Source organism: Durio zibethinus, chromosome 27, assembly GCF_047325235.1.
Source record: "Durio zibethinus cultivar Kanyao isolate XHJ-2024 chromosome 27, ASM4732523v1, whole genome shotgun sequence".
Taxonomy (NCBI): Eukaryota; Viridiplantae; Streptophyta; class Magnoliopsida; order Malvales; family Malvaceae; genus Durio; species Durio zibethinus.
In genome coordinates this window covers 13205977-13278065 of record NC_143188.1, presented here as the reverse complement: position 1 = coordinate 13278065, position 72089 = coordinate 13205977, and the positions used below count along the sequence as shown (strand labels likewise).

General features: G+C 29.7%; 1 protein-coding gene and 1 pseudogene across 1 annotated transcript; one reads left to right on the top strand and one right to left on the bottom strand.

Annotated features, from left to right (window-relative positions):
* Positions 1 to 14953: 14953 nt before the first annotated feature.
* On the bottom strand, positions 14954 to 18233 carry LOC111279097 (NAC domain-containing protein JA2L-like). The gene is made up of 3 exons (XM_022865989.2): positions 17870 to 18233; positions 16978 to 17231; positions 14954 to 15716 (listed from the first exon to the last, which is right to left on the bottom strand). Exons 1-3 carry the CDS (start codon positions 18015 to 18017, stop codon positions 15348 to 15350), a joined length of 771 nt encoding a protein of 256 aa, XP_022721724.2. The 5' UTR covers positions 18018 to 18233; the 3' UTR covers positions 14954 to 15347.
* Positions 18234 to 33238: 15005 nt separating this feature from the next.
* Positions 33239 to 35489, top strand: LOC149510953 (uncharacterized; annotated as a pseudogene).
* The last annotated feature ends 36600 nt before the right edge of the window (positions 35490 to 72089 follow it).

Sequence of the window (72089 nt, the reverse complement as noted above, 5' to 3'; positions counted from 1 at the left end):
GGTACTCAAGTTTCTCAAGCTCTTTTTTTTTCTTTCTTGGGTGTCAAGCCCTTTGATTCCTCAAGGATCCAATTGCACTGTTCTTCTAAGATCGAACCAGTGTGACTCTTAATTATTTCTTCCATTCATATTCTTCCTGTAACAAAAATCTCTTCTCCAATTCAATGTCTTAATCAGGAGCTGAACATCTCGATTCTGCCTTTATCACTCTTGATTTATTCAATGTAATGTAAAAATCTTTTTATGTTGTTATTCATTCATCAATCATTATTTCCAACTCAAAAAGAGAGAATGCATTTGCACATTCCTTTCATGATGGGGTATTAAAAAGAAAGGGATATGAATGGTAGGGAATCAGTCATCAGAAAAAAGAGCAAAGAATGAAATAAAATGTTTTTTTATTAGCAAATGTCGGTAAACTTTGGCCAAGAAAGAATTACAAGGATAGGTATGGGGACAAAGCCCAAAATGAACAATAAGATAATCATGATAACACATCTCAAAGTTTTTTTCTGAAAACTCAACCCTCTGATGTATTTAACAACTTGGAACTCTTCTGAATTTGCTAACCTCCATATCAGCAGACTTTCAGATTCGATGCTGTATTCTCCTTATCTAAGCCGTCTTTTCAGGTTTTCAACTTAGACAAACCCCCTATGACTCAAACCGCCCTTTTGGGGTTTTCGCCTTGAGTCCTCCTTGTTCACCTTTTTTCATCATTTTCATTTTTTCATTTTTCATTTTTTCATTTTTTCATTTTTTCATTTTTTCATTTTTCCATTTTTCATTTTTGTCATTTTTTTCAAGCATAGTATTTCTTCACAGCATCAGAATTTACAGGATGGGGTAAATCATTTCCATCCATCTCAGTCAGTATCAACGCTCCACCCGAAAAGGCCCGTTTCACCACATACGACCCTTCCCAATTCGGAGTCCATTTTTCTCTACTATCGTGCTGGATTGGGAGAATTCTTTTCAAAACCAATTCTCCTTCTCGAAAGCAACGAGGTCGAGTTTTCTTATCATGAGCCCTCATCATTCTTTTTTGGTATAGCTGACCATGGCACAGTGCAGTCAATCTCTTTTCTTCTATGAAATTTAACTGCTCATAACGTTCTCGAATCCATTCAGCCTCTTCTAACTCGACTTCTTTTAAGACTCTCAAAGAGGGGATCTCTACTTCCATGGTAGTACAGCCTCCATCCCATAAACCAACGAAAATGGGGTTGCCCCAGTAGAAGTGCGAACTGACGTTCGATATGCATGCAATGCGAATGGCAACTTCTCATGCCAATCTTTGTAAGTCTCGATCATTTTTTCCAAAATCCTCTTTATGTTCTTATTGGCCGCCTCAACTGCCCCATTCATTTTTGGACGGTATGGTGCCGAGTTATGATGCTTGATCTTATATTGAGCACATATTTCTTGCATCATCTTGCTATTTAGATTCTTGGCATTGTCTGAAATGATTTTCTTCGAAAGTCCATATCTACAGATGATCTCCTTTTTTATGAACTTGCAAACCACAGAGTGTGTCACATTTACATATGAAGCTGCTTCTACCCATTTTATGAAGTAATCTATCATCACAAAAATGAATCTGTGCCTGTTAGAAGCCTTTGGGGTGATTGGACCAATGACATCCATGCCCCACATTGAAAATGGCCATGGTGGTGCCATAACATGTAAAGCAGATGGCGGAGCATGAATCTTATCAACATATATTTGGCATTTATGGCATTTACGAGCATAGTCAATGCAATCATTCTCCATCGTCAACCAGTAATATCCCGCTCTCATAATCTGTCTTGCCATCATATGTCCACTAGTATGTGCCCCACATATTCCATCATGCATCTCTTCAATGATTTTTTTCGCTTCAGTCTCATTTACACACCTCAATAGTACTTGATCCTTGCTTCTTTTGTAAAGGATATCCCCGTTCAGGAAAAAGCTCATAGCCAATCTTCGGATGACCCTTTTATCATTTTTTGTTGCATGAACTGGATATTGCTGATCCTTGACATACTGTAAGATGTCATAATACCAGGGTTTTCCATCTTCTTCCCCCTCTACATTAGAACAATACGCTGGTATATCCTTAACATCTAACTTTATGGGCTGAATGTCAGTGTCATCATTAATTCGAATCATTGCAGCCAGAGTAGCCAATGCATCAGCAATCACATTTTCTTCACGAGGTAAGTGATCGAACTGGACATCTTCAAATTGTTTCGTCAACTCTAGAATATACTTATGATATGGAATGAGTTTTGAGTCTCTCGTCTCCCATTCTCCTTTCAACTGGTATATAACTAGAGCTGAGTCTCCAAACACTTTCAGTGCTTTCACTCTTCTTTCTATAGCAGCTTGCAGGCCCATAACACATGCATCATACTCAACGATGTTATTTGTGCAATTAAAATTTAACCTCGCTGTTACAGGGTAGTACTGTTCTTCTGGAGAAATCAAAATTACCCCAATTCCATGCCCCAAGGCATTGGCAGCTCCATCAAAGTACATTCTCCAACATTTTTCTTCATGCTCCCTTTCTTCCAGTTGAGAAATAGCCATCAAGTCTTCATCAGGAAATTCTAGCTTCATCGACTCATACTCTTCAGTAGCACGATCTGCAAGAAATTCTGCTATAACACCCCCTTTTATTGCTTTTTGGCTCACGTATATAATGTCATATTTCGAGAGCATTACTTGCCATCTAGCGATTCTCCCAGACAAAGAAGGCTTCTCAAAGATGTACTTAATGGGATCCAATTTCGCTATGAGCCATGTAGTGTGATAGAGCATGTACTGTCTAAGTCTTTTGGTAGTCCACGCTAATGCAAAACACATTTTCTCCAGTGAAGAATACTTGGATTCATATTCAGTGAACTTTTTTACTCAGATAATAAATAGCTCTCTCCTTCCGGCTAGCCTCATCTTGCTGCCCCAACACACATCCCATTGAATTTTCATATACAGTTAGGTACAAGATTAAAGGTTTCCCTGAAACAGGTGGCACCAATACTTGAGGGTTTGATAAATATTGCTTAATTTTATCAAACGCCTCTTGACATTCTTCATTCCATTTTCTAGGGTTATCTTTACGGAGAAGCTTAAAGATGGGATCACATTTGTAAGTAAGCTGAGAGATGAACCGAGAAATGTAGTTCAATCTCCCCAGAAAACTTCGAACTTCTTTTGGTGTGCTGGGAGGTGACAAATTCTGGATGGCTTGTATCTTATCGGGATCAACTTCAATTCCTCTTTCACTGACTATGAAGCTTAGCAACTTCCCTGACTTTACCCCAAAGGTGCACTTGGTTGGGTTTAAATTTAGCTGAAATTTTCTCAACCTCTCAAATAACTTTCTGAGGCTGGTGACATGATCTTCATCCCCATAAGACTTTGCAATCATATCATCTACATACACTTCGATCTCTTTGTGCATCATGTCATGGAAGAGTGTTACCATGGCCCTTTGATATGTTGCCCCCATATTTTTTAACCCAAAAGGCATGACTTTGTAGCAGAAAGTTCCCCACATGGTCACGGAAGTAGTTTTCTCCATATCATCTGCAGCCATCTTTATCTGATTATACCCCGAGAAACCATCCATAAAGGAGAAAATCGAATGCTTAGCCGTGTTATCTACTAGTGTGTCAATATGAGGCAAAGGAAAGTTATCCTTTGGGCTAGCCTTATTCAAGTCCCGATAGTCCACACACATTCGTACTTTTCCATCTTTTTTAGGAACTGGAACTATATTGGCTACCCATTCTGGGTACTTAGCCACTTGTAGAAAACCTGCATCAAATTGTTTCTTCACCTCCTCTTTAATCTTTAGTAGCATTTCGGGCTTCATCCGTCTCAGTTTCTGTTGAACTGGCTTACATTCTGGCCTTAGAGGCAATCTGTGCTCCACTATCTCTGTGCTCAGCCCTGGCATATCCTGATAAGACCAAGCAAATATATCTACAAATTCTCGGAGTAGGTCTGTCAGTTGTTGCCTATCTTCAGATGAAAGTGAAGTGCCCATTCTGACCTCTTTCTTATTTTTTACATCTCCCAGATTCACTAAGTCTACTAACTCTTGATGGGGCTCAATCGGCTTATTTTCTTGTTCAATCATCCTCATTAGGTCCGGAGGCATAACATATTCTTCAGAATTCTCTTCATTATCAAATTCATCAATATTAATTGAATTCTCAAAGCTAACCTCTTGATTGTTATCATGATTATCCTCATGTTCATTTAAAGACCTGCAATTGAATGAAATGGGATATGTTGGCAAGATGTGCTTGGGAAGATGGAAATAATGAAAACACAAGAAGAAATGAATGAAAATGCATACTTCCTAATTTTATTAAAAATAATAAATAATGAATGGCCCGAACAAAAAGATCACCCCAATGCCTTGGGCAATAGCTATTGGGATGCTACAATTACATTGCATCTAAATCAAAAGTCGAAGGCATCTCGATAGCACTCCAATTGTTCAGCTCATAATCTGGTGGACAGAGACGAACCCACTCTTCTTGATTTACCCTCACCTCATCTTCAACAGCATTAATAGCTAACTGGGCAAAATCATCCTCCACACTTTTTCTAGCATCTGGGTTCATGAATCCTCCAGGTCTGAAGGTTTCATACAAGTGTGGGATAAACATCAGTCTTGGTGTCTTTCTTGATAGCCTCCTTTTGACTTCCCACTCTGCCATCTCATAGCCTAAGCCTGCCCTATCGCTATTGTCTGCTATTGTTGGAGGTTCTTTAATTCCCTGTAAATTTTTGCCTAGCCCTAGTCCTGGACACCAGCCTTTATTGATGACTTGGCTCACCACTATCTTTGAAAAAGGCTGACTTTGGAATCCTTCACCTACAGTATTGACCAATTCAAAAGATCGATAGGAGCATTCCAATGCTTCTTCGGCAGCCTCTACATATGGAGTGTTCAATGGTTGAGTCACCAGCATGTCTTCCTCCCCAACTACTACTACCAATTGACCTTCTACATTGAACTTGATCTTTTGATGTAAAGTAGAGGGCACAGCTCCTGCCATGTGAATCCATGGTCTTCCTAATAAACAGCTGTAGGACGGAGAGATGTCCATCACTTGAAATTTTACATTGAAGGTGCATGGCCTAATTTGTAAGGGCATCTCAATATCTCCCAGGACTTCTTTTCTGGTCCCATCAAAGGCTCTCACAATCATCTGACTATCTCGCATATGAGAATAGTCGATGGGTAGCCTTGCCAAAGTTGACATAGGCATGACATTAATGGCAGAACCATTATCGATAAGGACTTTAGCTATGATATGGCTCTGGCACTTTACTGTGATATGCAGGGCCTTAGCATTTCTCTTTCCCTCCAAAGAAATCTCATCATCACTGAATGAAATGTGATTTGGCATGACTAAGTTTCCAGCCAAGTGATTCACATATTCGACAGACACGTTATGTGCCACGTATGCCTGATTCAACACTTTCAGCAAGGCATTTCGGTGTGGCTCTGAGTTCAGCAACAGTGATAACAATGAGATTCGAGCTGACATTTTATTCAACTGTTCCACAACTGAATATTCGCTATGTTTTACCAGCTTCAGGAATTCACAAACCTCTCTTTCTGATACTGGCTTTGGCTGATCTTCTTCAGGCTCTATCTCTGGATTATTTCATCTTTCTCCTTCTTTAGCTTTCTCCCTTCTAGCCTTCTCTAGCATTTCTGGGGTGTAACATCTCCCACTTCGAGTAATGCCTCCTACACCAGTAATATTGGAAGCATCAGCTTTGGAGACCTCTTTTTTTTTGCCCCTGCATTACAATGTCACATCCATATCTCCAGGGCACAGCTTTATCATCTTTGTATGAAAAAGGAGTCGGGACTTTAAAAGTTACCGGCCTAGAGAGGAGCTTGTCTATGACTGATTTTGGTTTGTTTCCACACCGAATTGTCACTGGTTTGGGAAACAGCTTTTCAGGCCTATCGGTCATGCACACCTCAGCATTCTTCAAGCTTTCTTTTTCTTCGTAGACCTCCATCTGATGTGAATTCAAAAGTTTTTGCACCTCTCAGTGAAATTGTTTACAGGTCTCAATGGAGTGGCCTCTTGCCCCACTATGATACTTACAACTAGTACCAGTTATATATGCTCCATGATAGCTGTGTGGACTTACCAGTTGCATCATGTCTGCTTTTCGTAAGACATCAAACAATTGATCGAGAGGTGTCTTAATATCTACCACTTCTTTCTTCACATGGCGCTCATGCTCTTCACCTATAACATTCACATTATGATTTGGCAAAGTATTGCCACTAACATTTGGTGCAGTCATCCCTCCAGTGTCAAAGCAGATCATCCCATCCTTGATCAACCGTTGCACTTTATATTTCAGAGTAGTACAATTTTCGGTGGAGTGACCAGCAATCCCATAATGGTAGTCACAGTGGGCAGTGGGATCATATCACTTGGGGTAAGGTGGCTTGAGGGGTTCCAATTTACTTGGAGCAATCAAATGATTGTTGTAGAGCTCCTTGTATAATTTCGTATAGGTCATGGGAATAGGGTCAAAAATAGGTCTTTCGCGAGTGGTTCGTTGCTCCCGCGAGCCACCAGCAGGGTTAGTTGGGCAAATTTATGGTTTTGGGGTAGGTTGAATGTTAGAACTATACATGGTGTTTTGGGGTCTATGAGAGGTTTGATAGGTTTGGGGGTATGGTGGTTGGTATGGGTGAAAAGAAGTGTTATTTACAGTGGGGTGATAGGGTAGATATTCTGGTGGGGGGTAGGGTGAATAACCCCTAAGTTGCTGTCTATCAAAGCTCACAGCCTGAGCTTCAGTTTCTTTTTTTCTTCGGGATTCTTTTGCCAGATGCTTCATTCCCTTCTAGCTTACCATTCTTGATGGCGCTCTCAATGATTTCTCTCGAAATTACCATATCGACAAAATTCTTTGTTGCATTCCCTATCATCTTTTAATAATAGGGAGGTTTTAAAGTGCTAACAAATAGCACTGTAGTTTCTTTCTCGGTCAGAAGAGGCTGTACCTGTGAAGCTATATCCCTCCATCTCTGGGCGTATTCTTTAAAAGACTCATTTGACTTTTTCTCCAGATTTTGCAAAGATAAACGATCAGGGGCCAAATCGATGATGTGTCGATATTGGCTGATGAAGTCATGAGCCATATCGCTTCAGGAGCGAATGTGGGTTCTATCCAACTGAACATACCACCTGGCAGCAGAACCAGTAAGACTATCCTGAAAGACATGCATCAAGAGTTTTTCATCATGTGCATGAGCTGCCATCTTCCTGCAATACATGGTGATGTGGGTTTTGGGGCATTTTGTACCATCATATTTTTTAAATTTTGGTACTTTGAACTTATAGGGAATAACCACATCAGGGACTAGGCAGAGTCCAGCAGCATCAACTGACCCATAAAAGCTAAATCCTTCTACAGCCCGTAGCCTCTGCTTTAGCATGCTAATCTTGGAACTTTCCTCAGCCTCTACTCTCATCTTTTCCTTCTCCTTCTCTTTTAAATCATCTAGATCAGGAATTGGTTCTACTATTTTTTCAGTGAATACAGGATTTATATAGCTATTATACTGCCCTGGGTTGAAAGCTGATGGCATTCCAGGATAGGCGAAATGTTGTGACGGGACCTCTTGGGCAGACTGGGCTTGAGGTGGGCCAAAACCTGGAGGGTACAATGGGTCAGCCACTTCTTGCTGGCTTGTACTTCCTTCAACTCCTTTTCCTTTATTCATATTATTGAGAGCCTCCAGAATTTTGCTAAGTTCATTTTCAATCTTCTCCTGAGCTTTTTCTAGCTTTTCAAATCTATGAGAACTTTCCTCCTCCATTTGCCTTGCTCTGGATCTTGTGTTGTATGGATGAGCAAGGTTTTCGCTAGATGGAGCTATCCTCGGACCTTGAGTACCATACTTATGATTAGAAATGTTATGCTATACCTTATGTATGATGCTTTGATACACAAATGAAATGTATATTTTTTGAATGAAATTTAGTATGAAATGAATGCAAATAATTGTGTTGAAACATGATCATGAAAAGAATACAGATGCATACAATCAGACAAACAACATAGTTAGTTCCGTGGGTGAAACGTAAGTGATGAAAAGAATACAGATGCATACAATCAGACAAACAACATAGTTAGTTCCGTGGGTGAAACGTAAGTGATGTTGATGCATAATGTCACATATGATAAAAATAATACACAAAGTTAAACAATCAAAATGATTAGACAAACACTCTTTTTGTGTCCTAATTTCAGGGTATATCTATCATTGGGTAGAAAGGGCTCTATCTTAGGTGTAGGCACTCTTTAAGGTTCACTACATGCGGTTTTAAGGTCAGAGTCTAAAGGTCCTCAAATTGTTCCTTACATCATTGTCCATCACAGACTAGTAAGGCACCCTAATCTTCACCCATTACAGGCTACAAACGGAAAAGGTTCAATTTGAGTGGGAGTATTTCGCTAGCCACTGCGGAGGCATTAGACCTCACGAAAGCAATAGGTACTTTACTCCCTCCTAGAGGGACGGAGCTCGGGTATATAGCTCATGTTATGCACATGCACATGAATGACATAATTAACAAGATAAATAAACAGGAATGAATAATAACACATATATACAAAAATGGTTCAATTTTATTAGGCTTTTGGATAACACAAATTATTTGCTGGCCTGACTCTCAAGGTCCCCAGCGGAGTCGCCAAGCTGTCGTAACGTCTAGATCCGGGGATCTATCGCTAGACATTGCCTTTAGGGAGTCGCCACCAATCTTTTTTGTCTAGGTGCGATTGGTCACCTATGGAATCTGTCCTTTTAGGGAACGCCTAAGTTTAAGGGTCCCTAGAAGAATAGGTTCAGGTCTGCTAACCAGAACAGGGTTCGGGAGTTCGGTTACGTGTGAGGAAGGTTATAGCACCCTCACAACGCCCATCAAAAGATGGTACCAGCTTAAATTTGTGTTATCCAAAAACTTTAAAATTTTACCAAGTAGTTAATTATTGGAAATTATTCTCAATTGACTCTAATACTTTAGGCAAAAAATTGAGAAAATTCCCTCACCTCAAGAGTATGCAAGAAAAACTACTGTTTCACTTGCAGAGGCTCCGTCGTCGGATTATTTAAAAGAAAAAAAAACAAAATCAAAATTAAGATAGAAAGGAAGGAAAGAATGATTTTTTTTTGTAGGAAAAATTGATACTTTCAACTTTTCCCCAAAAATATTTTTTTGGAAATTTCGATTTTCAAGGAAAATTGATACTTTCAACTTTTCCTCAAAAAACCTTTTTTTGAAAATTTATTTCTAAGGAAAATTGATACTTTCAACTTTTCCTCAAAAATATTTTTTTTGAAATTTTGATTTTCAAGAAAAATTGATACTTTCAACTTTTCCCCAAAAATATTTTTTTTTGGAAATTTATTTTTCTTTTAAGGAAAATTGATACTTTCAACTTTTTTCCAAAAATATTTTTTGGAAATTTATTCTTAAAGAAAATTGATACTTTCAACTTTTCCCTAAAAATATTTTTTTTTGAAATTTATTTCTGAGGAAAATAAATACTTTCAACTTTTCCCTAAAAATATTTTTTGAAATTTTGATTTTCAAGGAATTACTTTCAACTTTTCCTCAAAAATATTTTTTTTGAAATTTTGATTTGCAAGGAAAATTGATACTTTCAACTTTTCCCCAAAAATATTTTTTTTTGGAAATTTATTTTTCTTTTAAGGAAAATTGATACTTTCAACTTTTCCCCAAAAATATTTTTTGGAAATTTATTCTTAAGGAAAATTGATACTTTCAACTTTTCCCTAAAAATATTTTTTTTTTGAAATTTATTTCTGAGGAAAATTGATACTTTCAACTTTTCTCCAAAAATATTTTTTGGAAATTTATTTCTAAGGAAAATTGATACTTTCAACTTTTCCCTAAAAATATATTTTTTTGGAATTTTTTATTTTTATTTAAAGAAAATAAAATAATAAAAAATAAATAAAAAGAATATTACATAAACCTAATCTAATAAATAAAAAATAAAATAAACAAATAAACAAAGAAAGAAAAAAAACTTCAAAGAAAGAGAAAAAAAAAAAAAAAAAACCTGGAGCGGCTCGGATCGCGGCTCGGCTCGGCTCGGCTCAAGGAAGAGAAACGGCTCGGCGGGAGCAGCTTGGTGGCTCGGATCGGCTCGGCTCGGAGGGGGCTGGCACGCGCGGGTCAGAAAGTGGGTCGACGCCCGGGTCGGGTCGGGTTCGGCAAAACGCGCGGATCCTCTGGGTTACTGAAGGCCAAAACGACGTCATTTTGGGAGGGTATAAAAGGCAATCCCCTTCGTTTTTTTGGCAGAACGCTCCTCCCTCTCTCTCTCTTCTTCCCTTTTTCTCTCCTTTCTCTCTAAAAAACCGAAGAACACCGGTGCCGGATTCTGGAAAATGTCGTCGGTATCTGGAAATTTCGCCGGAAGTTGGCCGGAAGATCGCCAGTTTCTGGGATTCTTCACCGGAAACTGGGTAGGTCACCGGAAACTTCAATGTTCGCCGGAATTGTTGTCGGAAAATTCAAATTTCGCCGGAATTTTCGCCGGATTCTGGAAATTTCCCAGAAATTTCCAGAAAAATTTTTCGCCAAAAATTTCTAAAAATTTTTTCTCACTCTCAGACCACTCCTAAACTTTTCCTAGCTTCCTATACGCCTCCTTTTCTCTCAAATCAGTAGCTTTGCTTACTGTTTTCTGTGTGTCTTGCATTCTGTTCCAGAGTCCCTTTTATAGGGATTGATCAGGAGTTCCTGATCAATCCCAATTCCTCCTTGGACGAGAATTCAATCTTTGAATCCCACTGGACTCTTCTGATTGAATTCCCATTTCCAATGGGATTCTTCAGCCTTCAATCTCAGCCCTCTAAAATCAAAATCAAATAAAATAAAAAACTAGATAATTAGAGAAGATAAATCAGCAGATATTATAGGATAAATAATAATAAAAAAATATATCAGATATATAATTAGATAAGTAAAAATACAAAAATGAATAAAATAAAAAAGGTAAAAAATATATATATATACATAAATAATAAAATACACATAAATATTAACAAAAAATAAATAAATAAATATATACATATATTAATACATAATAATAATAATAAATAATACAATACATAAAATACAAAAGAAGAAGAAAAGAGAAAAAAAATACAAGATAAAATTGAATTGGGCTTACCATTTGGGCCAGGCCCAATTGATCTAGGCCGGATCCAATTGGGTGTCTACACCTCTATTTAGAGGAACAATTTACTTTCAAAAGTTGTGGAGCTTCTGATTAGAGGAGCTTTGTTTATTTTACTCAAAGTCGTTGAACCTTTACTTAGATGAGCTTTGATCAAAATTTTAACCAAAAAAAAGAAAGCAAAAAAAAAAAAAAAGAACAGAAAAAGAAAAAAGTGTCGAGTTGAGTCTTGAATGGGTGTTTACGTCTTTGCACAATTCTTGTTTCACAGATAATGTGTAAAGAGGGGCAGCTGTAGACACTCAATTTGGTTTAGGTCCGGATCAATTAGGCCTAGTCCAAATGGGGTAAGATGACCCATTTTTTTGTATTTTTTATCTATTAATATATATATTTATTATTTATCTATTAATATTTTTTACTATTTATCTATTAATGTATTTTTTTATATTTATCTATTTTTATTATTATTATTTTTTGGGTTTATCTGTTCTGAATTTTGTTTTAATTATTATTTTATACATATAATTTTTTGTTCTAGAAGGATGTTCTGTCGTGAATAAAGGGGCTAAAAGAGTTTGGATTGGATTTAAAGAATGAATCTTAATCCCAAATGGAATTGGGATTGATCAGAAGCTCTTCTAATCAATCTCAATAAATAGGTGCTGGAACATACGGGAAAAAAAACACAGAAATAACACAAAAAGCAAATAGTGGTAAAAAGGGTTCTGGTGTGTTAGAAACAATTTTAAGAATTTGTGGAATTTTTTATAGAATTTTTGGCATTCTTTTTCTGGAAATTTCTAGAAAATTTTCAAATCTGTTGAATTTTTTGGTGAAATTCAAGTTTTTCGGCTACTTTTTAGACGAAAAAACCCAGTTTTCGATGGAGAAACCCAGAAATCAGTGAGTATTCCACCGATGTTCTTCGTAGGTAAAGAGAAAAAGGAGAAAAGAAAGAGGGTAGAGAGAATGAGAAAGGCGCATTTGCTGAAAGGCTGAGTTTTTAGCCTTAAATACCCTGCTAAAATGACATTGTTTTGGCGTTAGTAAACTCAGAGGATCCACGCGTTTCTGCTTGAGCTAACCCGACCCTTAACGCAACCCGCGTTTGACCTGAATCACCCGTTCTCAATTGAGCCGCAAAGCCAAGTAGAGCCATACCCTGAACCGCTCTATTCCAGCCTCCTTTTGTGTCTAAAGCCGAGCCAATTCCGACCGCAGAGCTGAGCCGCGTTAAGGTTTTTTTTTCCATTTATTATTTTTTGTTTTTTTTTTATTTATTTAGTTATTTATTATTATTATTATTTCTAAATTAGAATTATTAGGTATTCCTTAATTTTTTTAATTTTAATTTTGTTTTATTTTATTTTTCTTTTTGTTGAAATTTCTAAAATAAAATTCCAAAAAAAAAATATTTTTAGGAAAAAATTGAAAGTATCAATTTTCCTTAAAAATAAAGTTTCTAAAATAAAAAAATTTCAAAAACATTTTTAGGGGAGAAAGTTGAAAGTATCAATTTCTCTTGAAAATAAAAAGGCTTAAAAAATATATTTTTAGGGAAAAGTTGAAAGTATTAATTTTTCTTAAAAATAAAATTTCTAAAATAAAAATTATCAAGAAAAGCATTTTAAGAAAAAGTTGAAAGTATCAATTTTCCTTGAGCTTAAAATTTCAAAATAAATATTTTAAGGAAAAGTTGAAAGTATCAATTTTTTTCGTACAAAAGTAATGAGTTTTTTTTTTTAAAATTTATATCTAAATTTGAATCATTTTTTTATTTTATTTTATTCTTTTCTTTTCTTGAAAATTTTTAATGTTAAATAATCCGACGATGGAGTCTTTGCAAGTGAAATAGTAGTTTTCTTATATACTCTTGAGGTGAAGGGATTTTTTTAATATTTTACCAAAAGTATTGGAGTTAATTAATAATAATTTTAAATAATTAATTATTTGATAAAATTTTTAAGGCTTATTGGATAACACGAATTTGAGTTGGCACCATTTTCGATAGGCGTTGTAAGGGTGCTATAACCTTCCTCACTCGTAATCGAACTCTCGAACCCTATTCTGGTTGATAGACCTAAACTTATTTTTTTAGAGACCTTTAGTCAAGCTTAGGTGTTCCTTGAAATGATAGATTCTTTAGGTATCCAATTGCACCTAAATAAAAAAAAATTTGTGACGACTTCTAAAGTTAATGTCTACCGATAGATCCCTTAGATTTATACGTTATGACAAACTTATATCACCTTTTATAATTTTAAGCAAATAGTCATTCTATCTTGAGTTATTTTAGTATCAATGTCTCGAAAATAACGATAGCTCTGATATTACTTATTGGATCTAAAGCAATAAACACAACAATATAAAAATAATGTATCACACTAAATCATATTAAATAAATAGCAAATTACATAAAAAAAAATAAAACACACTAAATTTACATAAAAATACTCTTTAAGAAAAAATCACGAGACATAAAAAATTTACTATTAAATAATGAACATATAAAATTCTCTTATAACTAAAATTAAAATTAATCAATAATTAAAAAAAATTTATAAAATAAATAATCCAATAAATACACGTAAATTTATTTCTAAAAAGCACCGAATCTGATCTCTACAGTTAAAAATGCAAAATAATAAATTGTGGATGTGCGGACAAAGTTTAAATTCAATCCTACTAGAAACCTCTATTTGGTCTCTCCTCAAGCTGACAGCTATCCCGCACCTCTCACCTATAAAATAGAGCTTTATTTTTTTATTAAAAGAAACCAAAGGCTTGTGGGCCTTTAAGAACAATAATAATATAATAATAATAGTATTGGCTGGATTCCACACGCTTTAAGAAGAATTACATTTTTCTCATCAGATTACGTTGCTCCCAAAATTCCAAAGACTTCTAGAAGTCTGAAACCTACTCTAGGTATTAAGAGCAAATCACCAAGGATATCCTGCCCACTTAAGAACCGTTCAGATCGAGAATATTCACCAAGTAAATCCAATACTTATTTCCAATTAGAACCCAAGTAGTCAAATTACTAACACATAATCTGCTTGACTATTATGGAATTTCGGTATTGTTTATATAGTAGAATAATAATCCAAAGATGAATATACAATTGACTTAATTAGGTCAAACTACAAGATATGTGATATTTAGAAACCAAAAAAAAAAATAAAAAATTATGCTATGATGTAATTAATAATTATGTTAAAAAAGTATTTTCAATAATTTTTGTGCAACTTTTATTGCAAAAACTAATTTACAACACTTGCATAAGACTTTTTTGTTGCAAAAAACATGTTGCGCAAATTATATCAAGGTGCTGCAAATAGTAACGTTATAAAAAACAACATCGATTTTGTATATTTTTGCTGAAAAATGTAACTTGTACTAGTCTATTGCAACACAATACTATTTATTTTGCAAAAAAAAAAAATTTTTTTTGCAACATTTATACAAATTACTTTAAAAAATATTATTGTTTAAAATGAAATTCATGGCCAAGAACTATCCCTTAGTCACATATTATGCCTTAATTTGTTTTTTTTTTTTTTATGTTAGAATACAAAACTTTATATATATATATTTTTTAAAGTTTGAATTCCTATGGGAAACATCTTTCAAAAATTTGTACACAATATGTTAACTGTTAAAATTATAACCATTGTAATGCAATAATCTGTTTATAAATTGCATGTAGTATTTTTAATTTGCATTTTAATAGCTATTTTCTATTTGTGTTATTACACATATATGTAGGATAGTTATATGCATGCAATTAGTGAATGAGAAAAAAAAATTGCAACCATGCATAGCATGGGATCCCAAATTAGTTAAATGCACAATATTATACTCTTCTAATTATATTAATTTAGCTTCCATTTAAGAGTTTAGTGGAATTTTTTTCCTGGTACAGTGATAAAACGAATTCTCCGATGCGGTCAGCGCATTTCATCGGGCTCTCAAGTGGAGCCTTACTACATTATATGAGGGAAAGGAAACATTAAGCCATTTTATTTGTGGTCAAACAGCATGCCTGCAGGAGTACAGTGGTCACAATGCCAATTCTCCTAGGACCACAGGTCTGGAAATGATTGCTGGTTGTCTTGTTGGGCAAAGTGATCATAGCTTGGTGTGAGTATTGGCATCGAAGAACTTGGATCAAATAAAAAGGATGTCTGAGCCAATTCCAGTTGCTGCTGCTGCTGATCATCAAATGAAGATGATGACCAAAAATAATTGTCATAATCATTGTTTACAGGTAATGGCGGCATCAATGACTGCTGCTCCTCAAAAGCAAAGTACTCCAACTGCATGGGATTTATGGAACTACTGCTAACTCCAGCTTCTGAACTCATTGGATTGTCGTTTCTGATATTTTTCTTGTCTTCTTCAAGCCTTTCTTTTCCTTTGTACATAATCTTACAGAGTCTCCACTCCTACATAAACAAGAACAAAAAAAAATGTATAAGATTCATCTTCAATAAGAAAGTCTCAAAAAAAAAAAAAGAAAAAGAAAAATAAAGTCTAGAGATATAACTATATATATATATATATACTCTAATTTAAAATTCTAAAAAGTGATTTGCAATTTTGTTGAAGGAACGATGTCATATCGATTATCAAATATTGGGCTATGATTTTATAAGTAAAGATCATTGAGACATTTTCTCAAAAGATAAAATCCAAAAGCAAGGCAGAGTATCATCTCATTCCTGTAAAAATCTAACAGTATCCAAATTATATCTTGTCTCGCTATTTCTGTTGTAATTAAAGTTCTGTTTGGTAAAAATGAAAAAAAGAAATGATTAGATCTTGTCATGTAATCATTAATTCATACACATTTCCATCGTTATCATTCCTATCAAATAAAACAACCTCAATGAAATTCTTTTACTAAGTAATTAACTATATTTGTAATGCCATATTCGAATATTTTTAATTTACTTTAATAAAAATCTAGAAAAAAACTAAAGAGATACAACTCATCATCCAAGTACTCGAAAATGGAAAAATTAATTGTTCCTAACATTTGATTAATTAATAACCTATGTTTTGTATTAAATTGAGCACAATGTTGAACAAATAGTCTAAGATAAATTAGCAATGTTTTAATAATTAACTATATTGCCAAAAATCATTAAGAGCTGCACATAAGCATAAAAATTTTTAAAATATTTTGTTCATGGCTACCTCGCTTGTAGCTATTCATTTTGGCAATGTATGTAGAAGGAGACCTGCAGGAACCGGCCGGCCTCCGTCTCCTTATATTTTCAAGGTTTTAACTATGGGAGGTAAGAGTTGATAGAGAAAAGAAAAAAAATAGCAGGCTCTTTAGGCTCAGAAACAAGTATTATTAATTTTTAAATGGTTTGGTAGTAATTTATGTGAGAGAATATATATATCAGATTGTAAATAAATTTATGGTGGCGGCAAAAAAAAAAAAAAGATTATATCTGAAGAAATCTGTAGCTTGCAAATTCAGCACAATTTTTCTTTTTTGTTTTGTTTTTTGGGTTTACAATTAGGGTTTGAACCTTCATAAAGAAACCGACTCTAGTGAACTAACAGCTCATTGTTAAATTCAGCACAATTTCATGAACCAGACAAAGGTATCCTAACGAAAATATGCATTTTTGCATAAAATGTTGCGGAGAATTAATAGCCAAGCAAGGCAGAGGTGAAATATAGGACACAAACCGTTGGTATTGACTGAAGCCCATATTCATGCATAATCCAGTCAGTCTTGATCGCATCTTTGCGCTTTGTTTGGTTATCCTTAAACCTGTGAAATGTTAGGGGTCTTTTGTAACCCACCGCTCGTCCATTGTCAGAAATTATCTTGACATGGCTTGTTGCCTTCCACCATCCTCGACCCGTCACTTCTCTTGAATCACTTTCCCTCCTACAATAGTAATATCTTTCATTCTTGTTTAAGGCCACACTTTGAGTCCCTGCACAAAACATACACTATATAAATTTCACTATATATGAATTTGAGAATTGAGATATAATTTTCTTTTAATTTTTTTGTATAATTTAGAGAAAGAGAGATTCGAATATGCCCAGCTAAATATATGCTTGGATGTGAGATCAATTTGGATTTCATCTAGGGTTCAGTCATAAAACGCACTTTCTGGTGTGCGGTGGAAGCCGCACTCCAATTGGCTCTCAAATGTACAATTAATCATCAGAAAAACTTTCATCTCCTTATCAGTTTTCTTATAGTACTAATTGGTAGAAAAGCTACTTAGAAATGAAAGTTGAATAGATGGATTTTGGGAGCCATTGCAAGGGAGTCAGACAGTCAGTAAGTAGGGATTAGTATGATGGTTGAAACATGGATGGAAACTATATGATTGTTGTTCTGATCTGATCGATGCATGTTCCATGAAACATGGAATTCTGTTCCCTTGCACGCTCAGACATGATCCTAGGAGGCTGGTGACACCTAAGTTGATATCTTTACGATTAATATTACACTTTCATATGCCAAAATGTGATCTCAGACATGCAAACTAAGGAAATATACATAGACCAGAAATTAATCTATGATAAAGAAGAACAAGAAGAAGAGGGGAAAATGTCAGACATTGAAGATCTTGCGGCTCGAATTCATAAATATTTCTTTCAACAATGAAATCCAAAGGCGCCATGGCAGTATTCCCAGATACTTTCTGGTTCAGGATTTCGATGAGCTCTTCATCCGTGGGACTGAATCTGAAGCCAATAGGAACCATCTTCTCGATCTTCTTCAAAGAAAAGAAAGAAACCTGCTTAAATTTTAATCAATTTTCTGTCTAGGAAACGCTCAAAGCAACCATAGAAATAGAGTATTTATTCTCATATATTATCCCTGAAATCAATGGTGTAATTTGATGATGCTTCTTTATATAAAGAAAGGAAGTAGGTAGGAAACTGCAAAGAAGACAAGAAACTCAATTACTTGAGGGAAGACTAAGCATGTTAGTATCTGTCTCTTGCTATAGGAATTGATTAGGTTGACTCAAGTCATCATGGTGCAGGGCAACCAAGATTACCATGCGCGGCAAGTTAAAAGGAAAAGTGAGTAATGATGCCGAGAATGGGCTGTGTTCACATTTTGTCATCGAACTTAATCAACGAATTTGATTAACCTGTTTATATTCATTTATTGAATTATTAGTAATATTTAAATTTTATAAGGGTTAAATATTTTCTATCAATTTAATACTTTAAAAAAAATAAAATTATCATTTTGATATTTTAATTTTCATTCCATCATATATTTTAGTATCTCAAACTAATATCGTTGGTCAATTTCCTAACATGACATGTGTATTCAATAAAATTTTGACATGTGTCAAAAAATTCAATTAATGCTAATTTATCAATTATCACATTAGTATTAGAAAAAATTTTCTAAAAAATTAAAAAATTTCAAAATTTTTTTAAAATTAAAAATTCCAAATTTTTTTAAAAATTATTAAAATTAAAATAGTTATTAAAATTAAAAAAAAAAAACTCAAAAACTTAAAAACAATGCAAAAAAATAAAAATTTTAAAAATGAAAATGTTAATAAAAATAAAATTTTCTTAAATTTTAAAAAAAAATCACAAAACTTAAAAATTGAAAAATGAAAGATATACAAATTTTAAAAAATTAAAAAAAATCTAAAATTTTTTGAAAAAATCTTAAAGTTTTAAAAAAATTCTGAAAATCTTTAAATTTTTTGAAAGCTAAAAAATTTTCAAAATATGAAAACATTCTAAAAAATTATTAAAAAAAATTAAAATCTGAAAAATACAAAAAAAAAACTCAAAATTTTAATAAAATCTAAAAGAATTCAAAAAGTTTTCTAAAAAATTCAACAAATATATAAAAAATTAAAATTAATAGAGTCTAAAAATGAAAAATTTTCAAAATTTTAAAAATTTTTTCATAGTTTTTTTTTTCAAACTTTTAGATTTTTTTATTTTGAAATTTTTTAAGTTTTTGTGAATCTTTTTTATTTAATTTTAAGAAATTTTATTTTTATTAAAACTTTCATTTTTTAAAAAATTTTCATATTTTTTGAATCTTTTAAATTTTTTATTAAGATTTTGAAATTTTTTGAAAATTTAAAATTTCATAATTTTTAAAATTTTAAAAAATATTTTAGTTTCTTTTTTTATGGTTTCTTTAAATTTTTTACCATTTTTAAAATTTTTCTTTTCATGCGGACGTGACAAATGATAATGTTTTGCTGACTAGACTTTTGACATATGTTAACATCTTATTGGATGTTTATGTTACTTAAGCAAGTTGACAAATGGTGTTAGTCTCATATCATAACGTATAGATTCATAGACTTACCGTTAGATATAAATTAAAGTAGTCATCACCAATCTTTTTTGTTAAGATGTGATTAGTCATCTAACATAATTTATTTCATTTAAAGATAAGTCGAAATTGACTTAGGTATATTCAAATAGTAGATTCTAGTTTACAAAACTAGATTTTATGTTCGGGAATGCAATTACGCATGAAAAAAGTTATAGTATCCTAAAAACATCCAATCAAAGGATGGTATTAGTTTAATTTCAAATTATCCAAGCCTTGAAATATTTTTATAATTTTACCGAGTAATTTAATTATTAGAAATTGATCCTAAAATTACTCTAATAGTTTGGTAGCAATTTAAGATAATTCATTACCTCAAGAGTATTCATGGAGAGTAATATTTCACTCTAAAGAGACTCCGTTATCAGGTTTATTAATATATTTTATTTAAAAAATAATCAGTAAAATCTTCTAATAATTTGGTAAGATTTTACTTTGATTCAGATCTCCCAATAGTTTGATGAGATTTTATTTGAAAATCATTTATAAAATTTTACTTTGAAAAGTTTCATTAAATCTTCCAATAGTTAGATAAGATTTAATTTAAGATTTTGATATTCCAAAAGTTTGATAGCATTAAAAATGTATTATTTTAGTTTTTTCTTTTAAATTCATTAAGTCTTCCAATAATTTGGTAGGACTTAATTTAAGATTTGAATCTTCTAATAATTTGGTAGGATTAAAATTTTTTATTTTTTTAAACCTATTTTTAAATTAAAAAAATCAAATAAAAAAAATTATCGTGTACAATAATATTATGCAAATAATAATATAATATCATGCAATAATAATATGATATCATTTAATTAATATAAATTATTATGTAATTAAGATAAAATATCATGCAAATTAATTAATGATCATGCAAAAATGAATCACATAAACAAAATCATGCAAACAAATATATTAATAATCATACAATTAACTAAAGTATATAATTATATCAGGCAAAATATATTATGCAAAAATTAAATACGAAAAATAGGAGAATAAAAAACAAAGTAAAAAAAATAGAGAAACAAAAAATAAAATAAAATAAATAAAATAAAATAAAAAGAAAAAAACTTACGATCGAGTAGAGCTTGAAGCATGGATCTTCATGCGGGTCACTAGGTTCATGCGAAAACTTCAAACTTCAATCAGAAAGTTCATCCTAAACCTATAAAAACCCAAAAAAGTTTCTAAATTCTTGAAATCCCAACATAAATCCTAAAATAAAAAACCAACAAAAAACTCCAGTAAAAATCCTAGAAACTCAACAGAATATGAAATCAAACTTAGAGATTAAAATTCAAATTCAAGAAACCCAAAAGCAAATCAAATTGAATTCAAAATGAAATAAAATCACAAAATAAAAAAAAAAAAACTTAGAATTTGTTTGAATGATTCCTCCTCAAAATTAAAAAAATAAAAAAACTAAAATCCCTAGAATTTTATTTTTTTTTCTTCCCCTCCCTTTGTGTGTGGTTTCCATTTATTTATAAGGTTTGAATTCCTTTAATTTTGAAAAATAAATCAAATTGATTATGATTTTATTACGATTTTATAATCTGTGATTTGATTCCGAGTTTCCTTTTTTACAAGATTTGCATGAATCAAGCTAAAATCCCTTGTTTTTTTATTTTCTTTTTGTTTTGACTTTTGATTTTTTCTTTTGAAAACAAGTAAAATAAAAATAAATAAATAAAATCAAATTAAAATTAATAATTGAAAATTTTTCTATTGGGTCCGAAGCTTTCCAATCGAGCCCAATTTTATGATCGAAGCTCATTTTCGATCCCAAAAAAATTTCGAATAAAATAAAGTATATACATCTCAAACACTAAATTGGATGATAGAATGAAAGTTGAAATGTCAAATAGATAGTTTTATTTCTTTAGATACCAAACTAATAAAAAATATATAGCATAGGAGCCAAGTTTATATTTAATCCAATCTATAAACATATCCACACATCTTGTTAATTTGAAAAAAAAAAAGTAAGTTACAATTTATTTTACTTATGAATGATTGACTTAAATGGCAAAGAGAATGTACTTGTCTCTTTGTTATTTGTGTTTGAACCCACTTGAAAGCTGTAAGAATGTAACTTTTCATAAATTCTTTAGACTTAATATAAATAAATATGTTTAAGCAAACTTAAAAAAGAGAAATATTGGACAAAAGCCAAAAACTCTTTGCCCTTTAATAAAAATTTGCTTTTTTTGAGGAAGTTTTAAATGAGTATATATATAAATATAAATATAAATATAAATATATTCATTTGTTGAATTATTAGCGAAAGTTTTGAGGAAGTAACTTCAGTTTGCTTTCTTTGTCACTGTTTTATATCCATTAGTGGAAGTGGTTTTAGGGAATTGATTTAATAATAGTGCTTTTTAGCAGAATTAATTGATGGTTTTGTCTTTGATTTATTTGGTCTGGTGTCATAGCTTAGGCATGTCAACTGCTGAGTCTGTTCGAACATTTTCCTTTAGAGTGTTGCTTGTGCTACATATTAGGCTAAGTTTCTCTTGTAGTATGCTAGGCAGTTCATTTTTTTTTTCTAATGGTAAACGTTGGTGTCAAAGCCTGCAATTGGATTGGCTTGGAAAAAAAGATATATTAGGCTAAGTTTAAAAATCCCTTATTGCTCAACTCAAAACCAAAAAAAAAAAAAAAACACCTTAGGACTATTTATATAAAATAAATCTATATTAAATTCTTATATATTATTTCATATGTGATTTGTAAATAATAAGTCAATTAAGTACTGTTATGGAGCACACCTATGACTCAAATATATGTTGTCATGACATAATTTTCGCCGGATTAAAGGATTTATCGTTGAAATTAATTGCAATTGTTGATTAAAATAATCAAGTTTTATCAAAGTTTTAATGGATAAGTTGTTCTTGAAAATTGTGGTGTTGCTTAATTATAAGTCTTTGTTCATGAAGTCATGGCTTTCAAACAGTTTAAAGAGGACTTTTCTTCTGACTTTGCTATCAGTTTGTCTTTGTTTGTTTAATTTATTTTATTTGTTAAATTACTAATGAGGTCTTTAATTATCCTTTTTGCCTTTGTAAGGACCTTGATTGGTATTGCAACCTTAATTTAGCCGCTACTCTTCGTAATAATATGCTTCCTTACCCCCCAAAAAAAAAAAAGGTCAAGTCAAAAATATTGTTTGAGTTCATATCGCTCTGGATTAATTGTGTAACAATTTTAAAATAAAATTATTCATTCAAAATCATTAATAAAAAATGAGAAGGTTTATGATTATGATTTAATTAAAAATTTCTTATAATTTGGGTTCAACATGATGATAAAAAAAAGATTTATAAACGTTGAAATTTGAATCTTATTTTTACGAGATATTATTTTTTAAGTATAATTATTTAAATAAATTATAGTTTATGTTTTTGCCTTTTTCATTAAAACTAAAATTATCTCATATACCTTGTTTGGAGACCTATATAATTTTGTTAATAGAAAATTTGATAGTAGTTTATATGATGTAATAGTTTTATATCACTAACATTAAAATTAGAAAAAAGCATTTATTGTCGTCAAAATATCAAAATTACTCAAATTTGATAATTATCAAATATTAAAAAAATTTTAATAAAAAATTATATATAGTGTAATAGTTTAATTCGATTGACATTAATCTTGAAAATTGTAAAACTTTTAATAATATTAAGAGCTTTTTAAATCATTTAATCTTATTAACAATTTAAAAAATTATTAAAAAAAAATCTACTCCTACTCTCAAGAACCTCCAAATATCCTGTCGGGACATTTGCCTGCAAATGGTGAAAGAGATCACGCGTTGCAACCGGCCAACGAGCAAAGTCTTCCACCTTTTTTTTGGTCTTTGGCAACTGTTTTTGTTTAAGGTACCATCCAACCGCAACAGGCCAACGCTACTTTTTCTTCTCTTTAGATTTTTCGGACTTCGGGATTTCGATTTTCTTTTTTTTTTATTATTGTGTTTTGCCTTCTTCAGCATTCAAAATTTTGATATTTTCACAGCAGTGGCAGATCCGTACATTAAGATAGAGTGTCCATTAACACTCTAAAATTAAAAATTAAAAATTTTTTGAATATCCTTTCTATCAATAAAATATTTGTTGATAAAAAATTATTTGAAAATAAAATTTTTATTTTTGATTGAATAATTATTTAATTACATATATTATCAAATTGTGGTGATGCATTTAACAAAATCAGTAATAATGTCTTTTTTTAAGATATAAGAACTTATCGTAAAAAATTGTAATAATATATAAATATATTATTTTAAAATTTATTTATAAATTCATATATATTATAAGCAAACACTTTTTAAAAACCATTTTTGATCTGCCACAGTTTCACAGTAAAACGGGAACATAATTTATGTTTATACTATTAAATGTAGCAATTATATTTGAATTTAATTCATATTTCACTCCTTGCTTATTTTTAATTAAATAAGATTTTAGATTTTGTACTTGTTTTTCTTTTATACTGACTTCAATAAATAAATAAATAAGTCAAATAATAAAAATAATTGTGACATGCCTCAAATGGTAAGGATAAAAGGTTAGGGGAGATTTTCATAAAGATCTTAAGTTTAAATAGTGATACTCTCTTGTATAAAAAAAATTATAAAACTAATTAACAATACTGCTTTTTTAGGACGAACCACATATGGGAATTAAAAAGGGTTTTCTTCCCACCGTTTAAAGAAGTTAGAGAGGAAGTTTCTTGGGAAATTGCACAGTAATTACAATAATTTTGACATTAAAGTCAAGCAAGTAGAAATGGGGACAACTTAAGACAAAATGTTGGGCCATGCATAATAATTAAAGGATAGATTTGATCAATGGAGTATGATTTAAGTAGTAAAGGAAGTATGTTTTGGTTTCAATTGCTTCGTTTAAATTCGTTAAGAGAATAGAAAATTTTTTTTAATAATTTCATTAAATCTAATATAAATAAATCTATTTAAATTAATTCAAAAAAAATATTGAATAAAGTGTGAAGTACTCTTACCATTGAAAAGATACAGTTTTTTAAAGGATAGGTTTATATCTCAAAATTACATCAATGGAGATTTCCCTTTGTCTTTTGCCAGCTGTTAGGGTTTTATTCCTTAGCGATCATCGTTAGAACAGTATAATTTATTTAATGCTAATAATATATATAAAAAAATTTTACTAAATCTAAAATAGATTCTGATGAATCAATTAGTATCTTGAGTAAATCTAAATTTTTGTCCATTGAGGATAAATTAGTGTGATCCAAATATTGGAATTATTGAGTTAAAAAAAAGAAGTTTGAGAGGAAGTTTCTCTAAAAACTACACATTAATTACAAAAATTTTGGGACTAAAGTCAAGTAAGCAGAAATGGGGACAATCTAAGATAAAATGTTGGGTAATGCATATATGAGAAGCAAGTAAAAGATTCAGAAATTTTTTTTTTTTTTTAGAATTTTTACTTATAATGTATAAAATTTTGTTGATAAATTTATCAATTTTGTTGATGAAATTTTGTCAACGGAATGGGTATCACGATATAAAATTTGAAAGTATCTAAAAGAAAGTAATTTTTAAAATGTTTTTATTTTTTAATTTTTGAAGTGTTTATAAACGTCATACTTTTAAATATGGATTTGTCCCTGTAAGAAACTAACTTTATATTATAGTTACAATTAAAGGATAGGGTTTTTCTTTTAAAATTAATTAAACATAGGTTTTATTAACAAATGTTTGATTTAAGTGACAATGGAGTGTTTTTTTATCTTAGTCGTTGTTTGGACTCGAATTGGTTGAGAAATTTAAATATTTTTTTTTTATAAATTTACTAAATTCAATATAAATAAATATATGTATTAAATAAAATCTACAAAACTTTTATCGCTAAAATAATAAAAGATACGTTTGCAACTTTGTATCTCAAAGTTTCATCAATGGAGATTTTCCTTTCTCTTTTGCCAGGTGTTAGGGCTTTATTCCTTAGCCATCATTTCATGGAATTGTGAATTTATTTAGTTCTAGCAATAATATATAAAAATTTACTAAATCTAGAATAGATTATGATGAATCAATTAGTATCTTAAGTAAATCCAAATATTTTGACCATTGGGGATAAATTAGTGTGAATGAGGAATTATATATTGAGTTTAGAAAGTTATCCCTAATCATTTTTAAACTGAGTTCACACTAATATTGGAATTATTGAGTTTAAAAAAATTTTTTTTTTTTTTACTGTTAAGGAAGTTGGAGAGGAACTTTCTTCAGCACATTGATTACAATAGTTTTGACACTAAAGTCAAGTAAGCAGAAATGGAGACAACCTAAAAAAAAATGTTGGGCAATGCGTCTATGAGATCAGCATTAAAAAAAAAAAAAACGTATGCATATGGGAAGCTAACTTTATATTATAGGTTTGTTTGTCAAAGTTACATTAATGGAGTTATTTTTACTTGATTATTATAATTAAAGTTTCATTTAGCATTGTTGTTACGGTTTGGAAAATTTAATTTGAAAAAAAAATATTTTTAAAACTGTGGTAAAAAATTATGATTAAAAAATTTAAGTTTTTTAGTATTATTATAAAAAAATATTGTTGATATATTGAAAAAAGTAAAAATATATATAAAATAATAAAAATTTAAAGTTAAATGAATAAAAATATAATTTTACATTCCAAAGTGCGTTTTAAGCACAAATACACTAGCTTTTGCATTTGATTTACAAAATCAAAGCTCAAAATTTCCACTCTATTTAACATTAATGTTGTGGTGGAAACAAAATTTTTAATCAAAAGCACTTTTACACTTTAAATGCTAAATAGGAGTCCGGCACTCAAAATTCACTACTCTACTAATCAATGGCACGGCTTTTGGCCAATGGAGATTTTCCTTGTCTTTTGCCAGCTCTAAGGGTTTTATTCGCTAGCCATCATTTCATGTGAATTTGATAATCTATCAAAAATTACTAAATCTAGAATAGATTCTGATAAATCAATTAGTATCTTGAGTAAATCTAAACATTTTGACCATTGTGGATAAATTAGTTTAAATAAAGAAGTTTGGATACCTTACAATCATGCTAGCATTGGGTTTTGATGAGCTGATCTGAAAAAATCTGCTTCTTTTCTTTCTTATTTGTCACAATTTAGATGAAGCAGCTACTTTGATTTTGGCCCCATGGATTCAAGGAAGGGATGCTTCGAGGAAATTATTTTGAAGAAACCAAAAATATCAATCCACTTTTAAAAAGCAGTCTTCAGATATTACAATGTTTGATGATAAAGTTGTTCTAAACAAACAAAATAGCTTTGATTCAATTAATGGAGCTTACGCGGTTTTGGAAATAATTCTTCAACTTGAAAGATAATTAATTGTTTTTTCTTTGGGTTACGTTTGACTATATTGTTAATTTTGATTCAGCAAAATTAATTTACAATTTTAAACAATACTTCGATTTTGGTTAAAGAAAAGTTTATCAACCGACCATTTGACCAGTATTAAATTTATATGATTTTCTATGTAGAATGCTAATTTTTCCTTTTTTTAATAAAAAATGCAAAATTTTGTAATTTTTTACATTAAAAGTATAAATTATAATCATAATTAAATATTATATTCACATGTAAAAAATATTAAATAATCAAATAAAAAAATCAACATATTAAAACATAATTAAATAAATATAACATAAAGTTGAACCAAATTCACACAATAATTTTGAATTTAAAATTTAAAAATTTAAAAATCTCTTTCTCACTATTAAAATAAGGCTTTATTGGTGAAATTTTCATAATTTTAACTGTTCGTACGTGAAAAAATATTTTACGATCTAGGGGTAAGAGATTATCAAAGTTTTATTTACGTATTAACGGGTTAAAGATTTAGTTTAATTGTCAAAGTTGCAATAAAATATGTAATGTAGACTGATTATACTTGAATTGCCATGGCTTGCAAACCTGGCCTTGCAAACCTGGCCCAATGTTGTAAGGTTTGGACGCAAGATTTGGGCTCAAATCAGAAGATTAAACTTAACCACGTAGGTTTAAGGGCAAAGGGAGGAAAAACAAAATATTTGTCTTATAAGTTTTAACTTTTTAAATAAATTACACTTGATCATGTGGTGAAATGATAAAGTACATGTAAATTACAATGTTGTAATCAAATCTTGATATATTACAATCTTTAGCTTATAAAATTTGTTTTTATTTTTAGGTTTTGCTTGATAGAAAAGATAACAAAGGTGAGTAAGAAATATTTATTAATCTAATAATTAAAATTAATAATCATTTTTTATTTTATAGCTTAACTATTAAATTAATAAAATTTTCATCCTATTTTTTAAATCTTTTTTACAAAATAAAATCTTAAACTTTAGTTGGATGTATTATGAGAGGAACTCTAATAATAGCTGTGCTTTATGATTAAATTAAAAGTCCAATTATAATACTCTACATCATCTGCTTATGCACGTCATCTGCTTTGTCAATGGCTAACTCCCACACATGATAACCCTCAAATAGGGATTTGAGAAATATCTCATAGTCATATACATCCTAATTCCAGAAAATATGTATACATAATGTAGAATAATGATGGAGTCAGAAATTTTATTTAGTAGATGCTGGGTTCAAATATATTTAATTATAAAAAAACAACAATAATAACATATACTCATAATTGTTAAAAATTTTATAGTTATCCTTGACAAAATTTTATATTTTGAAAAAGTTGCACAATTATTTCAGTATTAATATTTTTGACCACTTTTTTTTTAATATATACAATTAAGTTATTATTCAGCTTGACTTTTCATTTGATTGTGCAAATGGGTTTTCAAATATTATTGAAAATGCTTTTGTTATTGTGATAATACACCTGGTAAAATCAATGTTAATCTCAATAATAAATAAGCTAATCAATAAAGGCTCTTTAAATTTTATCTAACATACACATAATTTCGAAAGAAGTTTATTTAAGCACCCATTGAATCGATATAGCTTAGCCTTTGATGGAGAATGGAGCCACCAAAAACAATAAAAACAATCTAACAAAATCTATAAACTATCTCAAATAAATGGAATTGGTGTTTAAAAGGAAAATTCTCGAGTAACACTGATGACTTTGGATTTGGTAGCAAAAGGAATAGCACCAAACTTTTATTGATAAATTCAATCCAATCAATAAAGATAAAAATTGACAAGATATTTAGCTAAAAACAAAAATTGATAAGATATTTAGCTTGAATTCTCTGTCATTTTGCTGATGTGGTGGGCACAAGGTTTTTCAAACCAAATTAAAAAATATATAGAGCTAAAATTTGAAGAGTTATGAGCTACACCTACTCGCTTTAAGTTTACTCAACAAGCAAACCAAACCTTGCATAACCTAGCGTAATTTGAAAATGGATTCAAGGTAGGAAACAATTAAGAGGCTAATCAACTCAAATTTCATTTTATCCCTTTTTTTTAACCTAGAAAAGAAAATGAATCACATTTTATAATTAAAGAAAGTATATAAAAATTCAAAGGGATAATGTTTTAAATGATCATTAAACTATACTGAAATATTAAATATAACATTTAAGTTATATATCTATTAACTAATGTGATATTTGGAGAGTTGTTTAACTGTCACATATCATCATTTAGAACTAATAACGTTAAAAGTAATTGAATTTTTATTATCTTATTTGTTCTATATGTGTGCATATAATATATATGGTCATTTCTATTCATCTATTGATACAAACTCCATTTAAACTGTTATGAAGATGATAATTCTAATTTCTTTTCAGAAAATCTACACATTTGACATTTGCACTTAACCTTTTGAGCTATTTCTTAAGCCTTTTGTTTCACGTAACCCTTCAACTTTGGCAATCCAGTGAATGCCCCGTTTTGTTTAAGCATCCACAATTTTGTTTTCGCATCTTGCGTGTTTATAGTTTAAATAATGCTACTATCATTTCTTTCAGCAAAGTGGTTGAACATGTATGTCTGCTTAAAGCAAACGGGGATTTATCTGATGATGAAAAGAAAGAAATGCTGGATTATCTTTATATATCTTATTATCAGATGACTCAAATTGTTGCAATATATGCTATTGCGGTTGGAAACACAGTAGCTGATGCATCTAAAGTTGCTGGTTATAATTCTTCTTTAAATGGCAATGTTGTCATCAATGAAGCAGGGAATGCCACAATAGTTGAGAATGGAAATGTTTTTGACAATGTGGGTTAAGCTTCTGCTGCACCAAAGTTTGTGGATGGTTCTAGTATGTTTTTCTTTGGCATGTTTGTAACATGCATCTGTTATGAATAGGGAATTTTTTCTTGATTTCAGTTTGTGTTGAAAGTTGCATTATGTAATATTAATTGTAAACCTGTTCAATATGAGAATTTAAAAGAAGAATTTTGGTTACGAAATAAACTTTAGCTGCTTGTATTATTCTAAACTAAATAAAACTCTCATATTTTCTTTAGGCCATGTTCATATCATCTAGAAAGATGTGGAATCTTTATTCTTGAAATTATCTTGATAATCTTGCGTTGAGTTACAGATCATTCAAAACAACTTAGTTTGTTCTATGTATTAATTGTGTTGTTTTTCTCTTACTTAGCTAGATGGTCCATCAATGAAGGACTGGAAAAAAAAAAAAAAAAGAAGAGCTGCTTCATTTAACATCATTCCTAGTAGTATTGGAGCTGCTAAGGTAAGAACACTGTTTAGATTAGCTTTAGAGAGTTCATAAGAACTCTTACTTTTATTTCATAATTATCATATTCGTATTTTTTAGAGATTGATTTATGCTAAGAATACTGTTGATTGCAAAATAGAAAGATAATTAGTTCAATGAATTCCTTTTTCTACAATTATGCATACAGGACCATAGTTCTCAATAGGTTAGGTTGTTTTTCCTTGGTATCCTTCACCACATCAACATCCAACGCTAATATTTTTTGGGATGAATTCTTTTTTTTTTCATTGTCTGTTTTGAATGGAAAATTGATTGGGATGGCTTTCCGTGTTCCCACTATTGATGTTTTAGTGGTCATAGTAAGATTGGAGAAAGCCAACCTCTTATGATGAAATCAAAGTTACTATCAAATAAGAAAAAAATTTTTTGTTGTACTTTAAAGTGTGCTCCTATTGAAGTTTTTTCTATTTTTTTGTAAGAGTTGTTGAAGATTATTTCTTGATTAGGTTGAAGGTGAGTAAAAGTTTGGTTTTCGGTTTTCAATTTTTTTTTGTGGGATTAGATGTTAGTTTTGTTTATTTTGATGAATTTCAATTATGCAATGAATTTGTTATTTGATTTCTCTGCAGCCGTCTGTGATTTTGTATATATTGATTTCCTTTTATGTGAATTCAAATGTCATTGTTTTTTAATTATGAAATCTTATTTTTTTGCAAGTATATTGGAGATATTAGGTACATATTTTCCTTTTATCTTCTCTTTCTAATTTTTCATATGCTATTTTTCCTCTTTTTTTTTCCTATGCTGCATTTTTTTCTTTTTTTTTTCTCCTTTTGTTCTTTCTTATCTCCTTTGTGATGTGAGTTTTGATCTTTAAATTTTGAGTGCAATTTTTTAAAATAAAATTTATCTTTAAAATTTGAACACATTCTTTAAATGTTTAGTGAATGAGGAATATGCATCTAAAGTGAATGTTCATCCACCAAAGATATTCATTGGCAGTGTCCATCTTCCCTTTACTCTTTTTCATCATAATGCCCATGGTCCTTTCTGGTATACATTATTAATTCTACAAAAATGCAAGATTACATGTTGTCAACTATACAATGCTTTGGCAAGAATTATTAATTCTTTGCACTAACCTTCCTCATAGTTTATCTAAAGATACCAAATTGAAAATGGTTGAACTGCAACAAAATATATCCAACTTAGAAGAAAATTTAAAGAATAAAAGGTTGTTCTGGTCAAGACTTGCATTCAGTTCTCATGCCTATACTTAAATACGTAACTAAGATTTAAGGTTGTGATGTCTTATTTCAGGGAAGAGATTCAGGAAAGTAGTAGGAGGTTGAAAGAGATTGAGTCTATGCACAACATTCACCTGAGAAAAAAATAGGTTTGCAGAGATATGCTTATGGAAATATTTTAACTTGATGGATATTAGATATTAGATTTTTCTTTAAAAAAATCAAAAGCTTTTGCGTGATGAGGAGAAAGTCTTAGAAGAAATGAAAGAGAATTCTAAAGGTAGACTTCTTTAAATTCTTATTACTAAGAATTTTTATTTTGCTGTGTAAATAAAGTAGACATTCTTCCTTCTTACAAATGAAGCAATCTTATTTAACTAGAAATCAGGTTTTAGGTTTTTCTTTTTTTTGGCTTTCATGGTCATTTGCAATCTAATTAATTATTATTTTTTGTTTGCTTGATGAGTAGTTGAAACTGAGAAATATTGCTTCGAGCTTTCGAAGTTTCGTGCTGAATTAGAACCTCGGGGAAAAAAGTTGATTCTGCATAACTGGAAGCTGCTCTCACCGAAAGCAATCTTCTAACTCAAAAGGTGTGGCTATATATTGCTATTCATTTGGTAATTAGGTTGATGAAGTTATGATAGCCTTTAGATCTTTCTCCCTTCAATTTTAAGTGATTGTGATAATTTTCTTTTATATTCTCCCAATTAGGTTGGAACAGAAATAACATTTAGTATACTTTTTTTATATCATGAAACTGTTTTCCTTCATAAAAATCAATCTTAATAAGATTGCATCATTAAGCAGCTGTTTATTAAAGGTTTTGGAAAGATTATTAATTCTTTGGGTGAATTTTCTTCAACTATGCAATGCTCTGGTATGATAAAACTCTGATTACGATAATTTTCTAGCTTATAATTACTAAATGTTTTAAGACACTTTCTCTTTAGCAAACTATCCTTTTTCACAGTTCTTTACCTTTAAAATATTTATTCAACATTCTCTATGTATTTTCACAGCTCATCTAAGTACTATTTCTTTAATCTTTGTGTGCAATTTTTCTGATTAAATTACTGTTAAATAATTAATTTATATTAATTACATATATCACTCAAAATTTAAACTCAATTACTCTAACAAATATGATGAAATGAGGCTACCCACACTAGTATATATAATAATTATCTTACCAATTAAGTTGGATTAAAATATAATATAAACGAGTTGAAGTAAAATTTTGATACCGAATACATTGCCTATCACATGTTCAATTAAAGGCTTCAATTTAACAAGTTCTCAACTTGAATTTTAAGATCCAAACTCGAAGACAGTATTGTATTAAGTATATTTTATAATTTTAATTATGAATTTTATTAAAAATATTAATATATTAATATAATTTTATTAATATTTTAATAATAAATATAAAATAAATGAATGAGTCGAATTAGGCTTTTGTACAGGTTTATATTTTTTAGATATCAATTTTGTTCAGCTTGATTCATGGATATTTACATCAGCCACTCCTTTCCAATCAAGCCCGATCTGATGGGACCCAACACAAATGAAATTAAAATAGTAAATATTAAGAAACAAATAATTATATTATAAGCTATTAAGCACCCATTTTTCATTCCATTTCCATTTCTTCAAAGGCAAATTCCGGCTATGGCGGTTGCTGGAGGAACCACAACGACGTCGTCGGTTGCTCTACTGAAGCTTTAGCGTATCCTTCCAGCTCCTACTTCGAGGAATCTCTGGGGTGGGAAGGAAAACCACCCATAAGGAAAAATGGGTTCGAAATTTATGGGTGTGAAAGCGAGGTTTGGTTCTTTCAGGAGTGGTGGTGCTGGTGTTTTGGAACAACCCAGTTTCGACCAGTCCCAGTTTGACCCTTCTACTCAAGTTCTTGACGGCCAAATTCAATTTCTTTTTTTCTTGCTTTTGAGTTTTTCCTGTTAAAGTTTTGTTTTTTTGGTTAAAAGAAGCTACAAAATGGGAAATCCAAATTTGGGTTTTTCTTTTCTTTGATATTTGTATACTTTTTATTCTTGGTAAGATCGTTTAATGGAAATCTTCCGGTTTTTTTTAATCAAAGACTATGGTTTTGGAATAATCAAGTAACTTTTTAACTTAATTGCTAGTCAGAAGAAAAAGACTGGCAAGATTGAAAAGAGATGGGGATGAAAGATTAGGTGGAGTTCAACTATTAGAATCTTACCAATTGGAGAAAATGAAATGAACGAGTCTTTGATGTTTTCCTTTATGATGACACGGTTCCACTTTTGTTTATTGCTTCAATTTTCCATCAATATTTTTAATGCAAAGCATAGATGTTTTGATCTAACAGTTTTAGAAACGTTACGATTACATAATGCAAAAAAGAGAAAAAATAACATGAAAGTGAGACAGTATAAATTTGACAAAAATCGTACATGAAAATGGAAAAAAAAAGTGTTTGTATTTGGAGTATGACACGAATTGGTGACACAGTAATTTCGTGTTTACGAGATTAGTATGACAAGTATAACTTTCTTGCCTTATTTACCTGTGGCTTGAGTTAGGCTGGGTTTGCTTCAAAATTTCAATGTGAAATGATGTTAATTACGATATTGGCACTTGAAAAATTGACAGTCATTGATCGAAATTTGAACTATTAGTACATGGCTACAGTCTGCAGTGGTAGATTGATTCCTCACCTAGTTAACTTAGCCTGAGCACATGCAAATTGGTTCATTTGCAGTTCCATGGGTGTATCTATATATATATATATATATATGTATGTATGTATGTGTATGTGGGTGGGTGTGTTATTATGTTTGTGTGAGTTCAAGTCAGTCTTCTTTGCTGCTGTATGGGTGTTTATTTCCGTGTACAGCTGTATGATCATGAAACGCTGATGTACTTTTATTTGACTAATGACCTAACTCATCTGAAATTTCATAGATCAAGTAACAAAATGTATAATTAGCTTAGTCAACAAATGATAAAACTAGTTGATGGAAAAAAAAAGAAAAAGAAAGATTCCTTTTTCTGGTTTGTGATTCCTGTGATGGATAACTCATTTGCTTACTATGTTTATTTCTTACAACAACAGGTAGTGATGTTGGATATGAAAGGTACTGGCAGCGGAGACAGTTATAGAGTATTGCTGGTTGATGATGCTCGTCATTCAGAAAATTAGGTAATTTATTTGCTTTGTCATTAAGCATGTGTGAAAATATAAATAGTTGATGTCTGGAAGCTCATGTCTGAATTTCATTGATACGCAGCTTTAAATGCTCCTTTTATTTTGAAACTACGTGTCTCACCACTCTATCAAACAAACTAAGTAGTTAAAACTTAAAACATTTGTGTTATTTGGCAATTGATCATGACATTACAGTCAATTCGTGTTTTATTTTGCATTTTTATTGATACTTTTATCTTATACTGTGTTTGTTATTCTGTTACAGTTGCGACGGTTTTGCCCAAGTTGTTCCATCTGTTACACCTGATGATGCAAGAAAACTGTTTCACGTATCATGAGAAAATGGAGTGGCTGTTGTGATTGTCACAGTTAAGGTATGTTTATTCTTTTTCATCATGAATTATTTCTATGCCATGTGGAGTTTTTTGTTGAGTTTGATTTTTTTTTTTTTTTTTTTGGTTTAAAAGGAAGGCAACGCCTTATTACATGAAAAAAGAGAAGGTGATGCTTGATTCAAACCCAAGTTTGCATCTAATTATTTAAAACGCTTTTGTTTTTCTTGCTCCATTCATTTAAGCCTACTACTATTTATCCAGGTCTAGTAAAATACCCTTGCAATTACTTCATAAAATATTAATATGTGAAATTTTGTTTGAAATTTGCTATAATACCCCTATTAAATTACATATTAAATGTTAAATAACATATGTTAAAATGATTTTCATAAAAATTATTATAACGTCCCTTTATTGTTTGGTATGATGTTGACACAAGTTGAAATTTGCTACAATATTTTTATACCATAATTATTAAAATATCTCTCTTCTCATAATTAATTAAAATTATTATAATTATAGAAATGTTCCTCCTACCATAATTGGTTAAAATTACTATAATGCCTTTATATCATAATAATAAAAATACTCCTCCAACCACAATTGGGTAAAATTAGTATAATACCACTAATATCATAATTACGAAAATATCTTCCTATCATAATTGATCAAAATTACTATAATGCCCATCATACTATAATTATGTAAATACCTTTACGAGAGGAAGTTGAAATGTGACTTTTTGTTTCAAAATTATTATAATGACCTATTAAATTACATGTTAAAATTTAACATAATATAAAATTAATTACATATTAAATTATTAAAATGTCCTTGCCATTGCTTTATAGAATTTGATATGTGGTATTTTATTAAAAATAATCAAAATTGAATAATCAAGTGAGCTAGATAAATATAATTTCTATTTAAATTAAAATTAAATAATTTATATTTTAAAATAAAAAATTTAATCCCAACATAGTGGGGGGCCACACATTAGTCATATATAAAAGTTAAGATAAGAGATTATACATTTGAAATTATAAACAACACATATTTTAAATAACAATAATTATTATTTTACTATTTTAAATATATATTGTTGAGTATTTTATTGATTGAAAACAATATGTCATATATAAATAGTGAAATATATTTTGTGAATTATTTTAAACAACACATAATTTGGATAGTTATGAATTATTTTGTTATTTTAAATATATATTATGGAGACATTGTCATTTTCTTATGTAAGCTATTGTTTAATATCTTTAGTAGAGCATCACTTGTGGAGGTTGGAGACTTTGACTTGGAATAGTGTAATTTACAGTTTTACACCGTGTAAATGTGTAATAAGCTACTATTTAGTATTTATTGTCTTCAGTTATTTAGTAATTAGTCTTATTGGCTAATTGTTATAACTTGTAAATTGATAGTTGTTTATTATTTTAATCGTGTTATTCGTATATATTTATATTAGTCATGTTTATTCATATATATCTTTGTTAGTTAGCACTTGGCAGTGGTGGTGATGGAAAGTGATAAGGCTAATTATAGATATGATTTATTTTACGAGTCTAGTTTTTTCCAAATTTGATTTGTGGTTTTCTTTTTTTTTTTTTAATTTTCTTATATTTAAAATTTTTTCTTATTTATATTATAATTTATTTTTTATTTCAATAAAAAGATAAAGTGATAATTTTATAATATTAAAAAGATAAAATGATAATTAAACAAAAATGAACAAGTGTCAAGTAACTGTCCCCTTAAAAGATAGTTTTAATATATAGAATAGATGTTTTTGTAAGAGCTAGGAAAGGTTGAGTCAATTAATGTAGCCATTTACATCCCTGAGTTAGAGAGTTTTAACTATATAAGAAAATTGTTATGTATTTTTCATAATAATTTGATTGATAGTCTAGATACTTCAATATTATCTAAGGTAGATATGCAAGTACTATGATAATAATAGTTTGTGTATATATGAATATTCCTTGCTGTTAAGAATGATCTAATTGGACATTTGATTTGTAGAATCTTAGATTCCAAAGGAAAGTGTGATCTGCAAGAAAATGTAAATTCCTAACAAAGGATGATTCTTGATGGCATAGGATTTTTATATTCCTATGTTTGGTTAGGGAGAAAGTCAGATTATTTATTCTTTTATTTTTACTATAATGTCCTCCATTACATAGAACACAATAATTTTTTAATAAAATAATCGACAAATAATGCAATTTCAAATTGTGTAAACACTTTATTCAAGTGGCCAATTAAAAAAAATTGTATAAAATTACTAATTTTAGTTCATCCAAAAACACAAAAAATAATGAACAATTACTATGTTGAAAAGACTAGTAACGTAGTAATTAATTGTTTTAAAAAAATTACAATGATCAATTAATTACTACATTATGAAATAAAGAAACATAACAATTGATTATTTGATTAAAATTACAATTATTAATTACTAAGTTATAAAATAAAGTAACGTAGTAATTGATTATTTTAAAACAATTACAATGATCAATTACTGCATTATAAAACAAAGTAACGCAATAATTGGTTGTTTGAAAAAAATTACAATGATCAATTACTGTGTTATAAAACAAAGCAATGCAACAATTGATCATTTGATTAAAATTACAATTATCAATTACTATGTTATAAAACAAAGTAACTTAGTCATTGATTATTTTAAAACAATTACAATGATCAATTATTGCATTATAAAACAAAGCAATGCAGTAATTGATTGTTTTTAAAACAATTATAATAATTAATTATCATGCTTTAAAATAAAGCAAAACAATAATTAATTGTTTGTAAAAATTTACAATTATCAATTACTACTTTATAAAACAAAGCAATGCAGTAATTGATTATTTGAAAAAAATTACAATTATCAATTACTACGTTTTAAAGCCTATAAATGCAGTGATTGATCTTTTTATTTGGTAAATACAATAGAAACCTTACCCATTATTTGATTAACCATTTTACAAAGGATTAACCTTAACCCTCGGTTGAACCGTGAACCCCAAAACTCATATAAGAAACCCTAAACAACTTTGTTTCTGTCGTTGTCGTTGTCACCACCATTGTCATTGTTTACTGTCGATTGAGGCAAAAATGTGATTTTTTACCTTTATTTAATTGCTCAATTATTTGTTCATATAATTTGATAATTATATTTTTATTTTCAATTGTTTGCTTGGTGATTTTTCGATTGTGCTTAGGAAAAATAATACAGTTGCTTATGGCACTTACCATGAAAAAAAGAGTACTAGGTTGGTTTTTGGCAGTAGCATATGTAATGGACAAGGTTAGGCAATCACTTGAGAAAAATGCTTGGTGAATGCTTAGTGATTTTTTGAATGTCATCAAGAATATATAAGTTATTCATATTTTTCGAATGGTTGCATGGTGAGTGCTTGGTGATTTTTTGAATGCTTGGTAAATACTTGCTTACAATATGCTTGGCGAATGTTTGGTGAACAAAATAATAATTTTGAAATCATTATGTCTAGATTTGGTTGTTTGTTAATGTCATTTCATATTTAAATTCGTATAGATTAATTGATATTATGGCTTCTAAAGAACATATGTCATCTTCTCCCGAACATGAAGAAGAACATTTAGTTGACACATCCTTTTCAAAAGAAAAAAGTTAGGGGACATGGTAAGTTGCTTGACGTAATTGGAAAAAAAAATACATTTTGACTTCAATATAGATGGGCAACCTATGTTAAGTGGTACAATGAAGATGGCTAGCCATATCAGATGTGTCATCCGACGGACAATATCCATTAACTATGAAAGTTGGATGAAGGTTCTAGATGATTCAAAGGACTGTATAGGAGATTCGGTTGTGGTAAGTTATAATATTCTTAGAGAAACTTATTAATCCTTTATGTGTATTGTTTATGGAATGCAAGTACGCTCATTGTTAACATATCTTTATTTAATCTTTTAGGAACACTTTGATGTCCCTGTTAAGTATAAAAAGATTGTGTTGCAATTTGTTAGGTTAAAATTTAGAGACTTTAAAAGCATATTGACAATAAAATATATTTTATGAAATGCTAACAATACTAAATTGTTGGCTCATCCCCTATCAACATATTCAGATGTTATTAGTGATGAAAAGTGGACAAAGTTTGTTTCAGTTTATCTATCAAATGAATTCAACATATGCATAGCAATCTTCTTTTATTTTTATAATACATTGTTTAAGGTGAGATCTTTATTATTGTGTTACTGATATTGTTTTTTGCAAAAACAAAAAAAGAAGCCTAAAAGAAAATATAGGCCCAAAAAATGATCACCATCGAGCATCGAAAATATGGTATGCAAATGTGAAGCATGAACTTGTGAGTATTTTTTACCAGTTATTTTACACATGGTTTTAGATTACAATGATGTTGGCAACTTATATTTTCATATGGTTTAAGGAAAATATCCAGCTCTGGTAATGAAATATCAAGATGGGATGTTTGAAAAAAAGCTTATATGTCAAAATTTGAAACCTATGCAAACGAAGCAATTGAACAAATGGCTAAGAAAATTGTGAGTTCATTTCATATTATTTATTGTTTGCTATTTTGCCATTTATGCATCTTGTATTTATTTACATTTGCATGTTGTGTTTTATGATGACATTGCCTTGAGATTCACATCCAGTGAAATTCTCATTGGTGATCATGAAGATGTTATGACCTTAACTTTTGGTTCAAAAGACAAACTTGGCTATGTTAGAGGGGCTGGGAACTTTATTTTTTTGCGAACTTATTTCAAAACTCAACGTAAACCCCACTGCTCAAAGATTGCTGATTTTATAGCTATAATAAAGTAGCAAGAACAACAAATTATTGCATTAGAGGCATAGTTGGTATTAATATGAACTAACTTGATTATGGGTTAGTCTTTTACCAATATTCTAGGAAATGAATTTATGGATCAAGTGTTTGAGCAAACTCTTTCTCTAGAAATCATCATTCTTATGATTTTTTAAAAACTTTTTGTTATTATAATTGATTGTTAGATTATTGTGTTTGATTTTATATAAAAATGTTTTATTTTTGTATGTAACAAGTTTTTCAACCACAGATAATCCCACCTATGAAATCTAGTATGCTTGTAATATCTAATTATTCGTGTTAGCATTTACTAAGAGGATCGATTATTACCATCAATGTCGAGGACAGACTATTTGATTATCCTTCGATATTATGGATTGGGTAAGAGGAAATTCTTAGATTTTGTGAGATGGGGGAGATCTTAGTTGCTAAAATTATTGCGTACGTGAGGTTATCTTATATATTTATTTAAATATATATGATGAATATATTTTCATATATTGTGTATAACCTCGACATCGATGCAACCTTACCTAAATATTTTCATATACATGATAATTGAATTTTTTGTCATGTAAACCCACTTACAGAGGTGTGAAAGAGAGACAAATGATTGATACTTATAGATTCATAGATTTAAATTTTATCAATCATGGTATTGCCACTATAAATGTTCATGTTGGTTTTTTGGCTTAAGCAATGCAAAAATGTCCCAATACTTTCTGGCACCTTATAATCCAAAGTATGTTAGTTACTTTTTTAATTGCTTAACTATGTTTGATATACGAATTTTATAATTGTTACTCACATTACATTCTAACATTTAATATTTGACTATGATTTGCAAGGGTTATTGGCAGCTACTTGTCATTAAGTGCGTAACATTTATAGTTTACTTTTTTGAGTTAGGAAAAAAAAGATCAAAGCCTAAACCCGAGCTTATCAATATAATAAAGAGGTATTCATTTTTGTTATGTGAACTACTATACGATTTTTTTATAAGTATAATATAAGTTTACAAGTTCCTTTGTGTTGTTTCAGGGGATTAGGTGCTATAAATAGAAAGAAAAAAATAAATTGGGTTACATTTTCAGTAAGTGTCAAAGCTATTATTTTCTTTATTTGTTTAAAAGTACTTTGACTAAACAACAATTATTTTGTAGGTTCTTTGTCAACCAGGAACAATAGAATATGGATATTATGTCATTTGTTTTATGAAGAAAATTGTTATTAACGATCTTATGAGAACACCAAATAATGCTAGCATAAATTTGAACTATTAATACTTGTTTCTATTAACCACAATTATGAAAAGCAAATTGATTGACATTCACTCATTACTTTTTTTCATGATGGGCTGAAAAGGAACAATTCCGGCAAGACGAAATTAATGAAGTCTGAAATAAAATGGTATGACTATGTCTCCACATTTGCACATTGAGCATTTAAGACAACGAGTTAGCAATGATATAATATATGTATAGAACTCCAAATTCTTTGTATTTCATATGAATCTATATTTTTTCATTAATAGAATTCATAATTGTTTCATTTATACAACTATGAACAAATTAATCATATATACAAGTATAAATTGTATCATTTACACAAGTCCAAATTTGTTCTATTAATACAAATAACAAAATGGTCATTTATACAAGATAAAATATTGTCATTCATAGGTGGCTTGTATCTAATTTCAACATATGTTTGTCATATCTAACTTCAAGCTATCTAGCATTATATATACACATACAATACAAAACATAAATTAAAAAACTATAACCCAATCTATGTTTGTAATATCCAAATCCAAATTCAAGTTGTAAGTCATATACATAAATTTAAAAATTGTAACTCAACAATACATAACATATGAATGTTGTAAAGATTACAAATAAGCAATATGTGTTTAAGAGGAGGAAAGTCAAAGGATAGGCAATAAGCATTACATTCATATAACTACTTTCATATATAATCCTTTCTAAATACATGAGGAAGTGCAAAGAAAAAATCTATTTTATGAATATCTTTTACTATATACTCACTAGTAGAGAGGATTTCATTAGTCGAGAAACTGTCGATTTGCATTATTTCATTAAAAAATGACATTCTTCTATCACTACTCTTGGCTTCTTTCTTGAAGAAAGATGAACTACCCTTGATTTCTGTTGTAGTCTCACTATATGCATGCCTTATATTGTTTATAGCAAAGTAAGTCAGATATTTCATCATTGCTTCTAAAATGCTTTTTTCCTGATAACATTTTAGTGGTAGATGAATTTACCATACAAGTTGAACCTATACCTTCACCCTCCTCTACTTTCTTGCTGCATGTTCATTATAAGACTCAATCTCCGAAGAGCTAAAGTCTACATCCTTACCAGCATTTAATAATTCAACTGCATCAGTTGCTATTTTAGTTATCTGACTAGTTGCTATGTCGATTCCAAATATAGTAACAAAATCATCAAAGTGAGGAAAAAGTTTGTTCCTTATCCCTTTAACATGTAGACAAGTCTACATAAAAGTTAAATTAAATATGTATAAATATTTTGAATAGAAATCAACATTAAAGTAACTTGTAGTTATGGTAAACTACTTACTCGAACCCACTAATTAAAAATCAACTTTTCAATAGTGATACATTTTTCTCAATCATTTCAACAAAATCCATTTGTATCTTTCATATCACAAATAGCATGATATTGTCTTTTCAGTAGGTTAACCATTGACTCGATGTGTGAGTTGGCTTTAGGTTGGGATTAGGAAATTAGCGACTCTAACACCAAATCAAGATGTCCTAAATATCCAACTCTGAATATTCTATTATATGTTCTCCATCTAGGATTATTTATCGAATAATGTAGGCATTGGACAAGATACGTATCGTTCTCCTTTGTCCATGAATGGTTACCTAACGATGAGCATTGTGTTTTTCTTCATGAAGTATTTCTTATAGGATGTCCAAAAGTAGCACTAAATGAAGACATTTTGATATTCTAATCGTATGGTTAGACATCATGCAACATAATGCATATCAAATATAAAATCAATAAAGACGAACATATAGTGATTGCATAAAGTAAACCAACTAACATGGAAACAAAACAAAAATTATTCCAAACAATAGTTAACTATACAGTAGACTCATCAAGAAAAAATTAAGGAAAATATATATTTAGAAAAGATAGAAAACAAATTGTACACTCAATAGCATTGTACAAACATCAATTTAACCAATAAAACAAAAAAAGACTATAATGTCCTTAACACTGGGATTACAACCAATTGGTGAACATCTCATGTACCAAATTGTCTCTAAACTGTGCCGAGCATCATTTGGCACAACGTTCCTAATTAAATCTTAATGTTTAGATCCATCTAGTTAGCTATTGTTTCTTTCAACAACATCAACTTCAATTGGATCAATTGCCATCTCAGACCTAATAAAATTATAGAGAAGTCAGCAAGTAAAAATAATTATATTATGTGCTTTTATTAGATAAAATGACTACTCCCTTAAAATTGTCCATTTAGTTATCAATAAATCAAAACATCTTTTGATATAATTTTTTACTTGAAAGTGTTTCATATTGAAGTATTAACGAGGTATCGTCAGTTAGTGTCCTGACCTCCAATCATTCAAATGGTATTTTTGACATCTATAAGGTTCCAAAAAACCTTTCCCATTTGTGTATCTAACATCACACAAATAGTAATAACTTATTACAGTGTCACAACATTAATACACAAACAAAAATGTGTTCCATACAAAACTAAAATCAAAATATTCAAGCTAATACCTTATGGGATCCTTAACCCATTTCTCCATATAATGGCATCCCTTAGCATTTTGCCATATGCTGTAGAACTTTCCCAACCAGGTAGAACATATATGATTGCATATTTTGTGTGCAAATACCAAGAACATTGATAACAATTTCATTTTTCCTAGTTTTGTATCTAGGCCTGTCAATTGAGTCTACATTTACCTTCATGTATATTCCATCTAAAGCACTTAAACAACGCTTGAACCATTGTCATCTATTATCTGTTAAATTCTTCGGTATCAGTTTAAGATTTTTAAATAACATGAATGGAGTCTCAAAATAAAATTCAACACAGCATGAAATTGCCTATTAATTATCTCTCTAGATTTGGCTACTTGATGCTTTATAACCATATTTTTTGTATAATGGCCAATGATATGGAGTAAACTAATAACCAATTCTTCTATTGACATTTGTCTAGATGCTTGTAATCTATCTTGTTTCTGAATCAAATGACATAATTTTAGAAAAACTCTCTTATCAATTTTACAATTATCTATACACTATTTATCGCTTTAAAAAATTATTGCAGTTAAGTTTAACTCTTTCATCTATAGCCTACAATATGTGCTATCAACATAAGATAATCTACTTTTTTTTCTAAGTTTTATTGCAAGTAACATCACGACAACTATAATAAATAGGTATGACATAGTCTCCATTTGGTTCAAGTGAAAAATAAGCACTGTTATTAATTACATCTTTTTTTTTTAGTGATAAACGAGTTATAACTGTTTAGAAAAAATATTTTGGCTAATATTGAAAATATGTGTGGAAAGCAAATATGTGCACTTCGTAGATGGAATCTAAGACACATCAAACAGAAAAAAAATTTAAAAACCCGATTTCAAAATTTCATCTCATCATTATGCATGATATTTGTTTGCATATTTTCAGAATGTTGTCTGTATTCATCTCCCATGCATATGTCCTTTAATTCTTATTGTTTATTTTGTTAATTGTAGCATTATTAGTTTTTTTTGTATAAAACTTTTTTCATAGAAGATGTTATTAAAATTTTATGAACTTTGAAATAAAACTAAAATAATATTATGAGGACAATAATTCTTGTTACTTTGCCTAGATGTTAGAGAGTCACCAACAATTATCATCTGCAAAGAATGTTAATTTTATTTTAAAGGAATGCCATGGTGAATCTTAGTCAGAAGAGTTATCCTTAAATTTCGCCTAGATGTTGGAGAAGTCTAAGATAATTCTTTAACTTAAAGATTTTTACAATATTCATAAATAATGATTTCTTTTATAAAAAATAATTTTTTTTTAAAAAAGTGAAGGGCATTATTATTAAACATCAAATTGAAACCATTCTCATCTAATACCAAAAGATAACACATGATTAATAGGTACCATTTTAAACAGGCATTATGGGGGTGTTAATCTTTTCCCATGTTTAACCAAACTCTCGAACCCAACTCTGTTTCAAAGACCAACATAACTTTTTGATAAATCTTAAATTCATTTATGGTTTTATTAAAAAGATAAACTTTTTAGGTAGCCAATCACACCTAACAAAAAATATTGGTGACAACTCCCTATTTTATTTATTTACAAAATTTTACGTCTAGAGGTGGGTTTTCTGAACCTACATATTGCGACAACTTGATGACTCCACTAGGAATACTTTTTTTTAAAGTCAGCCTAAAAATTAATCATATGTCATCCCAAGTGTCAGATTTAGTGGTATATTTAATTTTAATTACCTTTCTTTTAATTCTTTTGAAAAAGATGCATGTTGGTTACATCTATACTTTAGTTTTGCCATTTATTTTTTCTTTACTTATATTGTTTTAATTGGTATATTTCCCTATACACTTTGTATATTCACTTGCATGTATGAGCTTGATACCAGGGTTCTATCCCTATTAGAAGGATATAAAGTAGCTATGTTCTCATGAGGTGATAATTTTCGTATTTGCTAGCGAAATACTCCCACCTATAGTAAACCTTTTTCGTTTGTAGCCTATAATGTGTGAGGATCAAGGCACCTTACTAATTTATAATAGGCAATGATGTGAAAAATAATTTAGGAACTTTTAGATGTGAAAAATCCAAAACAAGCATATAGTGAACCTTAGGGAGCCAGTCTCGAGTAAAGCCATGTCATCCTTTTAAAAATCACCTAAAGTTAAGACATTTTGTATATTCTATTGTATTATATGTTTGCTATGTTATTTTTATACTTGATTATTTTTTAAAGATTACTAATTTATTTCATTTTTGTTGTCTTTTATTTCTGCTACAAGTATCATGCATACATCACATTTCTTGAGGAGTATTATTTTGGGCTGATTCTTAATAGAATAAGCTCTCATGAAGCCTTTAGTAGTGTCATCCATATACAGAATCTCTTTAAAGGTTAAGAGCCAATTATAAGGTACCTAGAAAAAAAAAGATTGCTTAGGGGAAGGTTATATGTTGACGCTTTTCATAGTTATTGTACATGGATCTAAGTCAAAATGACGTACTAATATTAAAAGCCATCTGGAAACAATGAAAAATAGAGATAAAAGAATCTTTTCAAAAGAAATATAAGATGTGGCATTGCTTATGTCAATAAAGATTGACAAATAGCTAATTAGAGAAATAGTACAATTTTAGGATCTATTGTATTGGTGCTTTGTATTTAGCAAAGAGGATTTGACCCCCACAATCAAGGCATAATCTATTGGAAGGAGCATAAAAAGACTGGGTATAAAAGAAGTTAGGTAGGAGCATGAGAGTCAAGATCAAAGAAATAAATAAACATAAAAAAGAAAAAAAATGGGGTCGAGTCTATTTCTTTGATATTTTTGCTAGAGCACATAAAAAAAATCTAGATGATGATTAAGGGTAAAACATGTTTTCCTTTGGCAAATATGGGTTGGTGATATTCCCCGAGGTATTAGGACATGTAGAGGCATAAATGGTCGATTTTTTTGAGCAATTGGATAAGGCATCAACCTATCCCTTACTATCCTAGTTGAAACTATTAGATCATTAAACTATTTTCAAAAGAAAGGGAAGGGCCAATTCGTAAGATATGCTCAGCTACTCTATGTCTAAATTCAGAATCATTTTTGGGGAAAGGAAAAAGTATCATTTTGGCTTTTTTCCACCTATTTTGTTTTGATCAAGGAGTTTGTTACCAAAGAATGGCAAAGAGATTAGACAAAAAAGGTAGTGGATGTAATTCTTTTAGAATCTCACAAACAAGGTCGTAACTTAGAGAGCACCACGGATGCTTCTTTTAGTTATATTATATAGTTATGGAGACAAGCCTTAGGTTTTGTTTTTAAAGATATGGGGACAATTACCTATGCACCTTTTATGGTTCAGAGATAATATGATTCTTGATAATTTGTCTTTATGATTCATGAACTCAACCAACACAAATTTGATTATGGTACACCCAATTATATGAAAGAAGTTTAAAAAGTCATTAGAGCATGAAAACATATTAATTCAATGAATCCAGTCAATTATGCAAACAATGTAGTAAAAGGATACTTTCCATGGAAAGCAAAAAGAATCAATAAAGTTATGCTATTGCCTAAGGATGTTTCAGATTAGTTACCCATCCCCACATCAAAACCAATGTTTACAGCCCTTAAAATTGCCCAATAAGAGTTTGAGGTTGGAAGAAAGAAAAGATACTAATGTTGGATCCGGTTAATTAGCCTAGGTATGACTTGATGATGAAAGATGATGCATTACAAAAGCTGGTCACAAAATAAAAGATGATGAAAAAAATATTTAAATGATCTCCATAAAAAAAAAAAAGAAAAAAAAGTTGTGAATGGATATCAGGCTAGTGTTTGTTAAACTTTTTACATGAAGGTAGGGAATGATATGCTTAGTCAAATGTTTATATGGCTATAATTTAGGAATGATTAGATGATGTATAAGGATTGTTATTGTTAATTAACATTTTTTTTTGCCTAAATTGATCTAAAACAATAATGTATTCAAAATAATAATGCTATGTAATTTGCATTACATGACATGCATTCATACATCAAATTTAATAAATGTGTAGATTAATAATGATAACAATAATATTATACCATGCACTCTAACTTATGATTAATAAATTAAAGTTCAAAAATAGCAAGGCCAAAGATTCTAGATCAATTAGTCCCACATTGTCCTAAATCATGGAAAGAAGAAATGTAACTAGAACTAAACCTAGATGATCCTGTTGAATAAGAGAAATTACATAGCATGACTGAGCTAGTTGGAAACTTAGAAGTATGAAACAAGTATGAATTACATGAAAAAAGGCTCAGAGCTATAGAAGGGAATGACATTTACAAGAGCATTGACACTAATAAACTTAGTCCAGTACCTGACTTAGTCATTTCAACAAAGTTTAAAACCCTTGATTTTGAGAAATACGATGTAACAAGATGTCTCTTTGCCTATGTTACCATGTTTTGTTAAAAGATAATGAGTTATATCTAGAACGATAAGCTCTTAATACACTATTTCCAAGATAGTTTGATTAGATCGATAATAAGATAGTATGTACAATTGGATTGGAGTCGAATCCTTTCATGAAAAAGACTTGGCTAGAGTTTTCATTATCTAGTACAAGCATTTCATTGACATGGCCCCAATAGGTTGTTGCTCTAAAAATATGAAAAATAAGTCAATAAAAACCTTTAAAGAATACGTGCACTAGTGGAAAGATGCAACGGCCTAGGTCTACCATTATTAATAAAAAAAAGATAATTGTGCTATTTGTTAGCATGTTAAATGCCCCATACTATGATAAGTTAGTTGAGAATGGTATAAAAATTTTTTTTGAAATTGGTGATTTCGAGAGAAATAATAGAGAATGCCATAAAAATGGTAAAATTGAAAGGCTTAAAACTTTTAGCACTAATAGGATAAAAAATTTGAAAAAAAAATAACATGAGACACATGTAGTCACTTACAAAATTCCTTACTCCGTTTCGTATTACCCATACCCTTTTTATTATCCTACCACCAACCACATATCCCAATAACCATATCATTACCTAGTACCCCAGCAACCACCATAACGACTAAGCTTTTAATCTCAACCACCCAATTACACCCATGCACCTTTAACTCAACTGTTTACTCAACTAACCAATCAAATCAATAACTAAAAAAGCCCATAAAACAATAACAACAAAAAAAGCCTTATTTTAACTCAATCCCCATGTCTTACATTGACTTGTATCCATAATTGGTGAAAGGCCACTTTATTTTGCCTATCTACGTGGAACCATTAAAGCCACCTTCCTCAAAATGATATGAACCCAATGCCAAGTATGACTACATTATAGTGTTATAGGTCACTCTATCGAGAATTACACAATTCTAAAATATAAGATGTAAGGATTGATAAGGATGGGATTGCTGAATTTTTATACCAAGACTAACCCAATGTTAGTAGAAATTCTCTCTCTAATCACACTAGTAAGACCATTAATATGATGACAGATGAGCGAGGGATATAAGTGAATAAATGGGTTAGTGAAGTGAAAACTCTTATGAGAAAAATCTTTGATTGTTTGGTTAAAATGAGGATGATCCAACCTATGGTTGTTGACATAGTAGCATGAATAATGATTAAGATTGACAATTTCATGCAAAAAATGCAAGACATTTAGTCCAAGATTGCCCAGAGTTTTGGGAGATGTTACAATAGTTGATGGATAAAGCTGTAATAGAATTCTATATTAAGGATGATGACTATTGTGTGAATATGGTAGGTGAATCTTCAAGGATATCTCTTTTTATTCCCAAGCCTATTACTATATTCTATGATGCTAAGCCAAAGCGAATTATAGAAAAGCCTATTCCTCTCCTTAGAGCAACATTGTTTATGTTCACAGTCGTTTCCCTATAAAAATTAGTCCAATGGAATTACATTTGTGAAGTAAAGATTCAAGAGTCTGACATTGAGATCACTCTAGATAATTTGTGATCTGCAAGTACCACAAATGTAATACAAATAGAAAGAATGACCATGAACGGTTGCTATTACTCACGAAGATGCTAGAAAGGAACAGGAAAGGAAAAAAAAGAGAATGAGAAGATAGTACAAAGGAAAGAGAATCCAATCCCATTGCGTTAAATCCAGAAATGCAACATAAAAGGTTTGTGTTGGAAAAAGATGCCTATAAATTTCTTAAAGTTATCAAGCACAATGATGATAGTATGGTTGACCAATTGAATTAGTTACCGGCTTGCATCTCGTTATTATCACTATTATTAAATTTAGAGCCACATAAGAATATTTTGCTAAATGTGCTTAATCAGGCTTATATTAAGCACAATATTTCCATTGAAAAGGTAAACACATGGTTAGAAATATCATAGCCCCAAAATTTATTACTTTCAATGATGATGAAATACTTTCATAAGGATAAAATAGCATTAAAGGCCTCCACATTAATGTCAAATGCAAAACCTATACCATGACCAAGTTATTAATTAACAATGGGTCATCCATCAATGTCATGCTTATGGCCACAATGGTGAAGCTTCCAGTGAACCCATCCCATATGAAAAATAACCATATGGTAATAAGAGTTTTTGATATAGCACGAAAAGAAGTAATTAGTGATATAGAGATTTCATAATAGATTGGCCTATGTATATTTAATGTCCAATTCTAAGTGATGGATATAGCACTTTCATATAGTTGTTTGCTTAAGAAACCTTAGATTCGTATAGTAAGAGTCATACTATCATCTTTACACTAGAAAGTAAAATTCATCATTAAAGGAAAGCAAGTTTATCTGGCTAGAGAAGAGGATTTATTGGTAACTAAAACCTTGATCACTCTCTATGTTAAGTCTACAAAAAAACACCTAAATATTTTTTTAAAGCTTTTGAGATAGTTAGTGCTACCTTTGTTGGAAAAAGGTCCAAGATACCTATCCCATAATTATTAGAAACTACTGATATAGTGATCAAGCAAACTATTAGTAAATGATGGTGGACAAGATATAGATTGGGAAAAATCTACAGGGAATCAAAAAGGTGCTAGTCCTAGTTGAAAACAAAGAGAGATTTGGTTTAGGTTACAGGCTTACTATTGTTAATAGAAGAGGGATGATGATAGAGAAGAGAGTAAAAAGAATGACATGCCTCAAAAGGCATAATTCAACTGATGAAAAAATGGCATTCCCTTGCCTATATGAGATTCTATGACAAATATGTTTATCCTAGACATTAGAGGTTGAAGAGGGTGAACTAATTATAAAGTTGAAGGAAGCTTTCCCACAAGTTTAGATCAGTGCAAATAAAGATGTGATGTAAGATGAAGAAATGTTCTTTTTTCTTTATTAAGTTAAGAAATCAATGATGTAGTTTTTTTCTCATTGTCCTTGAACCATATTAATAAGGTAACTTGAAAACTCTAGTTGCTACTACCTATAAGCATACAGAGGTCAAGTGTATAGGCTTACTTTTATTATCCTAATAAAATGATGAATGCAATGCATTTGACATATATGATCTTTTTTGTTTTTCTTCTTTACTGTTACTCATATTTTGTTTGCCTTTGGCAATGTTAGCCTATATTTCTTTGTAATTTTACTCATTTTTAGGTATTTTTAATAATGAACATTATGGATGACCAAAGTAATAAATTCGAATTTGATTTCAAAAGTTCAATTCACATTAGTGAGTTTGATAATGATGTTTTCTCAAAAGACTACACTTTGCCTCATGATTTGTTAAAATGGATGGAACTAAAGAAAAAAATTATAGAACCCTATTAAAAGTCCAAAGACTTGTTGAATTTGGGAGATGTTGAGAATAAGAAGGAAGTTAGGATTGGTACTTCATTGTTGTTAATTGAAAAATAAAAGCTAGTGGATTTGTTGCAATAATATGTGAATGTATTAACATTGTCCTATCAAGATATATTTGGGCTCAGCATAGATGTTGTTAAACATAGACTACCTTTAAAGTCAGAATGTCAACCAATGCAACAAAAGTTTAGATGCATGAAGTTGTAGATGTTACTAAAAATAAAAGAGGAAGTGAAAAAGTAATTTAATGTAAATTTTTTAGAAATAGCCAAGTACTCCGAATGGATAGTGAATATAGTCCCAGTCCTAAAGAAATATAGAAAGGTGAGTATGTGTGTAGTCTATTGAGACTTAACTAAGGCTAGCTTAAAAGATAATTACTCATTGCCTCATATCAGTACCTTTGTGAATAACATTACTAAGCATTCTAGCTTCTCATTCATGGGTGAGTTTTTCGACTATAACTAAATCAAAATGATCTGAAAGAATATGGAGAAAGCCACATTCATGATAATATGGGTTACATTTTACGTAAAGTCATGCCTTTTGAGTTAAAGAATGTTGACACAACATATCAAAGAGCGATGATTACCTTTTTCCATAATATGATGCACAAAAAGTGTATACTGATGATATGATAGCAAAATCTTAGAAAGGACAAGATTATGTTGCTAACTTCAGAAAGCTTTTTGAAAAGTTAAAAAAAATACTAGCTCAAGTTGTGGCTAAATAAACATTCAGCATCAAATATGAAAAATTACTAGGGTTTGTAGTTAGTGAGAGAGGTATTGAAGTAGACCCTGATAACATTTGATCCATTCAAAAGTTAATCACCTCCATACATGTAAAAGGAAGTAAGGAGTTAAGTAGTTGAACTACATTTCTTGCTTTATATCCCAACTTACCTTAAAATGCAACTCAATCTTTAGGTTGCTTTGTAGAAATAGCCTTGCAAATGGGACGAAAAATGTCAAAATGCCTTTGAAAGGATTAATGAGTATTTGACAAGCCCACCGATGTTGGTACCATTAGTTGCAGAAAGGCTATTGATTTTGTATCTAACAATGTAGGAGAATTCGATGGAGCATGTATTGGGGCAAAATTATGAAACTAGTAAGAAAGAATAGGCTATTTATTACCTAAGTAAGAAGTTTGTAGAGGATGAAATTAAGTATTCCTAGTTGGAAAAGATATGTTGTGCCCTGGTTTGTACTACCTATAGGCTTAAGCAATACATACTCTATAACAGGACCTAGCTTATATCAAAGTTAGATCCCTTCAAATATATTTTCGAAAAGCCATTTTTATCAAGTAAGATAACGAGATGGTAAGTTATACTTTCAAAATATAATATCATGTACATGGTACAAAAGTCATAAAAGAGAGTGTCGTAGGTGACTTTTTTGTTAAATGAGCTACAAAAGACTATGAGCCCATTAAGTTTAATTTTCCAAATAAAAATATAATGGCAATCTTATGAGATGAAGATGAAGAACTTATAAGAAAGTTATGAAAGATGTTTTTCAACGGGACATTTAATATAATGGGGCATGGTGTTGAGGCAGTATTGATATCCCTAAAAGGAAATTACTACACTAGCACTGTAAGGTTGAATTTCAAGTGCATAAATAATGTAGCTGAATATAAAGTGTGTGTCATAGGTTTACCTTAGTAGCAACAAGGTTTGTACTTGATGGAAAATTTTTATACAAACAAGGTCGAGATAAGATATTGTTGAAGTGTGTAGACATTGTTGAAGTAGAAAAGATATTTGAAGAAATACATGAGAAGATTTGTGGAACGTATGCTAAAGGACATATGATAGCCAGACAGATTGTGAAGACAGGTTATGACTTGTTTACATTGAAATATGATTGCATCAATTATGTTAAAAAGTGACATAAGTGCCAAATTTATGAGGATAAGATTCACTTCTCTTCAGTTCTATTACTTGTGTTGGCTCTGCCATGGCTGTTCTCTATATATGGAATGAATGTGATCAGACCTAAAACCCTTAAAGCTTTGAATAGGCATCATTTTATTTTCATAATATTTGACTACTTCACTAAGTAGGTGGAAGCAATCTCTTATGTTAGTATTACGTGATCATAGGAATACAAATTCATAAATAAAGAGATAATATGTTGAAATTGACTACTGAAAATGATCATCTCTGATAATGTTAGTAACTTGAATAGTAAAATAATAAAAGAGATGTATGCATAGTTAAAGATAAAGCATCATCATTTGGTGTTGTATTGCCTAAAGATGAATGGTATGATAAAGGTTACAAATAAAAACATCAAAAAGGGATGATTGATACATATAAGGATTGGCATGTGAAGTTAACTTGCATATAGAACATCAGTTCAAACTTCTATAAGAGCTACCATATTTTCAATAGTATATAAAATAGAGGTAGTGTTGCAATTAAGGTGAAAATTCCTTCTCTATGAGTTTTGTTGAAAGTAAAATTAGATAAGGTAGAATGGGTTCTAGATTGGTTAGAACAATTAAACCTCATTAAAGAAAAAAGACTTTTGGCATTTTTATGCGGGGACATGACAAGAAGATGCAATCTCGATGCTTTCACGAAGGTGAATTGATTTTGAAAAGGATTTTACCAAGTCAATATGACAATAAAGGAAAAATACCTAATTAGAAAGGTCCATACATGGTAAAAAAGGTATTCTTCGATGGAGCTTTAATCCTTGCAGAAATGGATGGTAATAAATTGCCAAATCTAATAAATTTTAATGCTGTTAAAAAATATTTCACTTAAAGTGACAACACAAAAAAGAAACAAAATAAAAAAAAGCAACAAAAGAAAAGAAAAAAATATATAAAAAAGGAAAATTCGGATCAAAAACCTAAAACGAATGATTCGAATCAAAATGGGGCCGTTTAAGTTGAAAACCTAAAAAAATAGTTTAAATAAAGGAGAAGCTAGAAGGAAGACCTTCAAGTAAGAAGTGAAATACTATAGGAAGGCAGGTGAATTAGTGTAAAACCTAAGAACAATAACTTTTAGGGGCAAATTTCCATCAATTGCAAACTATTGGGCAAAGGTTTAGTTCCATAAGATCAAATGTAATGAATTTTTGAGAAAAAATTTGGATTGATTTTATCAAGTTCATCCAAATGCTCATTATCTAAGGAATTAATATTTGGTTTCTTTGATGGTTTTTAGATTACCTTTTTTTGGGTTTCAAAAAGTTTATCTTTTCTAAACAGGCATAAACAACAAAATTATAATTGAACCTCTTATTTAACTTTGACCATAGAATCATTGCATTTGTCACTTGATATCATTGTAATGACTGATAGTGTTCATAATAGACCGATGTATTGCTAAAAAAATATTTTTTTTAAAAGGGTATAAAGATAAATAGAAAATGATACTAACTTAATAAGAAGGCTGAAAAATGGAAAAAAGTTAATGGATTGCTAGGAAGAGGTTAAAAAAAAGTAAAAGAAAAAAAGAATTCAATAAAGGTTTTTGAATAGATAAGAGTCACAATAAGGTCCCTCAATTGTCCAAAATTTCAAAAAAAAAAAAAAGATGAGAGAAAAGTAATTAAATATAAAAAATGGATTCAAAAGGATGGTAATACTAGAAGAGGCTTATGGAGTTTGAAAAACCGAACAAATCCTGAAAATCGAATTAACATAATTTAAAAGACATGGTATAAATCAATGTTTATATTATTACTATCCAATTCATTATAATCATTGCATACATTGCATAATTTTATGATGAATCATATTAAAGGTCATTATGTGATGAGATGTCAAAGCGAACTAATATGATTTCTTCAAAACAAGAATGATGGTTTGATTAGGAAAGTTCATTATGAAAATAAAAGTCACTTCAAGCATGGTCCTCAACATTGATTGTCAGTTTATAGAACATTTGGTCACTTTATTTTTTACCTCGATTCAGTTTAAGTCATATAATTTTTGACTTGCAGTTCAGTCTCAGTCACCTCTATTTTCAATTTGTGACTTAGTCATTGTCATTTTATTTTTTAACCTACGATTTAGTCTCGATTATTTAATTTTTTGACTTATGATTCAGCACCGGTCACTTCAGTTTTTAACTTGTGGTTCACCCCCAGTCCTCTTATTTTTTGACTTGCGACTCAATCTTGATTATTTTGTTTTTTAACTCGTGGTTTAGTTCCAATCATTTAATTTTTTGACTAGCAATTCATTCCAGGTCATTTAATTTTTGACTTACGGTTCAGCTTTGGTCATTCTGATTTTTTACTTACAGCTCAATCCCAATCATTTTTGTTTTCTACTTATGGTTTAGTCACAGTCATTTAATTTTTTGATTTGTGATTTATTCCTATCATTTCATTTTTTAACTTGTAGTTTAGTCCCAATCATTTCATTTTTCAACTTATGGTTCATTTTTCGACTTGCAGTTCAGTCCCAATTATTTTATTTTTCAACTTGCCATTCAATCTCAATCATTTCATTTTTTACTTTGGTTCAATCCAAGTCATTGAATTTTTAAACTTTAGTTGAATCCAAGTCATTTCATCTTTAGGCTTTGGTTCAATCCAGTCATTTCATTTTTGGACTTCGATTCAGTCTAGGTCATTTAATTTTTACACTTCATTTCAGTCTAGGTCATTTAACTTTTAGACTCTAATTTAGTAGTCCAGGTCATTTCACTTTCAAACTTTAGTTCAGTCCAAGTCATTTCATTTCAAAACTTTGATTTAGTATAGGTCATTTCATTTTTAGACTTCAGTTTAGTTTAGGTCATTTGAGTTTTGACATGTTTAATTAAATGTGTTTTTCATGATATCTCGCATGCTAAAAGTGTATCTATGTGATACGTTTTTATTTAAATATATTTTTTGTGTCTTACATGTGTTTAGTTATATCAACACATAGAAACACATGTAAGATACAAATAATATTGTGTCAAAATTCATTCGATACGAATAAACACAAAACATGTTTTTCTAAGATCGACATGATTTTTCATGTCGTTATCATATCATGTTACCATGTTGTGTTTAAAATTGCTAGGTCTAGTTTTAAGGCACCTAATTTGGTGATGAAAGAGGCAATATTTAGAAAAATAACGTACTAGGAGTTGAAGGCATTTTGAACTATGAAGATAGGTTTATTAAGGGAGAAAGGTTGTAGATTTTAGGTTAAGATATAGGAAAACTTATTGGGGTTTTGGAAAAACTAGCTAGAAAGTGGAAAAAAGAGAAAAATAAAAAGATTTTGGTGTTTTCTTGGTAAGAGACTAATGCCAGTGAGTGGCAACCGACAGCAGAGGGCCTGGCAATGCTGGATAAAATCATCGAAATATAGGTTTATAATGAATTTTGGTTGTTTTATTAGAGAGAGATGAGGAGAGTTTTTAGTTTGAGAGAGAAAGAGGGAATTTTATAGAGAGAATAAGGTGAAAATGAAAAAAAAAAAAAGGTTATTTATAAAGGTGCAAAACACACTATTGATATCAGAATCACCTAACATCTTTCTACCTAGTTTTTTTCCAGTTTTCATCTTTTGTGTTCATTGATTTAGCCAAATCACCCAATATCGACTCGTATAAATCTTTGTAATATAAATAATATTCCATCATTAGCTTTCAAATTGAATAATTTGATATTATCAACTTTATTATATAACATGTATCGCTCTTTATAATCTCAAATAGAATTTACTAATTGCTATAATAACTGTATCTCGAGTTACTATAGTACTGACATTTCAAAAATAATCATTACTCTAATACTACTTGTTAGATTTAAAGCGAAAACACAATATTGCAAAAATAATATGTCGAAATAAGCCATAGTAAACAAATAGGAAACTCACAAGCCAATAATAATTAATAACGTAAGTAAAATAAAGCATATCAAATTTTATATAAAAAAAAAATCCTTCAAGAAAAAACATAGGCTATCAAAAAAATCAACTATCAAATAATGGGTATAAAAATATCTCCTTTAATTAAAACTGAAATTAAATAATAATTTAAAAAATTTTGAAAAAAAATCTAACTAAATAAATAATTCAACAAATATACTCTAAATCTATTCCTAATAAACACTAAACCCAATCTCCAACGTTAAACATATAAAATAATAAATTGTGAATGTGCCGACATAATTTTAACTTCAGGTATACTTTGACACATACATCTCTGTCTGAACGAGCAATTTCGATGCTTCTTCTGGCCCCATCTCGCCAACCTTTAGGAAGAGATCCCATTCGTAGGAATCCCCACTCGAGAAAGACCATTCACCGAAGCAGAAGCGCCTGATCCCACTGGATCTGAGGTACATAAAGATATTTGTCAGCTTGCCTTTACATGGAAAAATGCCATTCCTTAGCTGAGGCAGGTCGGTATGCCGATGCGTTCATAATTCACTAGACAAAGCGAGCCTAGATTGCAAGTTTTGATCCCCGGGGATGTGCTTTAAAAACTTTCATCCTTATGGCTGGCGGATTACTCTAGAAAGGATCTCCCTCGAAAGGAGATCGAACTACAAATCAACCTCTAATTCAGACTCTATCAAAGCGACAGCTGTCCCGCACCTCTCATATATAAAAGAGAGCTTTATTTCTCAATTAAAAGAGCTTGTGGGCCTTTTAGAACAATAATATAATAATAATAGTATGGGACTGGGTTCAACGCACCATAACGTTGAATCTTATTTTTCTCTTAAGATTACATCTCTCCCAAAAGCCCAAAGATGTAAAGTCTAAAACCTACTGTACATATTAATGGAAAATCACCAAGAATATCATGCCCACTTAAGACTCATAATCATAATTATTAGAATCGGAATGTATTGTCAGATCGACAAATTGAATCGATAAATTAATATTAAAATTGATATGATTTTATAATTAGATTAGTTTAACAATTAAACTGCTTTAAACCATTATGAATTGACTGTTTATATAATAAATTAATAAATTGGATAATATTTTTAGGCAAACCAGTTCAATACTAACTAATAATTTTAGGTAAAATATGAAAAAAGCCCTTCAAGTATTCAAAATAATCTAATTAAATCCTTAGACTACTATTTTATCTAAATAAATCTCTCAACTCTTATTTTCTATTATCAAAACCTTTATATCCTTATATTAATGATATGTTAGCATATTTTAAGATATGTGGATAATGACATTGCAAAAAAACTTACATATATATAAAAATAAGCAATTTTCAAAAAATATTATCTAACAAAAAATTTTATTAATTGATACCATAATTAAAAATAATTATAAAATTAATAAAAAATGAAATGTTAATAAAAATGATTAATTATTTGACCATGATCGAAAATAATTATAAAAATATATATATCTAAAATTAATAAAAAAATACATTCACATAAAAACTATAAAAATGATTTTAATTTCCTTTTTACTTATTTTCATATAAATATATATTTATTAATTTTATATATAGATATTTCTTTTTTATTACATAAAGATTAATTATTATATACTAATAAATAATATTTATATTTTAATAAATATTATTAATAATTATTTATTAGTCATTAATTATTATATTTATTAAAATATAAATATTATTTCTAACTATTAAAATATAAAATATGATTTTAATAAAATGTTAAGTAATTTCATTTCTAACTAATAATTAATTGTTTTATAAATTTTATATTTTAAAATTTGTGGTTTATGATATATCGTAAATTTTATAGTTTTATGGTTGAATTATTAAACTATAACTTAAATTTAAAGTTTGAATTTTAAATTTTTAAAATATTTTTTATTAAATCGGCAATTGACCTTATTGACCTGGTAGTTAAACTATTAATCCGGTAATCTAAAATCTTAAACGATTTAATGTCTAGTCCAATTCTGATAAGTACACTCATAACCATTCAGATTGAGTATACTCACCAAGTAAATCCAGTACTTAATTTCAATTAGAATCCAAGCAGTCAAATTACTAACACATGATATGCTTGAGTATTACGGAAGCAAGGTATTGTTTATATACGGTAGAATAATAATATACAGTTGACTTAATTAGGTCAAACTACAAGAAATGTGATATATAAAAACAAAAAAAAAAATTTATGCTATGATGTAATTAATAATTAATAATTATGTTAAAAAGGTAATTTCAATAATTTTTGTGTATACTTTTATTGCAAATAATAATTTACAACACTAGCATAAGTCTTTTATCTTGCAAAAAACATGTTGTGCAAATTATTTCAAGGTGCTGCAAATAGTAACGTTGCATCGATATATATATATATATATATATATATATATATATTGCTATAAAATGTAACTTGTACTAATCTATTGCAACATAATACTATTTATGTTGCAAAAAAATATATTTTGCAATATTTATACAAATTACTTTAAAAATTTTATTGCTTAAAATGAAATTCATGGCCAAGAATTATCCCTTGGTCACATACTATGCCTCAATTTTTTAAAATTTAGAATACAAAATTTTTTTTAAAGTTTGAATTCCTATGGGAAATATCTTTCAAAAATTTGTACACAATATGTTAAGTTAAAATTATAACTATGGTAATGCAATAATCTGTTTATAAATTAAATGTAATCTTTTTAATTTGCATTTTGATATTTTTTCCATTTGTGTTATTACACATATATGTAGGATAGTTATATCCGTGCAATTAGAGAATGAGAAAAACAAATAATTGCTACCATTCATAGTGTGGGATCCCAAATTAGTTAAATGCACAATATTAGATTCTTCAAATTATATTAATTTAGGTTCGATTTGGGAGTTCAATGAAATGTTTATTTTGGTATAGTTATAAAACGCACTCTCTGAAATGGTGGAAGCATTCCGTGAAGCTCTCAAATGTAGCTTACTACTTTACATGAGGGAAAGAAAACATTAAACCATTTTATTTGTGGTTAAACATCATGCTTGCAGGAGAACAGGGGTCACAACGCCAATTCTCCTAGGACCACAGGTCTGGAAATGGTTGCTGGTTGTCTTGTTGGGCAACGTGATCATAGCTTGGTGCAAGTATTGGCATCAAAGAACTGGGATCAAATGAAGATGATGGCTGCTGCGGCTCATCAATTAAAGAGGATGACCAAAAATAATTTTCATAATCAATGTTTACAGGTAATGGCGGCAGCAACTGCTCCTCAAAGGTAAAGTACTCCAATTGCATGGGATTTATGGAACTACTGCTAACTCCAGCTTCTGAACTCATTGGATTGTCGTTTCTGATATTTTCCATGTTTTCTTCAAGCTTTTCTTTTCCTTTGTACATAATCTTACAGAGTCTCCACTCCTACATAAACAAGAACAGAAAAAAAAGTATAAGATTCATCTTCAATAAGAAAGTCTCAAAAAAAAAAAAAAAAAGAGAAACAAAGTCAAGCTAGAAAAAATATATATATATATATATAGACTATAATTCTAAAATTCTAATAAAATAATTTGCAATTTTGTTGAAGAAATGATGTCATATCTAATAATCAAATATTGGACTGTAATTTTATAAGTAAAGATCATCCTCTATTTTCATTCAAATGTATATTCTCAAAAGATAAAATCCGAAAATAAGATAGAATGCCATCTTATTCCTTGAAAAATCTAATAGCCTAACAGTATCATCTTTTGTCTCGTTATTTCTGCTGTAATTAAAGTTTTATTTGGTAAAAATGAAAAAAAAAATTGGTTAGATCTTCCCTCTTAATCATTTCATACATTGTTTCATCCTTATCATTCCTATAAAATAAAACAACCTCAACGAAATTCTTTTACATAGTAACTATTACAAATATAATTTACATAGTAACTATTACAAATATAATTAATTACTAAGTCTTATACAATGGAGGAAAATCAATGAATAAATAAATCGGCACATATATAATCGCAAAAATTTCGCAATTGACTATATTTAGTTGAATGATTAATGTATAATTTTTTATTTAAAAAGTATGATATAAATCTTTTTAATTTATTTTAATAAAAAAAGAACTAGAAGAAAAAAAACTAAGGAGATACAACTCATCATCCAAGTACTCGAAAATGGTAAAATTAATTGTTCCTAACATTTCATTAATCAACAACCTATGATTTGTGTTAAATTGAGCACAATGTTGAACAATAAGTCTAAGATAAATTTAGCTATGTTTTAATAATTTACTATATTACCAAAAATCATTAAGAGCTGCACATAGCCATAAAAATTTTTAAAATATTTTGTTAATCAGTACCTCGCTTGTAGCTATGCAGGAACCAGCCGGCCTCCCTCTCCTTATATTATCAAGGTTTCAACTATGGGAGGTGAGAGTTGATAGTGAAAAGAAAAAAAATAGCAGGCTCTTTAGGCTAAAAAATAAGTACTGTTAATTTTTAAATGGTTTGATAGAAATTAACCTATTTATGAGTACAAGAACTAAGAGTAATTAACATAAATGTGATAAAATCCGAAACTTAACTCAATTGATTCATCTAATACATGTTTAATAGATGGCATTCAACAGATTTAAGATTCAAATTCAATGCCTATGATTACCTCTTCACCTATCATCAAATTGCAGTCCTTTTTGTAAAAAAATATAAATGTGATAAAGTATTTTACAGGGGATGAAAGACTAAATGTAGTAATTTATGTGAGAGAGCATATATATCAGTTTGTAAATAAATGTATGGTGGCGGCATAAAAAATAAGAAGAGATGATATCTCAAGAAATCTATAGCTTACAAATTCAGCACAATTTTTCATTTTTTTTTTTTGTTTTTTGGGTTAGAATTAGGGTTTGAACTCAAGACCCTTAATAAGAAAAGCCGTCTCCGGTACAGTGAACTGACAGCTCTCAATGTTAAATTCAGCACAATTTCATGAACTAGGCAAAGGTATCCTTATGAAAAAAGCCGTCTCCGGTACAGTGAACTGACAGCTTTCAATGTTAAATTCAGCGCAATTTCAGGCAAAGGTATCCTTATGAAAAAAGCCGTCTCCGGTACACTGAACTGACAGCTTTCAATGTTTAAATTCAGCGCAATTTCATGAACTAGGCAAAGGTATCCTTATGAAAATATGTGTTTTGCATAGAATTTTGTGAAGAAAAAGCAAAGAATTAATAGTTAAAGCAAGGCAGAGGTGAAATATAGGACACAAACCGTTGGAATCGATTGAAGCCCATATTCATGCATAATCCAGTCAGTCTTAATCGCATCTTTGCGCTTTGTTTGTTTATCCCTAAACCTGTGAAATGTTAGGGGTCTTTTGTAACCTAACACTCGTCCATTATCAGAAATTGTCTTCACATGGCTTGTTGCCTTCCACCATCCTCGGCCCGTCACTTCTCTCGAATCGCTCTCCCTCCTACAATAGTAATACTTTTCGTTCTTGTTAAAGGCTACACTTTGAATCCCTGCACAAAGTATATACTATGTAAATTTAACTATATATGAGTTTGAGAATTGAGATATACTTTTCTTTTAATTTTATTTTGTATAATTTAGAGAAAGATAGATTCAAATTTGCTAAGTGTTTGTGCTAAATTCGAACCAGAGAGGAGAGTTTAGAGATAAAAATGAGAGAATTAGAAGAATTGAACCCTCTTAACTAGAGGGAGTGCTAGTATTTATACAAGTTAGCTTGGATTAAATGATCAAAATACTTGTGGCCCAATTGTGAGCCTTTCTCTTAAGGTAAAAAACAATTATACCTTTATGATCCAAAAATGCTCCTAATACTCTAAATATATGCTTGGATGTGAAATCAATTTGGGTTTCATCTAGGGTTCAGCCATAAAACGCACTTTCTTGTGCGTGTGGAAGCGGCACTCCAATCGGCTTTCAAATGTACTGTTAATCTTCAGAAAAAGTTTCCTCCTCCTGTTCAATTTTCTTATGGTACTAATTGGTAGGAAAGCCCCTTGGAATTGAAAGTTGAATATTGTTGGATTTTGAGAGCCATTGCAAGGGAGCCAGACAGTCAGTAAGTAGGGATTAGGATGATGGATAAAACATGGGATGGGAACTATATGATTGTTGGTCTGATCTGATGGATGCATGCTCAATGAAGCACGGGCTTCTGTTCGCTTGCACATGATCCTAGGAGTTCCATGAAACACGGGCTTCTGCTCCCTTGCACGCTCAGACATGATCCTAACGAGCTAAGGACACCTAAATTGATATCTTTAAGTATTAATATTACACTTTCATATGCCAAAACGTGATCTCAGACAAACAAACTAAGGAAACATTATGGACCAGAAATTAATCTATGATAAAGAAGAACATTAAGAAGAAGGAAAAATGCCAGACATTGAAGATCTTGCGGCTCGAATTCATAAATATTTCTTTCAACAATGAAATCCAAAGGCGCCATTGCAGTATTCCCAGATACTTTCTGGTTCAGGATTTCGATAAGCTCTTCATCGGTGGGACTAAATCTGAAGCCAATAGGAACCATCTTCTCCATCTTCTTCAAAGAAAAGAAAGAAACCTGCTTAAATTTTAATCAATTTTCTGTCTACGAAATGCTCAAAACAACCAGAGAAATAGAGTATATATTCTCATAAATCATCTTTGGTGTAATTTGATGACGCTTCTTTGTATAAAGAAAGGAAGTAGATAGGAAACTGCAAAGAAGACAAAAGAAACTCAATTAGTTGAGAGAAGACTTAGCATGTTAGCATCTGTCTCTTGCTATAGGAGTTGATTAGGTTGACTCAAGGCATTCCGGGGCACGGAAACCAAGATTAACAAGTGCGGCAAGTTAAAAAGAAAAAGTGAGTAATGAAGATGCTGAGCATAGGTTGTATTCACATTTAGTCATGTAACTTATGGTACATTTGGATGGGCACTAAGAATAATTTTGGTAAAATTAAAAATAGTGATAAAAGTTATTATAATTATGATTGAAAAAAAAAGGTCTAGTGAAAATTTTGTGCCGTATTTGATGAAACTTACCTCACTAGTTTTAGCGTTTGAATTTCACTTAGGGTTTTTAAAACTTAATTGCACCTCCAGTATATCCACATCCACCCTTAATCAACAAATTTGATTAACCTATTTATATTCATTTATTGAATTATTAGTAATATTTAAAATTTATAATGGTTAAATATAAAAATGGTCCTTATACTATACATTTTCTATCAGTTTGTTATTAAAAAAATAAAATTATCAGTTAGATACTCTAACTTTCATTCCATCATTCACTTTAATATCTTTGACTAATACTATTAATCAACTTATTGACATAGCTTACACCCAATATGATGCTTACATGTGCAAAAAGTCCCATTAATATCACTTTATCATATAGCAACGTCAGCATTAAAAGAAATTTTTTTAAAAAAAATCAAAAAATATTTTTAAAAAATAAAAAGTTAAATATTTTTAAAAATTATAATAAATTGACAAAATATAAAATATAAAATATTTTTTAAAATTATAAAAATTTTAAAAATTATGAAAGATTTAAAATATAAAAAAATCTAAAAATTTTAATAAAATCCATAAAATTTAAAACATTTATGAATTTTTTTAAAAAAGAAAACTTTAATAAAAATAACATTTTCTTAAAATTAATAAAATCACAAAAACTTAGGAAAAACTAAAAAATAAAAAAATATATAAAACTTTTGAAAATTGAAAAATTTGAGGACTTTTAAAAACAATTCTAAAAATTTTTAAAATTTTCTAAAAACTAAAAAGTTTAAAAAATATAAAACATTTTTAAAAAACTAAATAAAAAAATTCTAAAAGCATAAAAGTAAAAAAAAGTTAAAATTTTAATAAAGAAAATAAAAAAATTCAAAATTATTTTGAAAACCAAAAAAAATAAAAAAAAATAAAAATGATAAGATTAAAAAATGGAAAAAAATTTTAATTTTTTAATTTTTTTTTTAAATTTTAGATTGTTTCAAAAAATTTTAGATTTTTTATATTCAACTTTTTTAATTTTTTGTGAATATTTTTATTTAATTTTAAAAAATTTTATTTTTATTAAAATTTTATTTTTTTAAAATTTTTAATTTTTTGAAATTTTTTTGGATTTTTTATTATGATTTTGAGATTTTCTAAAAAATTTTAAATTTTCATAATTTTTAAAAATTTTTAAAAATTTTGGTTTTCTTTTATAATTTTTCTAAAATTTTAATAGTTTTTTTTTTATTTTCTCTTAATGTTGACGTATATCATAATAGTTTTAGAACCATTCGACTAATTTTAAAATGAATCAAAGTAAGGAGTTGACTCCAATAAGGAGTCACCACCACTTTTAATAAAATCTTGAAATTAATTAAAATTTATTAAAAATGATAATTTTTGGTTTATGAAAAATAAAAGCCTGATTCGAGAGTATGGTTATACATGAGAAAGAATTAGTATCTCTTAATACCTATTTTAAAAACTATACCAGCTAATCATATGTTATCTTTTTGCTTAGATAAAAATTAAAATAATTTTAATATTGAAAATAATTCTCTAAATTTTATTATTTTTTCAAAATCCTTTTAAAACATCTTGTTTAGGAACAAAATAAAAATCTTTAATTTCAAAAAATTTCTCTAAATTTCCTAATATATATGCGAAATTTTGAAAAATATTTTTCACTTAAAATTCTCATAATAATTTGTAAAATCTAACCTAATTATTTATGTCTATTTTATATGTTAGGAAAGTGAGGTCTAGCCTTATGTAATTGGTTTTGGACCAATCAAAGGCCTTGGTCTTTCTTTTTATATATAGCCCTAACTATTAATAAAAAGAAGTAGGGCTATTTTAACGTAGAGAAACAATGTGGTGTTGGAAACCAAGAAAAAAAAAGGGAAAAAAAGTAAAAAAAAAAGAAAGAAAAGAAGAGAGAGTTGGTTGATCAAAAGTTGAATCATGGTCCAATTGAGCTAAAATTTTGTTAGCAGGTTTATGATTCAAAGTTTTATGTTCTGAACAATAAATATCAGATTTGAAGCTTTCTAGGAACAAATCTAAGGTGTATTTATTGAGTCACCTATTTGGTAAGATTTCTCCAATTGTTTTCCTAATTGCTGATTAACTCTAATTTTAGCTAGAGAAGAACTTTGTATAACCATTATTTGATAGCGAAAATTTTTCTAGTGGTCTGTGCTTTTTTTTTCTTTTACACTGGTGGAATTTCCATTTAAATCTTGGTGTGCTTTATTTTTTTTATATTACTGATTGTTGATTGTTGTCTATTACTGTAGGTTTATTATGATATATTGCTTCTGCATTGTTGTGTTTAATGCTTTAGGTCCAATAAGTGGTATCAGAGTGAAGGTTATTTTGAGATATCAATACAAAAGTAGCCTAAGATAAAAGCAAATGTTGTTTGAGATCATAAAAGGTAATACAAGTTTCATGATAAAATTAACAGCATTAAATTATTTAATTTGGAAGCCTATGGTAGAAGATCATTTATATTGTAAAGATTTGTACAAGCCAGTATTGGGTGATTCGACTAAATCAACATATATGAAAGATGAAAGCTAGAAGAAGTTAAGCAAAAAGATGTTAGTTACAATAAAAAAAAATGGGTTGATATCAGTGTATTTTGTCATACAGCATAGGAGACAGATGCCCACACTATTTGAAAAAAATTGGCAACATTTTATGAGAGAAAAATAGGTATGAATAAAGTTATGCTTGTTAAAAAGCTTGTAACTTTATAGTACAAGGATGGACGATCGATTATAAAGCATTTAAGTAATTTTAAGATATATTTAATCGAAATACTATGGAGCTTAAGATGGATGATGAAAAGAAAGTGTTGTTTCTTTTGGGTTCATTACCAGATAGCTGGAATACTCTAGTTGTGACTATTCTTAATTTAGCTTTTGATTACAAGGTGACATTGGAGATGATAAAGGATAATATGCTTAATAAAAAAGCAAGGTAAAAAGATTTAGACCTTAGGAATCAAGCTTTGGTCATAGAGAATAAGAGTAAAAATATCGACAAAGGTCAGAACTTAAAAAGCCGTAATAAGTCTAAACATAGATCTAAGCCCAGAGATAAAGTGAAGTGCTTCCATTATGGTAAAGTAGATCATATAAAATGATATTGTAAAATCTTGAAGCAAAAGTGAAAAGATGAGAAAGACAAGAGTTCGGATGACGGTAATGTTGCAATAGTGAATTCAGATGCTTATTCAGTTATTTTGATTTGTACATATGGTGATTGTAATCATGTTGGTAATCTCGACATTAAGTAGATAGTTGACATAGGAGTGACATATCATTGTGTTCCTAAGAGGGAGTTATTTACAAATTACAAAGCAGAAAATTTTGGTTGCACTAAGATGAAAAACAAAAGTGTGTTACAGATTGTTGGGATTGGTGATATTGTTGTACAAACTAGTATGTCTGCATGTTGACTTTGAGAAATGTCAGATACATTTCAGATATAAGAATGAATTTACTTGCTGTTAATGTCTTTGATAAGAAAAGATATGAAAGTTAATAAAAAGATGGGCAGTAAAAGCTTTTCAAATGATCTATGGTGGTTGCAAAGGAAAAACTATGCTGCACAATGTATAAGATATGGATACAATTGAATGGCGACCAAATAAATGCTATTGAGGATGGTGTTTTAGCAAACTTATGGCATAAGAGGCTAGCACATATGAGTGAGAAGGGGTTACAGGTTTTGGTAAGGCAGTCTCTCATTCCCTTGACCAAATGTATGTCTCTTGATTCATGTGATCATTATTTACTTCGCAAGCATTACAGAATTTTTTTTCTTACGAGTTCTCAGAGAAAAGAAAATAGACTAAAATTAATTTATTCTAACATATGTGATCCCATTGAGGTTGAGTCATTAGGTGGTAATAGGTATTTTGTTACTTTTATTAATTATGCTTCATGTAAACTTTGGTGTAAATGTTAAACAATAAAAGCCAATTATTGTAGTATTTTTAAAAATTTCATGCCATGGTGGAAAAGATGATAGGGCTGCCCTTAAAAGTGTATTCAAATTGATAATAGTAAGGAATACATATCCAAAGACTTTGAAGAGTATTGTTCAAAGCGTGACATCGGGAATGAGATGACAGAACCTAGAACACTACAACATAATGGTATAGCTAAAAGGATGAACCACACCATTATCAAAAAAGTCAAATGTATGTTAAGGATAGTAAAATTACCAAAGCCATTCTAGGGTGAAGTAGTTAACACAATTTGTTATTTGCTTAACAGATCACCATTAATTCCTTTGGGTTTTGACATTCCAGAAAGAGTGTGGACAAGTTAAAATGCTTCATACGCTTACTTAAAAGTTTTTAGATGTAAAGTATTCATGGATGTGCAGAAAGAGCAAAAGTTAAAACTTGATAGTAAAGCCATACAGTATATGTTTTATAGGATATGGTGATAAAGAATTTGGCTACAGGGTATGGGATCTAGTTAAGAGAAAGACAATCAAAAGTAAAGATATGGTCTTTTATAAAAAAGAAACCATAACAGACCTGAAGAAAATTGATAAGATTACACAAGTTACTGTTGAGTGTGATGTTTCAATACTGACGAAGGTTCCATACGAAAAATCCACAAATGGTGAAAACGAGCAAGAAACAAAACTTTGGGACATGAATAAGCTAGCCATAGTTAGTGATGAGTCAGATGTAATCAGTTTTGAATAGTGAGAGTAATTTTTTCTACTTAAGAGTGTTAAGCAAGGTGAGCAGTTCTCTCCACTAGAGAGTGTTAAGTAAGAGGAGCTACTTTTGACATCAGGTAGTGTAAAGTCTCAGTTTAAGACATCTATTAGAGAGCAAAAATCATCTACCAGGTATCCAAGTTCAGATTTTATTTTAGTTACTAGTGAAAAAGAGCTAGAGAGCTTCCAAGATGTGCAAACTTCAGATAAAGAGCACTGGTTAAAAGCAATAAAAGAAGAGATAGAGTCATTGTGAAAACAATGGTATATATGATCTTGTTAAACTTTCGAAAAAAAAAACCGTTGAAAAATAAATAGGTATTCAAGTTGAAAAAAGATGGTGACAAGCTAATAAGTTACAAAGCTTGATTAGTGGTGAAAAGGTTTTATCATAAACTAGGCATCGATTTAGATGAGCTCTTCTCTCCAGTTATGAAGATGAGTTCCATTCAAGTGGTACTAGGATTAGCAGCTAATTTGAATCTTAAGCTTGAGAATTTGATGTCAAGATTGCATTTTTGCATGATGACTTGTAGAAAGATATTTATATGAATCAGCTTGAGGGTTTTGAAGTGAAAGGGAAAGAGCACTTAGTTTACAAACTGATGAAAATGTTATATGGCTTGAAACAAGCTTCATGATAGTGGTACAAAAAGTTTAATTCTTTTATGATGAGCCACAACTATAAAAGAATAGTAGTGAATCATTGTCAATATGTCAAAAAATACCTTGATGATAACTTTATTATTCTATTATTATACATTGATGATATGTTGATTATGGGACAAGATGCTGGTATAATTCGTAGGTTGAAAAAATAATTTTTTAAATCCTTTGACATAAAGGATTTAGGTTCAGCAAAGCAAATTCTTAGCATGGACATTATCAAAGATAGGAGAGCTGGAAAGCTATGGTTGTCATAGAAAAAATATGTTGAATGGGTGCTTACTAGATTCAACGTGCAGTATGCTAAATCAGTTAGTAATCCACTTATCAACCATTTTCATTTGAGTAAAAAATCTTGTTCGGTGACTAAGAAAAAGCAACTAACTATGTCTAGTATTCCTTATTTTTTTGTAGTTAGTTCTTTGATGTATCTTATAGTTTACACATGGCTTGACATTACTCACGTAGTTGGTGTAGTGAGTTGATTTCTTTCTAATTTGAGAAAGGTTCACTGGAAAACAGTGAAATAGATTTTTAAATATTTGAGGGGCATATAAAAAATATGCTTGAGTTATGAAGTTTCACAACCAGTTCTAGAAGGGTTTACTAATGTTGACATGACAGGTGATCTTGATGGTAAGAAATCTACTTTAGGGTATTTGTTCACTTTTGTAGGAGAAGCTGTGTCTTAACAGTCTAACTTGCAAAAATGTGTTACTTTATCAACTACAAAGGCTAAGTATATTGCACCAATTGAAGCAAGTAAAGAAATGCTTTGGATAAAATGTTTTCTTCTTGAATTAGGGCTTAATCAGAAAGAATATGTGATTACCTATGATAGCCAGAGTACTTTAGATTTGAGTAAGAATGTCATATATCATGCTAAAATGAAACAGATTGATATTAGCTATTACTAATTACATTCAGTGATTGAGGAACAATAGATGCTTTTAAAGAAAATCCATACTGATGAGAATATAACAGATATATTGACCAAGATACTTCTCAAGGACATGCTTGAGCTCTATAATAACTTGGCCAGAATGGGTTCCTTGGCCAAGGTAAATTTTAAATGAAACAGTTATGGTAATGAATCTCATCCTAAAGGGGCTGGAAGGGGAGATTATTAGGAAAATGGGGTCAAGCCTCATGTAATTGGTTTTGGATCAATCAAAGGCCATAAGCCTTGGTCTTTTTTTTTACGTAGAGCCTTAACTATTTAATAAAAAAAGATGGGGTTATTTTATGGTAGAGAAACAAGGTGATGTCATAAAACCAACAAAAAAAAGGTGAAAAAAAGGCTAGAAAAATAGAGAGAAAAAGAAGAAGGAAGAGTTGGTTGATCAAGAGTCGATCTATGGTCCGATTGAACTAGAGTTTTGTTAGCAGCTCTATGATTTAGAGTTTTATATTCTGAACAGTGAAAATTAGGTTTGAAACTCTTTAGGAGCAAATCCAAGGTGTATTTGTTAAGTCACTTATTTAGTGAGATTTCTCCAATTGTTTCTCTAGTTGTTGATTAGCTCTAATTTTCGCTGAAAAAGAACTTTTTATATCTATTATTTGATAGTAGAGATTTTTCTGATGGTCTGTAGTTTTTATCCTCTATACTGAGGGTTTTTCATGTAAATCTTGGTGTATTTTTTTTTCCTACATTGTTGATTATTGATTGTTGTCTATTATTATCGATTTATTGAGATATATTATTTCTGCATTGTTGTATTTATTACTTCAGGCCCAATATTATATCCATTAGTGGAAGTGGTTTTGGTGAATTGGTTCAATAATAGTGCCTTTTAGCAGAATTAATTGATGGTTTTGTCTTTGATTTATTCGGTTTGGTGTCATAGCTTGGACAAGTCAGCTGCTGAGTTTGTTCAATCATTTTTCTGTAGGGTGTTGCTTTGCTATATGTTGTCAGTTAAAGGTTTCTCTTGTAGTATGCTAGGAAGTTTTTTTTTTTCTTTTAAATGGTAAATTTTAGTTTCAAAGCCTGCAATTGGATTGGTTTGGAAAAAAGACATATTAGGCTAAGTTTAAAAATTCCTTATTGCTTAACTCAAAAAGAAAAAAAATTACCTTTGGACTACTTATAGAAAATAAATGTATATTAAATTATTATCTCTTATCTCACATGTAATTTGTA

Excerpts from the sequence above, each read along its gene's own strand:
- LOC111279097 (XM_022865989.2), bottom strand. The coding sequence starts at position 18,017 with ATGGTTCCTATTGGCTTCAGATTCAGTCCCACGGATGAAGAGCTCATC. Across the intron at positions 17,232-17,869 it reads CGAGCCGCAAGATCTTCAAT|GGACTCAAAGTGTGGCCTTA; the intron begins GTCTGACATTTT and ends TGTTTTGTGCAG. Across the intron at positions 15,717-16,977 it reads GGCTTCAGTCAATACCAACG|GAGTGGAGACTCTGTAAGAT; the intron begins GTTTGTGTCCTA and ends TTGTTTATGTAG.